The 72,089-nt window shown below is 40.8% G+C and overlaps 1 protein-coding gene across 1 annotated transcript; it reads right to left on the bottom strand.

The window, feature by feature from the left end:
- Positions 1-33,902: 33,902 nt before the first annotated feature.
- On the bottom strand, positions 33,903-38,577 carry LOC120494898 (uncharacterized). Its single transcript, XM_089135195.1, has 5 exons — positions 38,375-38,577; positions 37,436-37,599; positions 34,424-34,900; positions 34,162-34,236; positions 33,903-33,990 (listed from the first exon to the last, which is right to left on the bottom strand). Exons 1-5 carry the CDS (start codon positions 38,575-38,577, stop codon positions 33,920-33,922), a joined length of 990 nt encoding a protein of 329 aa, XP_088991321.1. The 3' UTR covers positions 33,903-33,919.
- Positions 38,578-72,089: the final 33,512 nt, after the last annotated feature.

Genomic DNA, 72,089 nt, shown 5'->3' with positions numbered 1-72,089 from the left:
GCTGCCTCTCTGTCTTTGCCCACCACCACCTCCTTCACGCCGAAGGACTCTAGCTATGTCTCTATGAGGCGCTGCCACTCTGTCTGTGCCCACCACCACCTCCTTCACGCCGAAGGACTCTAGCTATGTCTATATGAGGCGCTGCCTCTCTGTCTGTGCCCACCACCACCTCCTTCCACCACCACCTCCACCACCTGTGCCCACCACCACCTCCTTCACGCCGAAGGACTCTAGCTATGTCTCTATGAGGCGCTGCCTCTCTGTCTATGCCCACCACCACCTCCTTCACGCCGAAGGACTCTAGCTATGTCTCTATGAGGCGCAGCCTCTCTGTCTGTGCCCACCACCACCTCCTTCACGCCGAAGGACTCTAGCTATGTCTCTATAAGGCGCTGCCTCTCTGTCTGTGCCCACCACCACCTCCTTCACGCCGAAGGACTCTAGCTATGTCTCTATGAGGCGCAGCCTCTCTGTCTGTGCCCACCACCACCTCTTTCACGCCGAAGGACTCCAGCTATGTCTCTATGAGGCGCTGCCTCTCTGTCCGTGCCCACCACCACCTCCTTCACGCCGAAGGACTCTAGCTATGTCTCTATGAGGCGCAGCCTCTCTGTCTGTGCCCACCACCACCTCCTTCACGCCGAAGGACTCTAGCTATGTCTCTATGAGGCGCTGCCTCTCTGTCTGTGCCCACCACCACCTCCTTTACGCCGAAGGACTAGCTATGTCTCTATGAGGCGCTACCTCTCTGTTTGTGCCCACCACCACCTCCCACCACCTCCTTCACCACCTCCTCCACCTCCTTCAGAGTGGCGCTGCCTCTCTGTCTGCGCTCACCACCACCTCCTTCACGCCGAAGGACTCTAGCTATGTCTCTATGAGGCGCAGCCTCTCTGTCTGTGCCCACCACCACCTCCTTCACGCCGAAGGACTCCAGCTATGTCTCTATGAGGCGCTGCCTCTCTGTCTGTGCCCACCACCACCTCCTTCACGCCGAAGGACTCTAGCTATGTCTCTATGAGGCGCAGCCTCTCTGTCTGTGCCCACCACCACCTCCTTCACGCTGAAGGACTCTAGCTATGTCTCTATGAGGCGCTGCCTCTCTGTCTGTGCCCACCACCACCTCCTTCACGCCGAAGGACTCTAGCTTTGTCTCTATGAGGTGCTGCCTCTCTGTCTGTGCCCACCACCACCTCCTTCACGCCGAAGGACTCTAGCTATGTCTCTATGAGGCGCTGCCTCTCTGTCTGTGCCCACCACCACCTCCCACCACCTCCTTCACCACCTCCTCCACCTCCTTCAGAGAGGCGCTGCCTCTCTGTCTGCGCTCACCACCACCTCCTTCACGCCGAAGGACTCTAGCTATGTCTCTATGAGGCGCTGCCTCTCTGTCTGTGCCCACCACCACCTCCTTCACGCCGAAGGACTCAAGCTATGTCTCTATGAGGCGCAGCCTCTCTGTCTGTGCCCACCACCACCTCCTTCACGCCCAAGGACTCTAGCTTTGTCTCTATGAGGTGCTGCCTCTCTGTCTGTGCCCACCACCACCTCCTTCACGCCGAAGGACTCTAGCTATGTCTCTATGAGGCGCTGCCTCTCTGTCTGTGCCCACCACCACCTCCAGGGAACTACACTAACCTTTTCCACTGGTGGCACTTGCGCTACTAACTTTTCAGTTACTGGCGCAAAACATGATTTAGTCGCACAAATTATTTATAGTAAGCCGCAGTCTGGATAGTAATGAATAATAATGAAACTGCATTAGGGGTGGAACGGTACAGAAGTCATGGTTTGTTCGGGTTCATACCTTGGTTCAGACATTCAGACGTTTCGGTACGATTTCGGTACAATGGAGTAAAAAGCAAAACAAAAATGCAGAAGGCATTTTTATAAATGTCTTAAGCCTCATATTTTTTAAGTTGTTTAAGTTTTATTAATAAAGGCATCGAACTAGTTTATTTGTAGTGCACTGACAATAGTTTTAGATAATTAATTTATTAATTAAATTAATAAAAAGACAAAATGACCTTGTTTGGTAGTTGTACTTGAATGAATGTAAAATTAATTTGCAATATTTCAGATCAATATATTTGTTTTGCTTAATTTTAACTAACCCTAACTTTATTCTCATCTGAATTATAAATACATGATTTCCGTATAAAATAATTACCATTAAAACACATTTGATTTTCTTTTTTAATCAATGTAGAATCATACGCAGGACTGTTGGAAAGCTGTGATGACAATAAAATGATAGCTTATAAATATATCTCTGGTTGTTTCTGTTCCACAACATTTTGTATGTCATGTTTGGGGTGTGGGATGAAGAGAGGGATATTTTCAGTAATTATTTAATAAAACATTTAATTTATCTTCAGTGTGTAGTATTAGCCAATCAGGTCTTGATGCGAATCACGCGATTATGATTATGAAAAAACTTACGTTAGTCTAAAAAACTGCTAGTGAACATATAACGTTAGTCGATGTCAATATCAGCGCTAGCAATATAATTAGTTAGCTCATGGCAGAGATTATCAGCCGAACACCAGACCGCAACTATAATAAGCTGTCTGTCTGCCCGTTTGTCTCTATCTATGCCTACCTCCTTCACTTGGACTATCAATCTATATGCCTACCTATCACCTATAATAATCTATCTATCTATCTATCTATCTATCTATCTATCTATCTATCTATCTATCTATCTATCTATCTGTCTATCTATCTATCTATCATAAGCTGTCTGTCTATCTATGCCCACCAGAGGTGTAGTGGTAAAAAAAGAGGTGCGTAAACTATAAATTCTGGTGGACCATGACGTGGTAAGGTGGGCCACTGCCTACCAGTGTATGTGTATCTCCTGATAACATTGCTATAGGGAGGCCTCGACATTAAGCCTTTTCAAACGCGTTCAATTATTCAATTATTTCGAATAATACGACACTATGGGCTGTGCGGGGCTGATCAAATTAAATTATTTACACTGAAAAATTACAATTGCATAAAATAATGTTATGAAATTTATTTAAATTTACATAAGAAACTTGGAAAGAATGATACTACTTTTAAACATTTAACACTAAACCGCCAGTATGTGGCGGCAGGCAACCGTCTTAATGAGTGAGTCATTGATTCATTCATTAAAACGATTCGTTCAAATGGCTGATCATTCAAGAATGAGACAGATGTTTATAAATGGCTCATTGAATCTTTGACTCAATCGATTCATTCAAAATGATGAACCATTCAGTAATGAAAACAGGTCGAGTGTTCCTGTGACATGTGCCATGGTTCTGCTGTGATTTTTGTTTGGAACTATTCTCGCTGCTGAAACAGAACAAAAACAGCCAATATTGCATCTAAAATGTAAGTGATTTAATTTTTACTGTTTATTGAACTGTTGTATGAAATCAATGTCACATTTTCAATCATGATGGCTGTTCAGGAAAATAATTGAGGTTGTTTAACATATGTTAGATATGTATTTAGTACCTGAATACTTTAGTATTCAGTAGCCTATGTTGTTAACTGAGTGTGTTCTGTGCTCATTTGTGTAGATTTCTGCTCGAGAGGCTGCGTGAGCGTCAACAGTGCAACCGTCAGTAATAGTCAACAACACTGACCGTAATGCAGCACAATATGAAAGAGTTCGTCTTAGGTTTAACAACCTATGAAACTAATAATGAACAGTATGAAACTAAAACGACACAAGCTTATAAACAAGGATATTTAGAGGTGGATAAATGCAATTGAGAGGTGGATAAACTCACTTTGGAGGTGGGTAAACGCTATTTCCGAATTTGGGAGGTGCGTAAATGGCGTTTACGTGCGTTTAGCCTCCACTACATCCCTGATGCCCACCACCACCTCCTTCACTTCAAAGGACTCTATATATCAATATATCTATTATAAGCTGCCTGTCTTGCCTGTCTGTCTCTATCTAAGCCTACCTTCTGCCTGTCTCTATCTTTACTTGGACTACAAATCTATCTATAATCTATCTATAAAAGTAAATCTATTTAGTTAGAAAGAAAGATGGATTTGAAAGAAAGAAAGGAAGAGAGAAAGAAAGAAAGATAGATTAGCTATAAAGAAAGAAAGATTAGTTACAAAGAAAGATTAGTTACAAATAAAGAAAGATTAGTTACAAAGAAAGAAAGATTAGTTACAAAGAAAAAAAGATTAGTTACAAAGAAAGGAAGATTAGTTACAAAGAAAGAAAGATTAGTTACAAAGAAAGAAAGATCAATTAGAAAGAAAGATTAGTATAGTTAGAAATAAAGAAATAAAGATAGATTAGTTAGAAAGATACATAGATTAGTTAGATGAATGGATGGATGGATGGATAGATGGATAATTTGGACAGAGAAAGTCAAAGAGTTAGACAGGCAGATAGATAGAAGAGGATAAAAGCAGGAGTAGAAAGGAGAAGAGATTAGGAAAGGAGGGGAGTATAGGAGGACAGGAGGAGTAGAGGATGGAAGGAGGAGAAGAGGAGGGAAGAGGGAGGGAGAACAGGAGAAGCAGAAGCATAAATGCAACAAAAACCTGTAAAGTTCCTTCAGAAAAGAGCTCAGTGACTGTCCACCAATCAGAACACAGGACCAATTATGTGTGTGTCTCCCTTTGATCTGTGCTAATCAACATCACATGTGCAATCAGCTTTCCTATTTAGACAGAGGCCAAAATCACTGATACTTGGCCTCGAACAAACCTCCCTAGAGACAAAACTATAGGTTGTATCGGCTAAATGACCTGATCGTGAGCAAATGATGTAATGTATTTTTTGTGTGGATAGACTTGAAAAAACGTTTCAAGTATAATTACACGCCCAAAGAGTTAAAATTGTGGCCAGGCCAGCGATTTAAAAATTCTTTTTTTACGATTAGTTTTCAAGCTGGCTCACTCTAGCGGATGACATCACATGCTCTAGCTCTGAACATTCCCTCTGATCCGCTCCTATTATAATCTCAGAAACGGCTTGAAAAACTTCATTAGACTAAAGTAGAGATTGTGCAAAAATATATAAAAGATATCAAAAAGTTGAATACAACTTTAATAGCTTAAAGATTTCTCAACATTTTAAAGTTGAAATGACAGAAATAGCTGAAAGTATGCAGAAGTAGTAGGCTTTGAAAGCAGAAGGAGCATAAAGCAGAATTTGAAGAATTCTCCATTGACTTACATGTAAAAAAATGCACAAAAAAGCTTAATAATTTAAAAAGTATAAAAGTTATAAAAAAGAAAAATAATAGCACACATGTCCTTGAAAAGCTGAACATTTTGATACTTGAATGGTTTTTGTAGCACAAAGTAGAGAGGAGAAGAAAGCGACCGAAAAACGTATGGAAGAATACGGAATAATAAAGATTTGGATTTCAATAGTGTGAATGCTTAATTTCATTTCCTGCGGAACATGCGTGTGAATGCTTGAAATGCTTAACTGAAATGCACAAACAACTGCAAAATATTGTTAAACAAGCTGCAGAAACAACTGGAAAACAGAGCAAAAATGCAAAAAAGCTTAATTCAAATGCATTAATAAGCAGAAGTGGTGGAGGAGAGGGCACGAGAGGGAGGAGAAGACAAGAGGTGGGAAGCAGAGGAGAAAGGATGGAGGGGCTGAGAGATAGAGAGAGGTAAAAGAGGAAGAGAAGTAGACACAGAGGTAAAGAAATAAAGGGGTAGAGAAAGAGACAGAGGTAGAGAGGTAAAGGAGTACAAAAAAGAAAGGTAGAGAAAGACAGGGGATGGAAAGAAGGAAAGAAAGAAAGATAGAAAGAAAGAAAGATGGATTAGTTAGAAAGAAAGCAAGAAAGAAAGAAAGAAAGATTAGTTAGAAAGAAAGATTGATTAGTTAGAAAGAAAGATGGATTAGTCAGAAAGAAAGATGGATTTGAAAGAAAGAGAGATGGATTTGAAAGAAAGAAAGATAGATTAGTTAAAAAGATAGAAAGAAAGAACAACAAGCAACTTGATTGACATTCCTCATTTGCATTTGAATAATCATTTGCCGTTTCCGGCTACCGTTTGAGCATTTGATTTATCATTTGCGATGTCCGTTTGAGCATTTGATTTGCCATTTTCGATGTTGGTTTGAACATTTGATTTATACTTTGTCCATTTGATTTATGATTTGAGCATTGACATAGATTTAATTATGACAGATTTATACTGGGTTGATAGTGAAAATTAAAAATCAAATAAAAATTTTTGATTTATCATTTGTCCAGCCTTTTTGAGAGTTTGATTTATTATTTAATAATTTGACCATTTGATTTATCATTTGAGCAGTTTATTTTGAGACTTTGATTTATTATTTGATTTTTTAAGCATTTTAAATTTCATTTGAATTATGTTAGGAAAAAAACTTCCATAGTATGGAAGCATTCACACTAATAAGTATTTCAGTAAGTTTCTGAAGCCAACCTAATTATTGGGGCGAGTTTGACACTGGGGCCCCAACTGCAGTGAACCAGCTTTGGGGGGGCCCAGCTTGCAAAAGGTTGAGAACCCCTGCTCTTATACATTCAAATCTGTTTGCGCAGAGAGAGAGCAGTTGTCCATTTAAAACTGCTTTACAATCGCACAGTATCAATATTTACGTGTTACAAATATTCAAATGATTAACGTTACAGAAGTACTGAGATAAAAGTTTATAGTTTGAGTAAACATTGACGGTAGTAATCAAAACAGATGCAATCCTTAACTTTTTTGTGTTCAGAATTTACAACATGTATACAATAAGCGATTGCATCATGAATGCCTTTTTTTCAAACCGTGTTTTTGTCATATCTTGAATCACTACGTTAAGCCTGTAATAAGCGTTAATACTCGGACTTCTTGTTTAGACTGGCCGGCGGATAAGCAAAGAGAGGTCCTAAATTATTCTAGAGAATGCAGAATTTTTTATTTTTCTTCAGATTTTTTTTTTTTTGTGCAAAAATTGCTTAATAATATGTTGAATTTGTTTACATTACCAGTATGTTAAAGGAACACTCCGACTTTTTGGGACTTTAGCCTATTCACCTTATCCCCCAGAGTTAGCTAAGTCCATACATACCTTTTTCATCTCCGTGCGTGCTATAAGTCTGTTTGACGCACCCACCGCTAGCCTAGCTTAGCACAAAGACTGGATGTGAATGGTTGCAGCTTTCATACTAATCCAAATGAGTGACAAAATAACGCAAACGTTTTCCTATTTACATGTTGTGATTTGTATAGTCACAGAGTGTACAAATAACAAAGTCAAATGAGACACAGACATCTTTTAACCGTATAAAACCTGGGAACTATTCTCTGAAGGCGAAGCACTGCTACTTTGGCGGAGTGATAACCGCATCACCGGAGACACGCCGTGGTGAGGAGCCGAGAGTTCGGGTAACAGAGTCAGCAATTTATAAATAGTAAAAGCGTAGTTTAGTCATGGGTTTTCGCTCTATTGTAAATAGCTGCGACAGTAAACAGGGGAGGTAATACCATGTTTCACCGAATTCTAACTAAAAACGCTGACTGGATGAAGAAATGGCTAACTTACTTACTCTGGATATTGATCCAAACACACCTAAATAGATTATCAAGGGACATTATGTTTGCTCGGTACATTTCAATGAGGACGATTATTTTGAAAAAAATGGAATTTGCCACACGGACCATAATGTGCTGAAGGATACGGCCATCTCATCTATAGCAGACAGGACAAATCACCTGCGGCTGAGGTAAGTGTTTTTAGATGACCTACTGTAACAGTGCCATTAGCCAGATCTAATGTAACGTTAGTGACACTATTATATGATTAGGGTATGAATATGTTTTTATCTTGATGCGGCGCGGACGCGCTTGGAAAAAAACGAGCGCGTTGAACTTGCACCCTGCGCGCGGCGCGCCTAGTAGCCTAAATTTGAAATAACCATGGAAATAACGAACTTGAGCGTGCAAAAGGGTACGATAGGCTGTTCAGGCTGAGTTCATTGTGCAAAAACAATTTGTGCTATTACTTTCCCCTTATTCTATCCTATAGTAATGCAATTATACTGTATATTATATGCTGCTGAATACATTTGGTTCAGCTAATAAATTGCATTTAAAATATATTGATTCCTGTAATAAAAATTATTTATTCATGTTTGTGATATTTATAAATCTGGGTGCGTTTTTGGTTGGAATTCAATGAAACATGGTACTGTATTACCTGGTCTCCCCTGTTTATTGTCACAGCTCATACAATAAAGCAAACACCCGTGATAAACTATGCTTTTCTATCTAACGTTAGTAAATGCTGACTCTTTACTCCAACACTGAGCGAACTCTCTGCTCCTGGTCACGGTGCGTCTCAGGTGATGGTTATCACTCTGCCCAAGTAGCAGTGCTTCGCCTGCAGAAAATATAGTATTTATACGGTTAAAAGATGTCTGTGTCTCAAATGGCCTTGATATTTGTACAGTCTGTGACTATACAAACTACAACATGTAAATAGAAAAACGTTTGCGTTATTTTGTCACTCATTTGGATTAGTATGAAAGCTGCAACCATTCACATCCAGTCTTTGTGCTAAGCTAGGCTAGCGGTGGGTGCGTCAAACAGACTTATAGCACGCACGGAGATGAAAAAGGTATGTATTAGACAATTTATACCGTTTCTTGACAAAATAAACATTCTCAGGATGCATTAAATTAAAACTCATGTTTATTTCAATGTAATTTCCTTACATTGTTTAGATGGTGATATTTATTTTATTTTGAGTCACCATTGTGGTGATCAGTGTTTGCTTTAGTTGGGCTCTTGGTCCCAATAATTTGTACTCTAGCTTTTCTTTGGCTGTAGTAACTGTGTGTTTGAATAACACAATTGTTGTGACAGAGAAAGCCAAGAAAATTGGCTCTCATCATCTGCTTGTTGATGATGATGATGAAGATGATGAAATCAACATAAAGTGGGCATTTAACGTTGTTTAGACTTTTGTGTTTGTATCTGGAGTTTATAACCACCAATGTTGTGGAACTGCATTAGTACAATCAAGAGTGTTAAAGTTAATGAGATAATTAAGTGATTAAATGAGTGATGATTGAGCATTATTGAAGACACCTAAAGCAGAATCATAAGGAAAAAAATCTACAATTTTAAGCCACCGTTATGGAGATCAGTGTTTGCTTTAGTTAAAAATTAAAAATTATTTTTTTTTTATAAATTTGCTTATATTAAAAATTTTATATTTTAATTTGCTGTTGCATCTGAGTCAATCCTGTCAGATGAACAAAGATAAACAATTATAAAATGATGTTGGTTATATAATGACTATCATCATTTAAAATTTATGTCTGTGATTTATATGTTGGTTACTGCACAACTGAGATTCTGCATAAACATCCAGAATGTTAAATATAATATAATGGATTTCTCAAAAGTTGTTTTAAAAAAAAAAAAAAATCTTTCTTTAAGGCACACACAGACTAGCCTGGTTCAACCAGACTCTAGTTCATTTCATTTCCACATAGAGTCTGGAACCGCTCCATTGAGAAACGTTTCCTTCCTTGTAGGCGGGTTCACTATTAAAGTTCAAATCTATTGGATCTGCCCAAAGTCACTCACGATCCGCCATAGCCAATCGCTAACGGGGTGTCGTGAGTGACGTATGTCACGCGCCGAAGAGGATTATGTTTACAATAGGATTTCAGTCAACGAGCGCCGCAGGTTTTGTTAATCTAGGAACAATAATTAATTCGAAATGTATATTTTACATGAAGGACAGTGATGTATACATCCAACGGTGGAAGCTGTGTCTAATCATTACAAATACGCCGCTGTGGTCATTTTCTGATCTGCCGCTAATGCTGTAGCAGCTACAGTGAATGATCAGTCTTGCCTCTATCTGCAGATGTGTAATAAACAACAATTTTTCATATTACGTCTTATTGTTTCTTAATTACTTTAATTATGGTCTTCAAAGTATGTGTTTGTACATTTTTATATGGCATTTAGTTTTTTTAGTAAAACAAATCAACCATTGCCATCTAAAACTGAAAATCAAATATCTTCAAAGTATGGTTTTTCATATTTTTATTTATGACAATTATTTTTTTTAAATCACAACCAATTTGTATGATTTACAACATGTAAAACTGACACACCAACCTCCTGCATGAGTGCACAAAGGGGCTCAAAATGTTCTATTCATCACAAGAATCAGTAAATATACAGTTGGGAATATGAGCGACTGACATGACTCCTGAGCAGATCTTCAACAATAGTTTAGCAGCCAGGACTCGGGGCTTCCGAACACCGCGAACACCAGGCTAAACCGTCCGTCCAAAATGTCACGGTCATCGTGCACGAGCTGCCCAGCACAAACTTCCAAACTTTCTGCCTCCTTCACTTGGTCCTCAGTTGTGCAACAAGAGGTGAGACGATAACAATCCGGCTTTAAATTCTGTATATTCGGCAGTTTCTTTTCCAACAACGGACCGAATAGCTTTTCTCCGTCTTTCTCCGCTGCCATTACTGAACTGAAACTGACGCGCTTACATCAACGTCATCTTTCTCAGCCACTCCCTCTATTCGCTGATTGGTCCTACAAAAATTGATTTCTGGAAACCTAAGGATATGGAGCGATCCCAGACGTAGTACAGAAGTAAAATGAAATTGAGCGGAAGTGCGTAGGAGGGTGCAGCCAGGCTACACACAGACCTCAAGATTCAGTCAATGCTTCTCAACAAGGGTGACGAGTAGAATATTCAAGTAGGAAAAGTAAATTACATAGACAATTGGAGTCATATAAACTCCCAGGATAGTTAATTTAACACTGGAGTTTTTGCTGTGTATCTATGCCAAACCTATGGGCGGCAGTGTAGGGAGAAGGATAAAGCCATGCAAGCCAATCAGAATCCTCAGAATCAACAAGAGAGAACCTAAAACACCATTTCTCCCAGTTGACACGACAACACATAACCGGCATTTTCAGAAATCTCCACTTTGGCCGGAGTTTTTAGAAATAATCGTTTTTTGTGGTAAAAACGGGGTTTTCGTGTAAATGAGAGGCCAAACCGCAGGGAAATATCTGCATTTGCCCTTCGTGTAAACGGGGCCTTAAGCTACGCTTTCATTTCTGCTTGTGTTTCATTGTTCGGCCTTGTCGGATTATATGTATAAGTCACTAATCAAAATACCAATCAAATCATCAAAATGTGCAATGGATAAATAAAGCATGACTTTGTGTGTATTTAAGAACAGGTAGGCCAACTAGAAATGATATGGAATTGTCTGACCATTTGGTTACTACTTATGTGAATGTAAGAGTTTAAAGTTTTTGTTTTGTTTTTTAACGAAGAGAAGCATTTCATCTTTCTTTCATCTTCTCTTTTCATAAATCACATTTCATGCCGTTGAGATGGGACGTTCGCTGTCTACACTTACAGGGAGCTGACTGGTATTTGTGTGCAGCTTGGGCAAGGGCTAGAAAATGGGACATATTGCTTTTGCAAAACTGCAGTAGGCACTCATTCATGGAAATGGGTGGCTTACTATGCATTCAACCACAAAGAGGAATGCAAAGTGTATAACAATATGACGTTTTATATGTTAAAAAAGTTCCGGAGGAGCATGTTCAGATAGTTAACCTTATTAACATTAGAGGTGCGCATTAAGTTAATCAACTCACCAACGATAAGAGTTATATATGCAGCAGACTTACCTCCGTTTGTCGATAGGTTATCAGCATCCCATCCGCCGCCCTATCTCCCTCACTTGTAGTCCTAAATATTCTTATCACAACCTGGGGGAGTACACTGTGTTCTGGCCAAACTTCCTAGCTTGGAGCCCTCTCTCCAGACAGCACACCAAATACCCATAACACTTACTCTACTTAATTATATATATGTCAGTGCGAACTTGTGAACTTTCCTTTAATGTAAAACAAATAAGAATATAAAGTTTAATGAATGCACTGTAAAAAATGTAAAAAAAATGTTCGGTCATTTAGTCTTAATTGAACTGACTTTAATAAATTGGTATAACCAATATATCTTGCATAACTTAAAAAAATGTTTGCTTATACATTGCTTAACTTGTTTTTATGAGTTACAATAATGTCAAAAATGTTGGCATGGCTTATTGATTATAGCATTCCAATGGTATGCTATACGTTAATTCGATGAGCAAAACAATGTCAGATCAACGTTGTTTCGATGTCATATTTCCACGTTGATTCAATGTCAGTTTGCTATCTGGGGTATTATCAACCCAGATAGCAAACTGACATTGAATCAACGTGGAAATATGACATCGAAACAACGTTGATCTGACATTGTTTTGCTCATCGAATTAACGTTGAACCAACGTCAGACGCGTCATTCTTTCAAAACTAACCGAAAATCAACTTGAAATCAACGCGTTGTTTCAACGTTATGAAAGCAAACCAATTTTCGATTTCATTTAGCTTTGAAGAATGCCGCGTCTGACGTTGGTTCAACGTTAATTCGATGAGCAAATCAACGTTGTTTCAATGTCATGAGAGACGTTGTTTCCACGTTGATTCAATGTCAGTTTGCTGTCTGGGAATACTCATCAAGGCATGGTGACAGACAGTTGTGTGAGCTGACAAACAATTAAAATAAAAAATACACACTTAGTCATTGTGCTTTGGTCGGAGTTTATTCAAAATTATAAATGAATGTGCTGCTTGAATACATTAACTGGCACATTTGGTATTCTGTCAACACAGGCTTTGATCCTGAGTTTAGGTGTAACATCAGTAGCGAACAGCCAATCACATGCTGATAGAGTTTATAGAATATTAAGAATTTAAACAAATGTACACAAGATTCGTCGTCTTTTGGGAGGTGATGGAAACTACAGTCGTTGGCAGGATCACGTTGGCTTATGTTCAGGCTTATGTTCAAAACAATCACGTTTAAGCCACTGAACTAGTTTAGTCCGGTTATGCATACAACCGCGAACAGCACATGTTGTCCCTGAGCTCCGTAACGACATCTCTCATAAAGATTTGCGTCTTTAAATAGTAAAATAATTCTCCGAAAAACAGCTAGCCTCTTCGCTAACTAACACACAAAATACCATTGGAATGCTACTTCCGCCGCGTCACCGGAAGTTTCACCCACTTTATTTTTTACAGGAGCGGCCTCGGAAACTTGTGGATAGAAGTTGTCAAATAAAATGTTATTTATTTGTTGTATTTGTGCTTTTCTTCTTCTTTATCTTACAAAATGGTTAAGCAAAGCACTTTTGAATATGAGAAAAAAAACCTGTTGTCCTACTGGAGTGTCTTTTTATGTCTGATATGCCTTGGTCATATTTTCTTCAAGACTTTCATCATACATGTCAAGCAGGGATGTTGCGCCTCCGTCGCTCTGCGGTTCTCTTTTTTAAAGGCGACTCTGTCTCACTTCTCTCTTGCTCTGTGTTATTTTCTGGTGCTGTCATCTTGTTCAGTTGCGTCAGCAGCATTTCTGTTGCTCGTTGATTAGTGGCTTGATCAAAAAGGCGATTTTTATATCTTGGGTCCAAGATTGTTGCCAAGACGTACAAAGGCTTGTGTATTTGCTTTTAAACCGCTGCTTAACAGTAGAGGCCCCCAGTAGAGTAGTTTTTGTCATCTTCACTCTGCTATCTATACTAAGACACTTGTTCAGTAAACATTTCAAAGCCTCAACAGAGGGAATCACGTTTGAAGTCGTTGCCGTGTGTGAACTTATTTCTCTCGTCAGTTATTCAAAAGGTGCAAGGTGTGTTACTGCATTTTCAATAAGGCCCCACTGGTACATACTGAATAATGAAGCTCTGAAGCTCATAGTCTGTGCTAACAAACTCAACATCATATTGTTCCCTTGAGTCAGAGTGTCTTGTTGGAGCATCTTTTTTGACAATCCTAGCATTGTCTGTATTTCCGAGTCGGGACATTGTGAGCTGAGAATGTTTGAAGTGTCCGACTATCTTTCTCTCTATCGCCATTCGGATATCTGGCTCAGAATTCATTTGTGTATGGCTAACTAAAGAGCATGAGCTATGCAGCCAAGACTGTTCAAACCACAATCTTTCATGGCTTTCGCCATATTTCGGCCATTTTCTTGCATCACAACATGGCTATGGCTTATTAAATTAGTTGTATTGGAGTTTTTTGTTCTACTCCCTCCTCGCAGTACCTCACAATGGCAGTTGCAAATTGCAATTTTGATGTCCTCTTTTCACGGTGAAGAACTCCCACACAACCGACATCTTGTCTTCACTCAAGCATGAGCTCTTTTAAAGCGCACGTCTGCTGCGTGCGATGTGTCATGTCATGTGGAAGGCACCAATCAAAACCCTCTTTTGATTGCCATGTATATATATCTCTCGTGCTGATTTGGGTGGATTATCTGAACATTCTCATTTTGAACTTTTTTATTAAAACGTGTCATGCCAAGGGTTATGCATCTTGATATGATAAAGAAGTGTACCAAAATGTCCCGCAAGAGCATCTTTTCCAAACGATCCAGAAGGACTTTGTTGATGGTCTGTGCTGTATGATGGAGCACCATGTCACAAGGCAAGAGTGATAATGTGGCTGGAGATCATTACATTGAAGTTTTGCATCCGTGGCCAGGCAACTCCCCGGATCTTAATCTCATATAGAAATGTTCAGAAGTTGAGAGGACATGGAGAAGTTCCAACCCGATCTCACGACCAAGTCGTACGAATTCGACGAATGATTAAAAAGTGGCTAATTCGTAACAATTCATACGACCTCACTCGTACGAATTAATACGATTTTGCTAAATCGTACATATTTTACGAATTGGCCAATTCGTATGAATTCGTACGAATGACCTACCCCTTACCCCGCCCCTAAACATAACCATCACATGGGTTTAGACAAATCGTACGAATTAGTACGAGTGAGGTCGTACGAATTAGTACGAATTAGCCACTTTTTAATCATGCGTCGAATTCGTACGAATTGGTCGTGAGATAGTGTTGGAAGTTCTCAAATTGTGATATTGTGATCAACTCCGAGCACTAATAAGGCAAAATTGGATCTTCATCAGTCAGGATTTGGGCCAGAAGCTGATATCCCAGCCCGATCTCATGAAAGTTCGTATCTATGGCACGAATGTAATTTCTCGTGGTTCCCAAAAACAGTTTTTGCGTGTATATGGCACGCGATTTTCGCGTACATATGATACGCACTTTTTTGCGTCTAATACGCACGAACTCCCCACCCCCCTCCCCCCTAAACCTAACCCAGGGTTTTTTAGTGCGTACCATATACACGAAAAAAAACACTTTTGGCGTATAAATGCCACGAGAAATGACACTCGTGGTATAGATATGTATCTTCATGAGACTGTGTTGGATATCCAGCATGCTAGAGCGAATGGCAAAGATTATGGCTACGTTCACACTGCAGGCTGAAACGACCTAATTCCGATTTTTTTGCCCCTATGCGACCTGTATCTGATTTTTTCATGACAGTCTGAACGACACAGATCCGATCTTTTCAAATGCGACCCAGGCCACTTGGGTATGTGGTCTAAATCCGATATGTATCCGATCTTTTGAAATGCGACTTCAATCTGAACGGCCAGGTCACATATATCCGACCCGCACGTCATTGCAAGCACCTGTTCCTCACTGTTATGGGCCACTGCAGACGTGTCTCTTCCCCAGTGTTGTGCCTGAACGCGTTCAATGAACGATAGTGCATCAACGCGTTCATATTTTCGCGTATCATATTATTCACGTTCGCCCGAAATAAACATACTGTATTACTGCCTGATGAACATTACTGTGAACACGTTCATTCTGGTGTATGTGAACGTGCGCTCTCTGTCAGTATAACTTTGTACAGTAGGGTGCCAGATATAGAGCCTTCCAAGCGAAAACCTGGCTAAAACACATGTGAACATGCCTTAAAATGTAGCGAATAACCACCCAATCTGGCAACACCGCGGCCGCCGGTGACAAAGCAAGGAGCGCCGCGGACACGCACTATCAATTAAACGGGTTTTATGACGAGGTCGGTGAGGATCGGAAAAATCTTACATTTATGTGCAAACTGCCCGTCGATAAAATAATTATTGTCTGTGTTTGTATATGGGCTGTGGCAATTATAATAATAAAACAAAAGCTCGCAACATATGAAAAAAAAGAACTATTCTGCAAACAACAAGTGACGTCTTGGACCGTTGATTACTCTTCTGTGCATGCGGGTCACTTCTGGGTCATTTCACGTTCACACAGGAGATCACAAAAGGTCGCATTTAATTGGAAATGTGAACGGCCTTGCAAAAAAATCGCATTTTTTCAAAAAATCGGAATTGAGCATTAAGCCCTGCAGTGTGAACGTAGCCTATGAAGAAGGGTCAACACTGTAAATATTAACTCTTTGCATAAATTGAATGTTTTTTGCCAATAAAAGCCTTTACAACTCGTAAATCAATTCATATCACAGTATACCATAGAAACATGAAAAAGCAAACCTTGTGAAACACAATTGGATTTCACTTTATTTTGATGGTCCCTTTAACACATTCTGTTGACAATACTTAATGTCTACTTACTCTCATTAAGAGTGTTAGTAGAGTATTAGTAGATAGGGTTAGGGTTAAAATAAGTAGACATGTAGTTACAAAATTTTAAAGTCTGTTGGAGGACCATCACAATAAAATGTTAGCAGGTATTAAGCAGGCAGTCTACTAATACTTGAATGAGAGTTAGTAGTTCTATAGTAACTTGTGCTGCATTAGTTATTGATACTGAGAGACATGAAAAAAGTAGTTCCTGATTAGCTACAAATGATAATCAACTACCGCAAACAGATGTGTGCTATTAATAATTCGAAAGGTTTGTAAATTCCTTCATCTTTTGATTTAATATATATTTAATATTAATCCACCAAGGGGGACCATTCACAATGCCACCAACTGAAATGTAGTGCACTGGTGAGCACTGTTTGACAGTGTTACTTTGAATAATTTAGGAATCACAAATTTGTATACTCTCATGATTTTAAATATTTCTAGTTTTGTTGTAGTTGTGCTGTTGATTGTTTTCCTTGTCTCCTTTGGGAAAACTCCTCTGGGAGTTGTGAAGCTTGAGCAGTGAGATAATTGTCCTGAAGCGTTCTGAGGTTGTGATCTTCATTAAATGCATTCTACCTGAAAGACTCGGGAGATAAACTGACATACAGTAACAAGCGTATATTTATCAACAGCTCGTCAAGCATGAATTTATAAAGTTATTTGGTGTAGGCCTCGTCCTTAGTGAGCAATGCTGAAGATGAAGGCAGAGGCGCAGCCGATCCTTCTGGAGGTAAAGGGAGGGACCATCTTGGTGGTGGTTGGGGAAGATCAGGGGGAAGGTACCATCTTGGTGAAGGATGGAGGTAATTGGCAGTGTCATCATCTGTGAATTCAGAATTTATTTATTTATTTATGTTATCAGGACTAAAGGTAATATATATTCCACACTAGTAACAGTTATTTTTAAAACATACGGATGCACCCATTATGCATGGGTGACTGGAAATGCACAATTTATCTGTCTACAGATGCCAGATTACTTTAAATAATGAATATGACATGTAGGCCAAATGCCTCGGAGCCTTATGCATGTGAGACTATTGCCAGACTCATTTTTTTTTTTTAGGCGGGGGAACTGCTGTTCCGTCCCCTCATTTTCTCTAAACATCAGATAAAATATGCAGAAGATGTGCATATGACACCAGCCTCTCCACACAGATAATGACAGGAAGAAGCAGTGTCTAAACGTTTACGCAGCAGAGATGTCTACTAGTACTTGGGGTTGTCTTCAGGCTTGACTGCCTTGACCTGGTCCATATGGATGTCTTGTCTTTAGTGATCAACATCAAAAAGTATAGTGCGCGAACTTTTAAGAGCAGCACTGTCAGTGTGTGGATTTCTGGTGCTGGTTTATAGATTTAATTTACTTAAAACAAAATACTGACAAAGTGAAACTGAATATAGACTAGAGGAGTGAATAATTAGTACAAAACTAATTCAATTAAAAAGTAAACATTTTCCGGCTCATGTAAGCATCTTCTTTGTGCAAGGATAATTAAAAGTGTGTAGCTCACATGAAATGAAAAATATTAGCGGAAGATTTCTGTGTGGAGAGGGGGTAAGTTTCACAGTTTTAGTTAAAAATTAGTGTTATCTGTCCCAAATAAGTGTTACTATATTACCCAGCATGTTTCTGACATTTATTTTGTTGGGCTATATTTATACAATACAGCAAAAAGCTAAATGAATTAATAAATAATGTTACAGAACGATGTCTTATCGATGAGATTTGAGCAAAACTGTGTGACAAGGTGATCAAGTTTTAATGTAATTGTATAGAGTAGTTAATTTTGGTCCTCTGATTGGGCAAGGTTTTTCCACTAGTAAGATCTTAATTTGTAAGAGATGGACACAAGATCCTTAAAAGGAGAAACATTTAACTGTGAGACGATTTAAATAAAACACAATACTGAAACAGCCACTCAACCAGATTTCATTGTTGATTTTCTTCCTGATGTTAACAGGTGTGAAGGCAATTTCAAGGTGGACTGACCATTCAGTCAAGATCAAGTCAAATTTATTTGTATAGATCTTTTCACAATACTCCTAGTTTCAAAGTAGCCCTGTTAAGTTAATAATGCTTTAATGAGGTTTTATGGCTGGGCGATATGTAACAACATATTAGCTACAGTATATTGTATTATTTTGGACCATTTCTGCAGGTTACATTTGCATTAATTTATTTAGAAGATGCTTTTATCTCTATACTGTAATTCTGTGGGCCCTATCTTGCACCCGGCGCAAATGACTTGGTACACTGACGCATTTATCATGCCTATTTTGCACCTGCGCAAAGCGGGCTTTTCCCTCCACAGACGCACATTGGTAAACTAGGAAATGAACTTGCGCTCCCTGGGCGGGTCGGCGCAAAAAGGAGGCGTTTCGGCGCAAACATTCCCTAGTGCTATTTTGCAGTTCCAGAAAACAGTTGCGCCAATGACCAGAAAAAAACATCCTCGGGTCACGACTGTAACCCTTGTTCCCTGAGGAACAAGAACGAGAACTGCATCAAATGACACTTTGGGGAACGCCCCTCAGTGTAGCGCCTTTGAAGCATGAATGAAACTAAGCCAATCTCCGATTGGAGTGACGTGGTGAAGTAATGTGTGACGACAAATAGTAGGAAGCTATAGAGATGCCAGCACACATGAGATGTCAGCTTCTGTGATGAAGCAAGCGCTACCAGCCAGGGCAAGGCGTGGCCAAGGAACGCAGTTCTCATTCCCTTCTCAGGGAACAATGGTTACAGTCGTAACCCGAAGATGTTCCCTTTCGAGGGAACTCAAACTGCGTTAAATGACACTTTGGGGGAATGAGTACCCACAACTCCACAACGCGCCCTGCCTGCCCTCACAGGCACACTTAGCACGAGAGCACAAGAGAGCCGGGCGCTGACGGAATCGCAGTCCTCCTGGATGGGGGCCCCTGCGAGAAGGGCCCTAGAGGACGCCTTGTCCCAATGCACCTTAAACAAGTACATGGATGCTGCCTTCTCTGGCTCCTCTGCGACTCCAGGGCATTTGTGAACTGAATTATTATATATAGATGATTGGCTGACACTATCTCAATTGGAGGAGTCAGGGGAACGACATCAAGATGTTGTGCTCACTCATATGAAGCAGGTTATACCTCAAGAATTTTTTTTTTTTCCCAAAAAGAGCATCTGGGGGGTAGTGTGGGACTCGGAAGGCACATCTGTCTCCTCCTGGACGTGTAAATTAAACCTTAATCACTGTGAGAGACATCAAGCTAGGCTTGGAGCTTTCAGTTTCAAAAATTCAAAGACTGTTACGCATCCTCTGATGGCTTATTCCAGCAGGATAATGTACCATGTCACAAAGCTCGAATAATTTCAAATTGGTTTCTTGAACATGACATATAGGGGGCAGTCTTATGCAGTTCAACTTATGCCTAGTTCACACTACATGATTTTAAAATGTCGGGCTGAACTGTGCAGTTCACACTACATGACTTGCTCTCAGTGAAATCAGGAGTGTTCAAGTTGTTTAGCTGTTCACACCACACAACACAACGTGATTGATCCACAACAGGAGGTAACCCAGATAGCAAACTGACATTGAATCAACGTGGAAATATGACATCGAAACAACGTTGATCTGACATTGTTTTGCTCATCGAATTAACGTTGAACCAACGTCAGACGCGTCATTCTTTCAAAACTAACGGAAAATCAACTTGAAATCAACGTTGTTTCAACGTTATGAAAGCAAACCAATTTTCGATTTTCATTTAGCTTTGAAGATTGCCACGTCTGACGTTGGTTCAACGTTAATTCGATGAGCAAAATCAACGTCGTTTCAATGTCATGAGAGACGTCGTTTCCACGTTGATTCAATGTCAGTTTGCTGTCTGGGAACTCACTACACGAGTTAACAACGCACTACATAGAGATACAACCACGATCGGATGATAAGAGCATATCATTTGTGACTCAATGAGAGCTGTTTCAGTACTATAGTACGGTCTAAATCCTGAAAATAATCAAACAAACAACGAGTTGACAACACAATTCTATCCGGTCTAGAAACCATGTTTTGTCACGAAAAACCACGCAATAAAACGAACCAGAAATGACGCGAAACTGCAGAGAAGAACACAACACGCGAATATGGACGTCAGACAGAAACTAGTGCTGCACACTGTTTGCTTGACGATCTGCTCTGAGGAAAAAAAAATGCAAAAAAGAAAAAGTAAGATTTACCTGGTGTCCTCAACCCATGCGTTGCTATGATTGGCTGTACTCATGACATCACTGAGATTGAGTCGCGCGACTGCTCGAGATATCTAGCATGCTAGATATTTTTCTGAGCTCGGTGACCTGTCTGCGAGCTGTCTGCGAGCTGTCTTTGATGCGTTGTTGGCTCTTTCACACTAACGGATTGGCGAGCGTTAATCGTCCGCTAATCGCCCGCGATTTGCACGCGATAACACCCTGACTTGTCGGCGACTCAACGATTTGCAAATCGGGCTTAAATCGGGCTTAAAATCACGTAGTGTGAACTAGGCTTTAGCTTACAAAGCAGCAAAGAAGAACCTGTTGTTTGTGCATGTAAAGTCCACATGTGAAGCATTTGATTGTACTGCTTATTGCTGAACTCAAATGGTCAATCTTAATACTTACGCCGTTTCCACATGGTATGCGTTTTAGTCGTTCTGATCACAAGTAGATTAAGGAGGCACATTTCCGTTCACACCTGGTCTCTTTCAACCACTTCTGTCCTGATTTCTTTGAGGGGAGGAATTTTCAGCAATGAAAACCTCAAGAAGGTTTATGACAAATTTTACGATGATATCAAATGCTTATTGCTGCTGTGTTTCAGGGAAGGTATGTTTGAATGTGAATGTAAAAATGTGACCTTCAAAGAATGGATCCTACAAAACTATTGTATACCACCAGAGAGAAAATCAGATGCTACACGTAATAATTTGGACTATGCTACTGCTTTTTTGACATTTTGATACACTTAAAAAAATGGATTGTGATTACACTCTCTGGTACATTTCTCTTATAGTCTGCATGTGTGTGTGTGATTTTTAATTCAATTTAATGTAGTTTATTGGCATGATTGTGTTAACAGAATATTACTCAAATATTTAACAAAACTAATATGCAATTTATAAAATATAACAATGTGCATGTGTGTCCAAGTGTCTTATCCACTGCACCATCACCACCCTGAGAATCAGTTTACTTAAGGCTGTTTACTTAAGTTTACTTAAAGCTACACTGTGTGATTTTTACCCCCATCTAGCAGTGTATATGCTATTATATGACCATCCAGTGAATATTAGTTTCTGTTCCTCTCAATTCCGATTTCGTTTTAACTCCTACGGTGGCCAATGTAGTCCAAGATTAACATGGCTTCCAGTTCGACCTCGTCCATGAGTGTTAACCGAAACGTAAACGCGAAAGACGAAGCTTGAATTAACGGGTATGTCCCTCTTTGGCTAATGTACTTTCAAGATGGAGGGTCAACATGGCGACCGACATTAGAACCCCTTACCCGTATGTATTTTCAATGGTATATTATACACTCACGAGAATACTTTATTACTTGAACAAAGTAAATATACATTAATGAGCACACATATTTTTGAAAGAACTATGTGTTTTTAGCTAAGAATAAACTAAAAGAGTTACACAGTGTAGCTTTAAGGCTGAGCATCTGTACCAAGAATAAAACCTGTTATGCAGGGCCAGTTGTGGGTTATTAATTGGCTGACACTTGGACCAACTATGGCCGTTCTGTGGCCCTTGTCTTTGATCTAAATCTATGCCACTACAGGGCGATTTACGTGCAAGATATGTGGGGCTTGCATGAGTTCATAATCCTCATATTTTCATTGCAAAAAAGTCACATCTTAGCAGAAAGTAGAAAAATGTTTGCTTCACACAAGAGCAGCCATGGAAACGTTATGAAGTGACATAATTACGCAACATAAACATCATCAAAGAGCTGTAAAACGGGAGGGTTTTATACACAAATATATTAATTTTTACAGCAGTTGTAGCATATTCCTTTTGCAAAGCTACAGAACTTGTTTGACTGTGTTTATGAAGGTCTGAAATAAAACTTAAAGATGAGAACTTAAATATTCCAGCACTTTCTGTGATGTAGTATGCTTGCTTATCACAGGAAGTAATAAGAAATTACTTTTTACATTAAGGCAGTAGCCTAGTGAGAACAGAGTGTTGGGGGGATCACTTTTTGCAAGTTCCCGCAATTTCATTGCATAAAATTGTATAAATATCCTGCATATTCCATTGCATTTTTAAGAAAGCGTGCCGCATATTTAAGGTTTTTTGGCCGCAACAGAGCAAAATACTAAACTACTTGTTCGTCATTTTGGTTGCCAAAGAGCCCTTACCTGCGTTGTGTGCAGTTCACACAGTCACTCAACTAGGGCTGCAACTAACGATTATTTTGATAATCGATTAATCGGACGATTATTTTTTCGATTAATCGATTAATCGGATAAAAAAATTATTTCATTTTTTGTTTATTATAACTAAATAAAACCCTAAAAACCACACTCTTTTGTGTGTTAAACAATCTACTTAATACAGATAACTTCATTATATAGAAAAACAACAAATAAAAAAAATATATGACCATAACCTATGACAAAAATGCTATTGTAAACTAGATTAGTGGATAACTCAGAAAAACTTAGCCTAGATAGAAAAATCACAAGTGCACAATAATTTTATAAAATCTGAACATTTAGTGAAAAAAAACATTCCTTAGTGGGGAAAAAATAAGAGACAATAAGTGTAGCACTATCTCTGGTAAAACTCTTTGTATTGTTGTACATTCATGAAAAACATCGTAAAAATCAGATGCACAGCTGTTTGAGGAAGCAATATTGACTGTGTATTATACAGTATCTTTGCAATAGTTTATTAAGCCTTTTCTTTTAACAGTTTTAAATTTCAGTTAGGCTACTGTGCACGTGAAGAACAATTACACTGCGCCGACTCTACTCTAGTGTTGTGATCTAACAGACACTCAGTAGAAAGTGATTAAGTTACAGCAATAAAAGTCTAGCAAGATAGTCATTATATTACGAAAGCATAGACCTTTATCTACGGATCAATTATAATAATAACATTGAATCATCTTGGAAAGAGTTTCATGATGTTAACTATTGTAACGCGACGCGCTGTTTGAACACCGAATAGAGAATGACTGACAGCCGCAGTGGAGGGAAAAGCTTACGTTAACTTGAATTTAATTACTTAAATATACATTTCTTTCTCACATTATACTACAGTATGGCTTCATAAAGTATACACGATTAACGCAGGTCACCTATTTTGGTTTCAAAACGGCGAATTTGCCAAAAGGTGAATGATTTTCGTGTATGCTGCATATTGATAGCGGTTTCCTGATGCCCGCAAATTAGTTCAAACTCACGGAATCAAGAGCGCGCATGCGAGACAGAAGATAATGTGCTCCAAACCGTCCGTGTTGCGCACAGACCGGCGAGGGAGAGAGACTGCGTGTGTGCCTCATGAAGCGTATGTAAGAAGCGCATGTAAGAAGCGCATGTAGCATGTAAACAATCCCCGTGACGTAATCAGACCAACTAATCGATAATGACATTCGTTGACAACGATTTTCATAATCGATTATAATCGATTTTATCGATTAGTTGTTGCAGCCCTACACTCAACATCTTTCTGCCCCAAAATGTACGATTGCCACAATGTCCATGGTGCTGAACCACAAAGCGCTTCATTTGATGTAAAAGGCAAACCCATCATTATGTTGAATGTCATTCCACTATGTAATAACAAATGAATCCATTTGCGCATTCTCTACCTATAAATATTCACATTTGCAGCTACAGTAAGGACTCGTAACCAAAATCTGCTTGCCCACGTCGCTACAGACCTGCGACACAAGGAAATGCACCTCATCAGAAAAAAGTACCAACCTCTCGACACCAATTAACGTAGCAACACTATCTAGCTGCCTTTCCCTCATCTTTCTCAGATCATCTAATTTCTCGGCTTTCTCAAGGGTTTTCGGGTCGGTGTTCTATCTCAACTGTCTACTTCCTATTTAGCAAAAAATCTGCAGTCTGTCCCTTTGGAACCTGAAATGGTTGTCTGTCTTGTATCAAAAATGACTTGAATAGAGGTTACCTCATTTGACTTTTCCAAAAAAGTTGGGGCAGTGGCATGTTTACCACTGTGTCGGATTACATTTCCTTTTAATTATAGGAAACAAATCGCAGATTCTTGCATTTTACAAAATGTCCCAACTTTTCTTGAAATGGGGTTGTGTATTCCCAAAGTACCTTCTGCGAGGCCTACAAATATATATATTTTTTTGTGCATCCTTCTACTCACACTCACCTGGTTACTATACTAACCATAGATACAGGGAGAGTACTCTAGGTTCAGGCCACATTCCAAGCTGAGCGAATCCGCGGTTTTAGGGTTTGGCTTTCACAGACAAAGCTTCTCAGTCAGTGCTTCTAGCTTCCCTTACAAAAAAGAAGTTTATTCAACTGAGCCATTAGTATACTTCTTTTTCGTACGGGTTCTCAATAGTCACCGGCAAAGGGTGATATTTACAAGGCACTGGCAATCGTAGACATGTTACAGTGTGATTTCCTGATGTTCAAACATTTAAGAAAGACTATTTAAAGATGAGGAGACCAGACTAAATGGCATAAAAGCACTGTCTTTGATCTCTTAAGACCAAAAAACATTAAAACATTGTCTTTAAGACCCGGAGTAGCGGCTGTGTCTGACCATGCCACCATCTGGTTATGGTTGGCCTACTATTTCTATGATACTATTTAAGTTCCTATAGTGTCAACATAATGCAGTGTCAAAGTTCCTCTTTGAAGGGGAACGTCTCGGGTTATGAATGTAAACAAACAAACACTTCTTGTTCTTTCATTTCTCTAATCTTCGGCATTTTATTTCTGCTCTAGCTTCTGTACTAAAGTTTACTCTTGAGACTTGGCATTGTTGGTAAATTAAATTTAAATAAAAATAAAGATATCATAACAATTGCAACAGCCATTGAGAAGGGATTATTACTTTAAAATGCCTACTCTACAGGGGTTGGGCAAAAAAACTGAAACACCTGGTTTTACTGCACAATAATTTGTTAGAATGGTGAGGGCCTCATTTTGCATCCAAATACAGCACCAATTGACAGATAGAAGTCCTTCACAGTGACCAGAGGGATTATGAGCCGTTACTCTTCCAGAACAGTGTCCAGGTCACTATATGATGCTGGTGGACTCGCTCCTCCAAAACACCCTCAATAATATTCAGATCTGGTGACTGTCAGACCATGGGAGATGTTCAACGTCACTTTCATCTTCATCAAACCCTTCTGTCACAAGTCTTGCTGTGTGTGTTGGTGCATGATCATGCGGTTTGAGCATCAGGTGCTCATGATCCTCCAGAAGGGTTTGGTAGTCCTCGGCAGTGTCGTGTCCATCAAATACAATCAGGATTGTCATGATATTGGAGCTCAAACCATCACTGATCCACCCGTGCTTCACTCTGAAGATTGGCCGCCAGGCATATAGATGTGAAACCTCCAACATTGGCCAGTGTTTCAGTTTCATTGTCCAACCCCTGTATCTATCTTTTCCTAAACAGGGTGGATAAAAATTCTATAAATATATCAAGATTTTATGTTCATACCAACTGGACTTTTTCTTGTGCCAAACAAGGCAGATTAACGGTGCAGACAAAATTGCGTGGTGATGTATAGGGTTGAAATTCCAGCCCAAATAATATATAGACCTATGATTATTTGGGCTTATATGATTCTATATAAATATAAATATTATATGATTTTAAACACAGCACACATGCCTTTTAATATAAAGATGAAAATGTTGGAGTGCAAGCCTATTAGTTCATGAGATCCTACTTTGTGGCCCCTGAGCTTTTAAAAGTTGGAAAGCGCTGGACTGCACTCTGAACAATATACGTGTAGAATCTGTCTTTCAGTAAATAGGAACAAAAAGAGTGAGACCTTGAGACAGATGCTCTGATTGGCAAGGAAACAATGAGCCAGGGCTCGTTCTCCTCTGAGGGGGAGTTGCCTAGCAGCAGTAATGTGGCTCTCTGCTGTATGCGTGTGTGCTTGTGTCCGGTAAGAATGGATACGGGTCTGTAGGATTATTTAATGAGTATTGGCAGTAGCCAGAGATGTATTATCCCTCTGAATCACAATTTGGGATACATACAGCAATGAAAATATAAAATGCATCTGAGAATAGCAGAACGAGCTCAGATTAAAGTCTCTACGCTCAAAAACCTATAAGTGTTTTTTAATGAGCACTTTAGTTTTCCTACTGCATTCCAATTCTACAAATGTGCATTGATTCAGAGACATGGTAGGCAGGAACATTGGTGATTCATTATTTCAGTCTTTCAATCTACCAGGTTTAAACCCAGATTCAGTAATTAACAGCCATTAACTAATGGGCTTCTTGTCACCATTTTGCACAAAATCTCTATTGTTCTTTTAAGTCCTTCTAGGGAGCCCCTGCTTTCATCTTTGAAAGGCATGATTATGATGTGAGGTGAGTTCAACTGACTTTGGTCATATTAGAATAGAGTAGAAACTAACGCAATTTCCTAATTTGTTCTCTTCCAAAACACAGGAAGCTTTTATTACTCTTGTGACAAAATGAAGCACAAAGGATGTGCATAATGTGTGTAATTCAGAGCTGTTTAGTTGTGCAAGTCTGAGTATGAGAAAATGTATGAGGCTGCATGTTGCCTCATAAACTCAATAAATGAGTAGAATTAAATATTGCTGAGAGATTGTTCTCATGTGGGGCGGAATAAATTGCAAAGCTTTTTTAGCTGGCATTTTTTAAAGGGACACTTTGTATCTTTAGAAACCCAGTCATATTTCTGAATGGTCATGGTTTATTCCTTTATTTTCCCCGGAGATGGGAAAAATAAGGATTTTAGTGTTTTACTTCCTGCTTATTGTGACGTAAAAATCGTAATTTTGCGTCATAATAAACAGTCATATTTCATTAAATGTGTAGAGACTACAAACATTACCCAGATAGCAAACTGACATTGAATCAACGTGGAAATATGACATCGAAACAACGTTGATCTGACATTGTTTTGCTCATCGAATTAACGTTGAACCAACGTCAGACGCGTCATTCTTTCAAAACTAACGGAAAATCAACTTGAAATCAACGCGTTGTTTCAACGTTATGAAAGCAAACCAATTTTCGATTTCATTTAGCTTTGAAGAATACCGCGTCTGACGTTGGTTCAACGTTAATTCGATGAGCAAATCAACGTTGTTTCAATGTCATGAGAGACGTCGTTTCCACGTTGATTCAATGTCAGTTTGCTGTCTGGGTAGCAAATAAATAAATTGTAAATAAATACAAACGAGGAGTAATTCACTAATGAGTTTGCCAATGTAACATTAACGGGGTTTGTTGTTGTGTGGGAAGAAGGAGGCGAGAACCTGTAACGCAAAGTTGATGTTGCCCAGAGAGAGAGAAAAAAATAATAACGGTTGCGTCAAGTTACGTGTTGGAGGAAATCAGGCGCTGGCACACTTTCCCGTGTTTAATAAAAGTAACAGTTCTCAAACGCCACACTCGTCCACATAACATTCAATCATTTCACATTTATATATAACATCGGAGAGAGGACATTAGTAAGGCTGCTGTATCAGAGCGGGAAGGAAAGTGTGCCTCACTCTCAGGCTCTTTCTGAGATTTTTTTGTGTCGTTTCCTGGACACAAACCCTTGAGATCTATCAAAGAAAAGTTTTTCACAGGATTGCAGGACAGTGGACATGCATATCTAGCCTGGTTCAACCAGACTCTAGTTCATTCCTTTCCACATACAGTCTGGAACCGCTCCATTGAGAAACGTTTCCTTCCTTGTAGGCGGGTTCACTATTAAAGTTCAAATCTATTGGATCTGCCCAAAGTCACTCACGATCTGCCATAGCCAATCGCTAACGGGGTGTCGTGAGTGACGTATGTCACGCGCCGAAATGGCTGGAAACAACAAGTCCGAATGATCAGAGGATTATGTTTACAATAGGATTTCAGTCAACGAGCGCCGCAGGTTTTGTTAATCTAGGAACAATTATTGATTCGAAATGTATATTTGACACGAAGGACAGTGATATATTCATTTAACGGTGGAAGCTGTGTCTAATCATTACAAATACGCCGCTGTCGTCGTTTTCTGATCTGCCGCAAATGCTGTAGCAGCTACAGTGAATGGTCAGTCTTGTCTCTATCTGCAGAATGTGTAATAAACAACAATTTTTCATATTACGTCTTACTGTTTCTTAATTACCTTAATTATGGTCTTCAAAGTATGTGTTTGTACATTTTTATGTGGCATTTAGTTTTTTTTTAGTAAAACAAATCAACCATTGCCATCTAAAACTGAAAATCAAATATCTTCAAAGTATGGGTTTTCACATTTTTATTTATGACAATTATTTAAAAAAAATCACAACCAATTTGTATGATTTACGACATGTAAAACTGACACACCAACCTCCTGCACGAGTGCACAAGGGCTCAAAATGTTCTATTCATCACAAGAATCAGTAAATTTACAGTTGGGAATATGAGCGACTGACATGACTCCTGAGCGGATCTTCAACAATAGTTTAGCAGCCAGGACTCGGGGCTTCCGAACACCGCGAACACCAGGCTAAACTGTCCGTCCAAAATGTCACGGTCATCGTGCACGAGCTGCCCAGCACAAACTTCCAAACTTTCTGCCTCCTTCACTTGGTCCTCAGTTGTGCAACAAGAGGTGAGATGATAACAATCCGGCTTTAAATTCTGTATATTCGGCAGTTTCTTTTCCAACAACGGACCGAATAGCTTTTCTCACGTCTTTCTCCGCTGCCATTACTGAACTCAAACTGACGCGCTTACATCAACGTCATCTTTCTCAGCCACTCCCTCTATTCGCTGATTGGTCCTACAAAAAATTGATTTCTGGAAACCTAAGGATATGGCAGCCCGTTCTCATCCTTTAACGTCATATAGAATGCTATATGAAAAAAACGGCGCTATACTACGCACATGGCACCCTTTATCGTTAATATAACACGCGAACCCAAGACGTTATAAATCCTTTAGCGTGAATATGACACGCACACCCTACCCCATACCTAAACTTAGCCCTCACAGCACGTGTTATATTAACGATAACGGGTGCCATGTGCGCAGTATAGCGCCGTTTTGTCATATAGCGTTCTATATGACGTTAAAGGATGAGAATGCGTTGGATATGGAGCGATCCCAGACGTAGTACTGAAGTAAAATGAAATTGAGCGGAAGTGCGTAGGAGGGCGCAGCCAGGCTAATGCATATCCCCATCATCGCACCTTCCGAAAATGAAAACGTTATGGAATGGAAGAATCCCAGATGGAAGGATGGTCCGAGATATATGCTGTAACCACCACCACAGCTGTTTTTAAATACACACAAATTTTTCACAATCTATTTGGTCATCTTTATTTCCTACAAATACAAAAGCGTTCTTTTTGGATTTTAATATTCTTCCACTATTTTGTATCTCCTCTTCATCTATCAGTGATGGTGCAGGTCTAGCCTATGCCTTCTTGTTGTTGGCCCAGTAGAAGTCAAATGTTAATTTCATTAGCCTAATTCAAAATGTTTGGTATAGAGAACATTTAATTATGTGAAAAGAGCATTGCACTCTGTGAAAACAGCAGCTGCACATTGAAACAGACAATGAATTGTCTAATATGTCAAATGTTTGTGAAGTCATGTCGCCTACAGCCATGAACCTTTTATGCATAAAGATTCAACTGATTGAATTATGAATGTATTGTTCATTTTGTGTTGCTGCCACATTCTTTCTTTCTTTTTTTGTGGGATGTAATGAAAATGAGTATTAGTTCAATAACTTATGTTTATGTCAGTTTTCACCTGATAATATAACAATGATTAAGAATTACACTTGTGTATTAACTCGAAAGTATGTGGACGTCTTTTTGTCGGGTGCTGCTGCCATGGTGAATCATAAATTTGTTTCTTAGTCGTGGTGCACGTGCTTAACTCAGAGTCAACCAACTCAGAGTTGATTGAATTAACTCAAACCGAAAATGTCTTGGTTACGTATGGTAACCCTTGTTCCCTGAAGGAGGAAACGGAGAAGCCACGTTGAGACTGACTAATAGGAATCTCTCTAGAGACACCACTATACTGAAAATAGAAAATAAAAAAGCCAATACACATTGGCATGCAATCATTTCCATCAGCTGTGCAGCCTCGCAGCGAGGGTATATAACGAGAAGCAAGTCCAATTGCACTTCAGTTTTTTTGCTGAGGAGCCAACCCTGATAAGCTAGCCACCCCGGCGGGCAGAAGCAGATGTGGCAAAAGGTCATGGCATCTCCGTTCCATCCTTCAGGGAACGGGGGTTACCATATGTAACCGAGACATTCCTCTTCAATCGGTCAATTGACGCCACGTTGAGACCAATGAATAGTTCCCTACCAAAGGGCCACAGCTCTTGCTACACCTCATCCAGCGCCCTGTGCAAGCCTCTACCCCTTCTTGCTTGGAAGGACGACAAGAGGAGGCTTACAGAGAGTGAATCTGCCACTGTTGTTCCGTGATAACCGTGATAAAATCTGCTGCTTGTTTTTTTCTCTTCTTGGAATTTATCAATGACTGAATTTACAGCATCACCAAAAAGACCCATATGAGAGAGAGGAACATCTAACAGAAAAGATTTTTCTCTTTCTTTCATATTTGTTTGACTCAACCAAAGATGTCTCTCTGCGGTCACCAGGGCGGCCATAGATCGACTCACTAGTTTGGCCGACTCTCTGGTGGCGTGCAGAGATAGATCAGCAGCCTGACGCAGTTCTCAAACAACGTCAGTGCTGACTTCCTCACTCTCACTCATGTCCCTTAGCAGGTCAGCCTGGTATGCCTGCAAGATGGACATAGTATGCAGACATGACGCAGCCTGACCTGCCGCATGCGTTTCCCTCCTCGTATGCCCATCACGAGTCAAAGAAAATGGCGTGTGTGGAAAAAAAATTCTGAACTTTAGGAAACTAAACATACCAAGTTATCTCTACTAAACCTGATTAGTGCAATACATTTTTCAGCTAAATAGTACAAACAACTAATGTTGTTTAGTAATGATAGCAGGTTTTTACAAAACATAAAAGAATAAGTAATGATCACTCGTGAGGTTAAGTAGAAACAAAATCTGGGTTTACAGTGTAGGCCTAGAGACCAAATTAGTCGAGAAAAAGGTGATTCTCCTGTGCGAGTCTCCCTCTGGTGCCCCCACTTCCCCACCTGGCCTGCCAGTGGTCTGTTCCTCAATCAGTGTCAAATTTGACAGACACCTGATCGACATCATCAGACATGGCCTCGAAAAGGCATCAAGAGTCGGGGGCGGAAAAAAGAGAAAAGAAGAAACAGCGGGATGATACTCGCGCGTCGCTTGCAGGTAAGGTCCTTGAGAAATTGAAGGAGCTTGGCATTCCTTTTGAAAATTGTCGAGGACAGGCCTATGACAATGGAGCCAACATGAGAGGGAAGAAGCAAGGTGTTCAGACAAGACTGCTACAGTTGAACCCAAGAGCATTGTTTGTCCCTTGTGGAGCTCACACTATGAACCTTGTCATAGCTGATGCTGCCAAGTCCTCACAAGATGCCACTGGCTACTTTGGGTATTTGCAGAAGCTGTTCAATTTCTTCTCCGGTGCCACCCAGCGATGGTCCATTTTAACAAAACATGTTAAACTCACTCTGAAATCTTGGAGTGACGTTAGATGGGAGAGTAGGCTTCAGAGTGTAACAGATGTCCGAAATCAAACAAAGGAAGTGAGAGATGCTCTCCTGGAGGCAATAGAGGCTGTTAATGATCCAGTGGCAAAAGTGGAGGCTCAAGCTCTTGCTGAGGAAGTAGCCTCATTTCGTTTTGTGATTTGCTCTGTTGTGTGGTGTGAACTACTTACCATTACAAACCAGGTGAACAAGCTACTGCAATCCAGTTCCATGCAGCTTGATGTTGCTGTCAGGCTCATTGACAGTACCAAAATCAACCTCTCCAAATACAGACAATCTGGGTTAGATGAGGCTGTTTCAACTGCCAAGGAACTCTGTGAGGCCCTGAATATAGAAACAGAGCTTAAGGAGAAAAGGCTCAGGAGCACAAAAAGGCACTTTGCATACGAAGCTGCTGATGAGCCCCTCAATTATGCCTTTAAAAAGCTTGAATTCACATTTTTCAATTGTGTCGTGGACTCTGCTTTAATGTCACTACAGGAGAGATTTGAGACCATGAATCAAGTCAAAGAAAAACATGGAGTTCTGCTTGACTTCAGTAAAGTGAACGGAATGTCCAAGGAGGACTTGAAGAGACACTGCAATGAATTCTAAAAGACAATGACGGATAAGGAACTGGCTGACGTTGATGGACCTGAGATGATGCAGGAAATCATCAACCTTCCTCAGCTTTCACCACAGACATCTGCCTTGGAAATGCTGACATTTCTGCATAACAATGGGCTTCAAGAGGTATATCCCAATCTGTGGATTGCTCTTCGTATTGCACTGACTCTCCCCGTCACAGTTGCCTCTGCTGAGCGAAGCTTTTCAAAGCTCAAACTCATCAAAGCGTACATGCGTTCATCAGTGGGGCAGGAACGTTTAAGTGGTCTGGCTGTCATCAGCATCAATGGGGACGTGGCTCAGAAACTGTCATACGATGACCTGATAGCTGATTTTGCAGCAAGGAAATGTAGGCGTGTGCCTCTGTAGGGCCTCTGACAACTGATGGTAGTGAAAATGTTTAATATAGTTCTATAGAACAGCAGAATGGTCTCTTTATAGAGATATAGTCCCTCTGTTGAGTAAATTCTACTGTGCAGTTATGTATGGTTATTTGCACTTTAAAATTCATACTTATACTGTTATTTATTTCCTCTTTAAACTTTTTTTGCACTTTTAACTTTCTGTGTTTACATTGTTCAGTTCAAAATCTTTGTTTTTAGTAATTGTGGTAGTTTTTGGTATTTATAATTTTGAACCTTTATATTATTTATTTCTTTTCATATTTGATGCCATTGTTCATGTAAAATTATTTATTTGCAGCAGTTATTTTGTAAGTAAAGAGAACCAAAACTAAGAAATTCTGAATGGTTGTTATTCCTTGGGGTGGGGTGGGGGTGCTTAGGGCACCCAAATGGCTAGTGCCGACCCTGAACACATGGCAGCTGAAATAGGTGCAAAGAATAGAAACAAATATACACATTGGGTGCAAAGAATGTCTACTTGCTTTTTGTTTTCTTCTTTTTGGCCAGGGTAGAGGGTGGGGCTTGTGTGGCTCCTGTACCTGTGGCTTAGGGTGCAAGGGTAACATATTAAAAATTATATATTCAGTATCTTGGGGAAGAGTCTCAATTAATAGAAGGGGGTTGGTTTCACATTGGTTAATTTATTTTATATTAATACAATGATTATAAAACCATGGGACCAATTTACAGATGGGGTGCAAGGCAAGATTACTTACTTCGTCTTTTCTTTAGTTTAGGTTGGATAGATGATGGGACTCGTCTGCCTTGGCCCGAGGTGGATAGTGGGGTTTAAGGTGCAAGGGAAAAAGGTTGTATATATTTAGTATCTTGGAGGAATGGCTTAGTTAATTGAAAGAGGTGTAATTCACTGTTTGTAACTTGTTTCATATTGTGCACTGATTGCAAAAATAAATAAATAAATAAATAAAAACATAGGGCAAATTTACAGATGTGGTGCAATGCAATATTACTAACTTTGTCTTTTCCTGGGTGGTAGTGGCTCCACATGCTGCTGAGCCTGAGAGTCGATTGTAAATAATTGAAGTGTTATAATTTGCTGGTCTTGTGGGTTTAGCTGTTCTAGGTGGAGGGGCTGGTCTCTCTGGGGCAGGGGCTGGTGTTGCTGAGGTTGTTCTAGGGACAGGGGCTGGTCTTCCTGGAGAAGGTCCAGGGGCAGGGGCTGGTGTTGCTGAGGCTGTTCTAGGGGCTGGTCTCTCTGGGGCAGGGGATGGTCTAGCACCTGGTGTTGCTGAGGCTGTTCTAGGGGCTGGTCTCTCTGGGGCAGGGGCTGGTCTTCCTGGAGAATGTCTAGGGGCAGGGGCTGGTGTTGCTGAGGCTGTTCTAGGGGCTGGTCTCTCTGGGGCAGGGGCTGGTCTTCCTGGAGAAGGTCTAGGGGCAGGGGCTGGTGTTGCTGAGGCTGTTCTAGGGGCTGGTCTCTCTGGGGCAGGGGCTGGTCTTCCTGGAGAATGTCTAGGGGCAGGGGCTGGTGTTGCTGAGGCTGTTCTAGGGGCTGGTCACTCTGGGGCAGGGGCTGGTCTTTCTGGAGAAGGTCTAGGGGCAGGGGCTGGCGTTGCTGAGGCTGTTCTAGGGGCTGGACTCTCTGGGGCAGGGACTGGTCTTCCTGGAGAAGGTCTAGGGGCAGGGGCTGGTGTTGCTGAGGCTGTTCTAGGGGCTGGTCTCTCTGGGGCAGGGGATGGTCTAGCGCCTGGTGTTGCTGAGGCTGTTCTAGGGGCTGGTCTCTCTTGGGCAGGAGCTAGTCTTCCTGAAGAAGGTCTAGGGACATGGGCTGGTGTTGCTGAGGCTGTTCTAGGGGCTGGTCTCTCTGGGGCAGGGGCTGGTCTTCCTGGAGAAGGTCTAGGGTCAGGGGCTGGTGTTGCTGAGGCTGTTCTAGGGGCTGGTCTCTCTGGGGCAGGGGATGGTCTAGCGCCTGGTGTTGCTGAGGCTGTTCTAAGGGCTGGTCTCTCTGGGGCAGGGGCTGGTCTTCCTGGAGAAGGTCTAGGGGCAGGGGCTGGTGTTGCTGAGGCTGTTCTAGGGGCTGGTCTCTCTGGGGCAGGGGCTGGTCTTCCTGGAGAAGGTCTAGGGGCAGGGGCTGGTGTTGCTGAGGCTATTCTAGGGGCTGGTCTCTCTGGGGCAGAGGCTGCTCTTCCTGGAGAAGGTCTAGGGTCAGGGGCTGGTGTTGCTGAGGCTGAGGCTGGTCTCTCTGGGGCAGGGGATGGTCTAGCGCCTGGTGTTGCTGACGCTGTTCTAAGGGCTGGTCTCTCTGGGGTAGTGGCTGGCGTTGCTGAGGCTGTTCTAGGGGCTGGACTCTCTGGGGCAGGGACTGGTCTTCCTGGAGAAGGTCTAGGGGCAGGGGCTGGTGTTGCTGAGGCTGTTCTAGGGGCTGGTCTCTCTGGGGCAGGGGATGGTCTAGCGCCTGGTGTTGCTGAGGCTGTTCTAGGGGCTGGTCTCTCTTGGGCAGGAGCTAGTCTTCCTGAAGAAGGTCTAGGGACATGGGCTGGTGTTGCTGAGGCTGTTCTAGGGGCTGGTCTCTCTGGGGCAGGGGCTGGTCTTCCTGGAGAAGGTCTAGGGTCAGGGGCTGGTGTTGCTGAGGCTGTTCTAGGGGCTGGTCTCTCTGGGGCAGGGGATGGTCTAGCGCCTGGTGTTGCTGAGGCTGTTCTAAGGGCTGGTCTCTCTGGGGCAGGGGCTGGTCTTCCTGGAGAAGGTCTAGGGGCAGGGGCTGGTGTTGCTGAGGCTGTTCTAGGGGCTGGTCTCTCTGGGGCAGGGGCTGGTCTTCCTGGAGAAGGTCTAGGGGCAGGGGCTGGTGTTGCTGAGGCTATTCTAGGGGCTGGTCTCTCTGGGGCAGAGGCTGCTCTTCCTGGAGAAGGTCTAGGGTCAGGGGCTGGTGTTGCTGAGGCTGTTCTAGGGGCTGGTCTCTCTGGGGCAGGGGATGGTCTAGCGCCTGGTGTTGCTGACGCTGTTCTAAGGGCTGGTCTCTCTGGGGTAGTGGCTGGTCTTCCTGGAGAAGGTCTAGGGGCAGGGGCTGGTGTTGCTGAGGCTGTTCTAGGGGCTGGTCTCTCTGGGGCAGGGACTGGTCTTCCTGGAGAAGGTCTAGGGGCAGGGGCTGGTGTTGCTGAGGCTGTTCTAGGGGCTGGTCTCTCTGGGGCAGGGGATGGTCTAGCGCCTGGTGTTGCTGAGGCTGTTCTAGGGGCTGGTCTCTCTTGGGCAGGGGCTAGTCTTCCTGAAGAAGGTCTAGGGACAGGGGCTGGTGTTGCTGAGGCTGTTCTAGGGGCTGGTCTCTCTGGGGCAGGGGCTGGTCTTCCTGGAGAAGGTCTAGGGTCAGGGGCTGGTGTTGCTGAGGCTGTTCTAGGGGCTGGTCTCTCTGGGGCAGGGGATGGTCTAGCGCCTGGTGTTGCTGAGGCTGTTCTAAGGGCTGGTCTCTCTGGGGCAGGGGCTGGTCTTCCTGGAGAAGGTCTAGGGGCAGGGGCTGGTGTTGCTGAGGCTGTTCTAGGGGCTGGTCTCTCTGGGGCAGGGGCTGGTCTTCCTGGAGAAAGTCTAGGGGCAGGGGCTGGTGTTGCTGAGGCTATTCTAGGGGCTGGTCTCTCTGGGGCAGAGGCTGGTCTTCCTGGAGAAGGTCTAGGGTCAGGGGCTGGTGTTGCTGAGGCTGTTCTAGGGGCTGGTCTCTCTGGGGCAGGGGATGGTCTAGCGCCTGGTGTTGCTGAGGCTGTTCTAAGGGCTGGTCTCTCTGGGGTAGGTGCTGGTCTTCCTGGAGAAGGTCTAGGGGCAGGGGCTGGTGTTGCTGAGGCTGTTCTAGGGGCTGGTCTCTCTGGGGCAGGGGATGGTCTAGCGCCTGGTGTTGCTGAGGCTGTTCTAGGGGCAGGGACTGGTCTTTCTGGGGCAGGGGCTGCTGAGGCTGGAGTACATCTGTTGTGACATTAGCAAAAAAAAATCGGTACACATTGTCAAAGAAATCAACAACAAACACTAATAAATTATACATAAATCTTATCTTACCATCCAGTTTGATTGAGAAGTCATATGCCCTCCTCATGCTGGTTAATAAACGCGTGTTTTTTTGCGTCGATGGCAGATGCGTGACTATATCTGCCATCAACTTGCCTGTGCCCTTGTGCCACTTGCTGATAAATAATATGGGCAAATAGCCCAAGGCAGAAATTAAACAAAGTAATTAACACATTCCAATATATTATGTTGCTACATTACTACATAAATGGCAGTCCATCTACTATTTAAAGACCTAATCTGGTAAATTGTTAACGCTTTCAATAAGTGTTAAGTATGCGATGAATAAAGATATATTGTAAAATTAATACAAAATATATTAATTCTTGAGTACTTCTTAAATTGTCACTGTCAGGCTCGATATTGTTTAAAAATAATTCATCAGTTGTTGTGACCGTAATGAAGATGGTGTCTACTCCACACTGACTTTGAATCAGAAACAGAGGGCAGTTTACTTGGTGTATAAACTAAGTACTACTTGATTTATAGTTCAATCCCCAGTCCCTAAGTGTTTTAATATAAGGGTAGTCTAGAATATTGCCTACTTATGTACATACACCAATGCATTTTCAAGATTTTTTTTCACAACAGAAGTGCACCTGCATATAATGAAAGTACCTTTACATATTGTGTATGGACAGCGTTTTGGCAAACTGTTTATCAGAGCAACTCACATGTGATGTACATTTATCACTTGAGTGTCATGTGTGCTGCAAAAGTAATAGGGATGTTTTAAAGCGATTTTCTGTCTAAAATTTCATACTGACAAGATATGCCAACTTCTAACATCGAAGCACGCATGTGAAGCCTGGTACACAGCACACAGCGTGACTGCAATGTCTTCTGTCCATAAACAAACATGGTACCAAATACTGTATGTACTTTGGGCTTAATATTGATTACCACTCAATTAATGAAGCATGAGCATTTTTACTTACAGCTGTTTGGGCAGAGGCAACCATCCGACATGCATTTTTGTTTTTGATGACCCTCTGGCCCCAGTCATCATTAATTTTTGTAGTTTTTAATAACTGCTTGCTTGGCAGTGTAACAAAACAAGCACTGCAGGTTTTGCGGTTGGCCTGCTGACGGACCTGGCAGCTTGGGCAAGGCCGGAATTTTGGCTTTGTCATTCTGAAATGTACACACATACAAAAAATATAAATATTAAAAAATCATACAGGGATCCGAACTAGTATATATCACTATATATCAACATATCCCTTTTCTAAAATTATCAAAGGTAATACTAGATCTGGATGTTTGCAAGCTGGAAAATTATTTAAGTGCAGAAAAAGTGTGAAACATAAAGTTCACACTAAAGTGAAACATAAACTGGACCTCTACGTCCCTGGGCTAGAGGTCCAGTTGCACCGTTAACCAACTCAATCTCTTCCACCTCTATTTATATTGATTGCATTTACTGAATGAGCACTGTGCCACTGCTTGTCCGACTGTTACTGTACATTTTATTTTCGACACTGTATTTTATTTTTATTATTATGATTTTTTTTATTCTAAACTGTTTTAATTATTCTGACTTCTTTAATTTCTTCCATGTAAAGCACTTTGAATTGCCACTGTGTATGAAATGTGCTATATAAATAAACTTGCCTTGCCTTGCCTATGTTCAAAAGAGCTGTTTGCTTTCCTGGAGTCATAAACCATCTTTGAATACTGGCATTCCTCACAAAACTTAAGTTTGATTTACTTAGACTTTATGCCAACAGCAATATTTTCTTATATGTTGTTGGCCTATATTGTGCAGACTCCTGCATCTAAGAAAGTACTGGCTAATATAAGGTAAGTATATGGGCTAAGGTTAGGTCCAGGGTTAGTGCCTAGTTATAACCCAGTTATTGTGATTACTATAATAAGTACATAGTATACATGGGTAACAGCAGGACTGTAAAATGAAGTGCTACCCAAATTTCATTTGGTGTAATAACCAGATATTATGTGCAGTCTCTATCCATCAAATTGGTATATTGTGTGCTTAAAACAACACCAACAAATGATATTCTCTGATCCCGACCTTTAAACTTTCAGTTAATTACATTCAGTGGAGAAGAACCAGCAACCCAAGTCCTCCGTCCCTCTAAAAAGCAACCAGCACTCAGATGTCAAGAGAGAGAGAGAGAGAGAGAGAGAGAGAGAGAGAGAGAGAGAGAGAATAAACAATACAAATAAAACAATAAACAAGATGGTGCTGTTTTTGTAAAAGGACAGGGATGAAGGAATCTGCAGAGAAAGAGAAGAACAAATCAAAAAAGAATATATCACCAAACTTACTTGTATAAACCTATATATATAAATATATAATAGTGTATTTCATTAGCATATACAACATGGTTTTTTTATATATTGTTATGAACCAGTATGGGTTATATTTGGGTGTTGTGTGTGTTCTTTCTGTTTGGTTTACAGGAGGGAATTGGAGTGAGTGACGTCATTGACTGAGGAGTTGCACCTGTGTTGGAGCTGATGCCGGCAGTTAAAAGCAGTTCCTTTCAGCTGTGACGGGGCGTGCTCTTCCATCCTCATGCCATTTGCGTTTTGAAGTCTTTATTATTGTTTTCCGTTTTGTCCTTGTTTTATTTAATTATTCTTACTTTAATAAATGTTATTCTTTTGAGCAAGTATCCAACGTGTTGTCTCCTTCGTTGTCACGGCTTGCGAGCCGGCCGTGACAAGTGGGGGCTCGTCCGCTCGTTTGTTAGATCTTTTAAAAATTCCTGTTATTTGTCGACCTGATTTGAAAGCGTTTTGGTTGCGTTCGGTTATTTTGTAATGAACTTGACACGTTCATTAACTGAACGTAAAATTGGAAGAATGTTTGTTTGAACGCTATTGTTGGGAGGTCGGATTCGTCGGGTGAAGGAAATGCGCGTTGGATTTGTTTGACAACGAGTGCTGTATCTGTTTCATGCTGTTTTGTAGGAGCTTGAGGTAAGTGTTTTTTTTTTACAGATCCTGTTGTAGGAGGAATATTTAACAATATTTGTGTTCCCTGGTTAGGTTTAGCTGCTCGTTCCCTTTTGGAACGAGTGGATGTGAGGTAATTTTTTTTTATTTTTGTGTGGCGACCGTGAGTAGAGCAGTTGTCTCGGGTGCATATCCATGGTATGAGTGAGTCGCCAGCGTGCTGGTTGCTTTTCTTTGTACTAGTGGGAGTTGGTGCTTAAAATACCCCTCACCAGTAACCACATGAAGATTTTAGGGTTGAGTTAGTTAAATTTTAAAAAGGGAACTATTTTATTCCTCCTGCTCTGGTTTGTAAAAAGGCACTTTTTTTTTTTTTTTTTTTTTCTAGTTATAATTCTAGGTGGAAAAATGTCTAACGTTAATTTAGTCAAAGAGTTTATTAGTTCTCCTTGTGGAAGTTTGCTTGATTCGTGTACAAAAGATCAGTTATTCGAGATTGCGGATCATTACAAAATTGAACTTGGAGATAAGAGGTTAAAGGATAGTACAATTAGAGAGGTAGTAAAATCAAAACTGATAAAAAAGGCCGTATTGGCTGAGTTGTCCGATACAGCTACCACCTCTCAAGTTAAACCTCATGTCAGCTCTCTAACTTTTGAACAACAGGAACGATTATTGTTGTTGCAGCTTGAACAGGAACGTTTGAAATTGGAAGTAGAGCGTGAGAAAACTAGAAATGAACAGACTAATGTTGAGCTGCAGAGAGGTCGCTTGGGAATGATGAGGCAAAGTGGACTAAATAGTTCAACTGATGATTTGCAGGGTGCTCAAGTGTTTGATACTGCTGGAAATTTAAGGTTGATGCCGAAGTTTAACGAGCGAGACCCAGATATTTTTTTTATATTGTTTGAGCGAATAGCAGAGGCAAAAGGTTGGCCCAGTGAGGAACGTACCATGCTTTTACAATGTGTACTTACAGGCAGGGCTCAAGAAGTTTTTTCTGCCCTGTCACTCTCGGACTGCAGCGATTACGATATCGTTAAAGCGGCGGTTTTAAAAGCTTATGAGTTGGTACCAGAAGCTTATCGACAAAAATTTAGAACGTTGTGTAAGGGTGAAAAGGAGGCTCATGTGGTGTTTGCTAGAGAGCTCACTACTGCATTTAATCGATGGTGTATGGCATCTGAGGTAACCACGTTTGAAGAGTTGTCTAACTTAATTGTGCTTGAACAGTTTAAGAACTCTGTACCTGCTCGTATAGCAACATACATAAATGAGCAGAAAGCTGAAACAACTGCTAAAGCTGCTGAGTTGGCTGATGATTATATTTTAACGCACAAGAGTAGTTTTGAGTTTCGGAAAAGAGATGATAGTTTTGAAGATAGATTAGATCATATGCCCAGGGATTCATCTCTGATCTGTAATTACTGTCGTGGTAAAGGCCATTGGAAAAATGAGTGCCCTGTGCTTAAAAGTAAGAGTAAAGGAGGAAAGGGTCTTTGTGTTAAACCAGCAGGCTTTGTGGCACCATTGTTGAATTCTGTCAGCCTGTCTTCTGAAGGATCTCCTAGAGCAGTTAACCAGTTAAAGGATGGAGATTATGCACCTTTTATTTCTTATGGGCACGTGTCGCTGGTTGGCAAAGAGACAAATGTTCCAGTGACGATACTGAGGGACACGGGAGCATCAGAGTCTTTTATTTTGCAGGATGTGCTGCCATTTTCCTCTGTGAGTGATACCGAGACTAGTGTCCTTATTAGAGGAATTGGGTTAAATATCCTATCTGTCCCATTACATAAAATTAGGTTGTCATCTGAACTTGTGAATGGAGAAGTGGTGGTTGGAGTGCGTCCATCGTTACCAGTGGAGGGGGTGGATATCATCCTGGGAAATAATTTGGCAGGGGGGAGGGTTTGGCCTGTTACCTTTTCACCTCCTGTGGTTTCATCTTTTCCTCTCCCAGGTCCTGATGAGAGCAACAAGAGTTTTCCACAGGTATTTACTGCTTGTGCTGTAACTCGATCCATGACCTCTGCACAGCCAAGGTTAACATCTGATTTTTTGGATGGACCAGCATTTTCCTTGCCTGATGATTTCTCTGTTTCCTCTTCTGATTTGATACAGGAGCAGAAACTTGATCCTTCTCTCCATACATTGTTTGAGAGTTTGATGTCTCCTGATGAAATTAGGCATGTTGCTCAAGGTTATTTTTTGCAGGATGGAATGTTGGTGAGGAAGTGGATTCCTCATGGAAGTGACTTTGCTGGCGATCCTATCTTGCAGGTGGTAGTTCCAGAGAAATATCGATCATTGGTGTTGGAGAGTTCCCATGATAAATTTGCTGGACATTTTGGGGTAAGAAAGACTTATGACAGAATCCTTCGTCATTTTTTTTGGCCTAAATTGAAGAAGGATGTGTCTCAATATATCAAGACGTGTCATACCTGTCAACTAATAGGCAAGCCCAATCAGAAGATCAAACCTGCTCCATTGTTTCCGATACCTGCTGTTAGTCCACCTTTTGAGCACTTGATTATTGACTGTGTAGGCCCACTGCCTAGATCAAAATCAGGTAGCATTTATTTGCTCACTGTGATGTGTGCATCGACTCGGTACCCTGCGGCCTATCCCCTCCGTACGATCACTGCCAAATCGGTTGTGAAGGCCTTGACTCAATTCATTTCTATCTTTGGCATCCCAAAGATTGTGCAAAGTGATCGAGGGTCTAATTTTACGTCTCATTTGTTTTCGCAGGTTTTGAGACTGTTGCATATTAAGCACAATAAATCTAGTGCTTATCATGCTCAAAGTCAAGGGGCATTGGAACGGTTCCATCAGACGCTGAAGTCCCTGCTGCGTGCTTATTGTACAGAACTGGGGGGTGATTGGGAGCAGGGATTGCCGTGGTTGATGTTGTCAGCACGTGAGGTGAGCCAGGAAAGTACTCGTTTTAGTCCCAATGATTTGGTGTTTGGACACACCGTTCGGGGACCGTTAGCTGTGCTCCGCGATAACTGGACTGAAGGTACACCGCCTCAGAATTTGTTAAGTTACGTAAGTGACTTTAAGCGGAGATTGTATGAAGCGGGTAGGATGGCAAGAGAACAATTGTGTTCCTCGCAGGGACGTATGAAGACACTTTACGATCGGCGAACTGAGAAACGACAATTTATGCCTGGTGATCAAGTGCTGGCTCTGTTACCTGTGGAGGGCTCACTATTTCAAGCTCGGTTTACTGGTCCGTACGTAGTGGTGAAACAAATTACGGACTTAAACTATCTTATTGCCACCCCGGAGAGAAGGAAGTCAAAACAATTGTGTCACATTAATTTGCTGAAGCCCTATTATTGTCGTTCTCCTAAAGCATTAGAGACCAGAGCAGATGTGAAACCTGCACTGGTAGTTGAGAGTACTTCACCTGTTCCTTTGGAGGGAGAAGTTGATGATGGGGTTTCTTTTCCTGAGGATACGGTGTTGTTGGGACATCTTAAAAATTCGGAGACTCTGAAAAATTTGCATAAAATGTTGATCCATTTAACAGAGAGTGAATGTACCGACTTGATTGCTCTTATTAATCATCACGACTCTCTATTTGGTGATGTACCTTCATGTACACATTGGGCAGTGCACGATATAGATGTTGGGGATGCTGTGCCCATTCGCCAGCATTTTTATCGTGTGTCCCCAAATAAATTCTTACATCTGGCCGCTGAAGTTCAATATATGCTGGATCATGACATTGCACGGCCATCATTTTCCAGCTGGGCATCCCCCTGCTTGCTTGTAAGTAAATCTGATGGAACTTACCGGTTTTGTACCGATTATAGGAAGGTAAATAAAGTGACGAAACCAGACTCCTTTCCACTTCCTCGTCTTGAGGATTGTGTTGATCGGGTTGGGGCAGCAAAATTTGTGAGTAAGTTCGATCTGCTCAAGGGTTATTGGCAGGTTCCGTTGACCCCAAGGGCTCAGGAGATCTCTTCCTTTATTACATCTGAGGGGCTATTTTCTTATAATGTTATGAGTTTTGGTCTCAGAAATGCGCCTGCAACGTTTCAGCGACTTATGAATAGGGTCGTTTCTGGATTGGAGGGAGTCGCGGTTTATTTAGATGATGTGGTGGTTTTTAGTGATTCATGGGAGCAGCACATGAGTCATATAGCACATCTGTTCTCCCGTTTTGTTGAGGCTGGTTTGACCGTCAATTTAGCCAAATGTGAGTTTGCCAAGGCTACTGTGACTTATTTGGGTAAGGTCGTTGGACAGGGTTGTGTTCGTCCAGTTCGGGCCAAGGTTGAGGCCATTGATCTTTTTCCTTCTCCTTCCACCAAAAAGGAATTGATGCGTTTTTTGGGGTTAGTGGGTTACTACCGGGGATTTTGTAGGAATTTTTCCACGGTGGTAGCCCCACTCACTGATTTGCTGAAGGCCAAAGCTGATTTTATCTGGACTTCGGTCTGTCAGGAAGCTTTTGAGTCAGCTAAATCATTGCTTACCTCTGCTCCTGTGTTAGCGGCTCCTAAATTTGATCGCCCTTTTAGGTTGTGTGTGGATGCTAGCAACGTAGGGGCGGGAGCTGTACTGTTACAAGCTGACGATGAGGGGATTCCCCGTTCTGTGAGTTATTTTTCGAAGAAGTTTTCCTCTTATCAGTTGAATTATTCAGTAATTGAGAAAGAGGCCTTAGCGCTGATTTGGGCCCTGCATCATTTCGAAGTGTATGTGGGATCCGTGTCAGATTCTTTGGTCGTGTATACTGACCACAACCCACTTACTTATTTACACTCTTTGCGGTGCCCAAATCAGCGTTTGACTCGTTGGTGCCTCTTCCTGCAGTCCTACGCCCTTGAAATTCGACACATCAAAGGTACTGACAATGTGGTGGCAGACGCATTGTCTAGAGTTCCTCACTCTTTCTAACTGTTTATGAACAAGGCTTTGTCTTGCTTTCCTTTTACTCTCTTAAATTGCTTCTACAAAGGTTCGTGGTTGCTGAGGACAATTGGGGGTAAGATGAAGTTGGTGTTATACAGTAATGTGCGGAGTATCGGGTGAAGGGTTTAGGTTGGGTTTTTTAAAGGTAAACCCTTTTCTAAGGGGGAGGGTGTTATGAACCAGTATGGGTTATATTTGGGTGTTGTGTGTGTTCTTTCTGTTTGGTTTACAGGAGGGAATTGGAGTGAGTGACGTCATTGACTGAGGAGTTGCACCTGTGTTGGAGCTGATGCCGGCAGTTAAAAGCAGTTCCTTTCAGCTGTGACGGGGCGTGCTCTTCCATCCTCATGCCATTTGCGTTTTGAAGTCTTTATTATTGTTTTCCGTTTTGTCCTTGTTTTATTTAATTATTCTTACTTTAATAAATGTTATTCTTTTGAGCAAGTATCCAACGTGTTGTCTCCTTCGTTGTCACGGCTTGCGAGCCGGCCGTGACAATATACTGCTCAAAAAAATAAAGGGAACACTAAAATAACACATCATAGAGCTGAATGAATGAAATAATTTTTTCTTTACATTGTTGTTTAAGTGTTCCCTTTATTTTTTTTATCAGTGTATATAAATGTTTTGGTAATTTTGGACTCATAAATGCTTAATCATTTATATTACTTATTAGACTGTTGTAAGTGACTTAAAGTGGTGTAATCATGCTGTGCAATGGTTTCAGCTGCGATGGTCGCACACAATGACGTGTGCACAAAATTGCGCCAAAATATCAAACATTATGAAAAAACTTTTTCTTAAGTTTTAATATTTTATATCCTTTCTCATAATTTTCAAGGGGTCGGCATAAATACCTAAGTGAAGGAAACACGGATTTATGTAGCCATTACATTTAAAAACATCACCCAGACCCAGATAGCAAACTGACATTGAATCAACGTGGAAATATGACATCGAAACAACGTTGATCTGACATTGTTTTGCTCATCGAATTAACGTTGAACCAACGTCAGACGCGTCATTCTTTCAAAACTAACGGAAAATCAACTTGAAATCAACGCGTTGTTTCAACGTTATGAAAGCAAACCAATTTTCGATTTTCATTTAGCTTTGAAGAATGCCGCGTCTGACGTTGGTTCAACGTTAATTCGATGAGCAAAATCAACGTTGTTTCAATGTCATGAGAGACGTCGTTTCCACGTTGATTCAATGTCAGTTTGCTGTCTGGGGAATGCATCCATCACTTTGCCAAAGGATATGTCCATATTAAGCAATCTAAACATTTCTCCAGAAGGCTATCACAACTTCATAATCAGTATTGAGATGGTCTATAAAAGTAGGCTAACCCCTTTTTTTTGCCAAAAAAAAATATATATATATATTAATTGTACTAGGCTCAATGGCATTGCAAACTGAAATCGACAATTATAAAATATCCCACCTAAATTAAGGCATGTTTAAGCCAACAGCAAACATGCAGTCCTGCTTTTATGTTGTTTTATTGTAGCCCAAACGCATTTGCAGCATAAAATTAATCACCTGAAACACTTTCCAGCGCAGGCAAACCGCTGGATGGATGGAACCCATTTCGTGAAAATCCAAAGAAGATTTGCATTCAAATATCGAATGACCCTCTACGTTATCAAATGACTAATAGAGGGTACCCTCAATGTCGGTATATTGACGTGAGGGGGAAATGGCTTAACGGCAGTACCCAGATAGCAAACTGACATTGAATCAACGTGGAAACAAGACATCGAAACAACGTTGATCTGACATTGTTTTGCTCATCGAATTAACGTTGAACCAACGTCAGACGCGTCATTCTTTCAAAACTAACGGAAAATCAACTTGAGATCAACGTTGTTTCAACGTTATGAAAGCAAACCAATTTTCGATTTTCATTTAGCTTTGAAGAATGCCGCGTCTGACGTTGGTTCAACGTTAATTCGATGAGCAAAATCAACGTTGTTTCGATGTCATAAGAGACGTCGTTTCCACGTTGATTCAATGTCAGTTTGCTGTCCAAAATAAAATATCCCACCTAAATTAAGGCATGTTTTAAGCACACAGCAAATATACTGTAATTATGGCATTTTAATGTTGCCCAAAATTATAAAAAAGAAAGAAAAATGAGTGAGACCGATTCAGACAAGTGTTTCTGCCCCACGAAAATGGTCATCGCATCGTAGCCATATGCGAAGCACGCTGCTGCTAAATACACATTTGCAGCATAAAATGAATCGCCTAAAACCATCATTTCCAGTGAATGCAAACCCACTCAATGGATAACCCCATTTCGTTAAAATTCAAAAATAAGGGATTTGCACTCAAATCTATTGGACGACCCTCCACGGTGTCGAGCGAAGTATAGGGGTACCCTCAACGTCAGCTTTTAGACGTGAGGGGGAAATGACCAAAGAAAAAATGAGTGAGACCGAGTCAGACAAGTGTTTCTGCCCCACGAAAATGGTCATCGCATCAATGATTGTAACAGTAGCCATATGCGCCGCACGCTGCTGCTAAACACACATTTGCAGCATAAAATGAATCGCCTAAAACCATCATTTCCAGTGAACGCAAACCCGCTCAATGGATAACCCCATTTCGTTAAAATTCAAAGATAAGGGATTTCCACTCAAATCTATCCACAAGTTTCCTACGCCCCATGAGGCCTTGCGTCAAAAGTGGGCGCGACTTCCGGTTGGAAGTAAACAAAGCGCGATTTGACATGCTTGACACTCGTTCATTCAACAGTTGACAGTCATTCAAGTTATAGCGATCCAAACTAGCTAACGATGTGGGAACACAACCTCAACGAAATTCAAAAGGGTGAAATAACAGTACCTTTACCATCCGCAGTAGTTGATTGGGAGTATTATAATAACATTAATAATCAATACTCATCAAGGCATGGTGACACAGTTGTGCGAGCTGACAAACAATTAACATAAAAAAATACACTTAGTCATTGTGCTTTGGAGTTTATTCAAAATTATAAATGAATGTGCTACTTGAATACATTAACTGGCACATTTGGTATTCTGTCAACACAGGCTTTGATCCTGAGTTTAGGTGTAACATCAGTAGCGAACAGTATCACATGCTGATAGAGTTTATAGAATATTAAGAATTTAAACAAATGTACACAGGAAGATTCGTCGTCTTTTGGGAGGTGATAGAAACTACAGTCGTTGGCAGGATCAGAGACGGGCTTTGCAGGATCACTCAGATTTCGTTTTCAGCTTATGTTCAAAACAATCACGTTTAGTTTAGTCCGGTTATACATACAACCGCGAACAGCACATGTTGTCCCTGAGCTCCGTAACGACATCTCTCATAAAGATTTGCGTCTTTAAATAGTAAAATAATTCTCCGAAAAACAGCTAGCCTCTTCGCTAACTAACACACAAAATACCATTGGAATGCTACTTCCGCCGCCTCACCGGAAGTTTCACCCACTTTATTTTTTACAGGAGCGCCCCTCGGAAACTTGTGGATTGGACGACCCTCCATGTTGTCGAGCGACGAATAGGGGGTACCCTCAACGTCGGATTTTAGACGTGAGGGGGAAATGACCAAACGGCAGTATGTGATGGATAGGGGTGAGACCATGTTGAAGCGACAGCATGTGAGAACATGCTCAGACATGTGTAAGTACCACCCTTTTACTGTATACTAGCTATTATGATATGATTGGATAAATGAGAAGGTAATACGTGACGTGAACGATTGAGTCTTCCTGGTAGAACTTGCGCTGGCTTCATTTTCTTGAAACTTTCATGTCAATAAAAACCCATCTGAACTGAGAAAAAATAATAATAGAGATGCAAGAAATCAGAATAGAAATAACATGTAATTGACATGACCTTTCCTGACCTTTAAAGGGTTAGTTCGGTATTTTATACCTAAAGGCCTGTTTTAACATCGTTTCTGATGAAATAGAACGGTTAAGATTGAAATTTGGACAAATGCTGCTGTTCCGAGAATTTTTGGTTTTTGTGTTAGCATCCCAGCCAGGCCATATAGGATGACCTATCTAAAGTAAATAATTAATTAAAATATACAAATGTATCTATATAACCAGCATACACTATAATATACAGTAGTGTTTTAAAGTGCAGAAACACACAAATACATTACATTGTTATGCATATCTCTGGAAATAGAACAACACAGATGAATTGCACTTCCGTGAAGCTCAGTTGTGTTGGTGTTCAATTCAATTCAAAAGAGCTTTATTGGAATATTGCCATTATTGCTTTATTGGATTCGAATTCAGGGTATATTTGGGAAATGTTTGCAAATTGTTTTTGTCTTAGTGTATTATATTTGAGTCATGAGGTTAGAAAGTGTAGCTCTGTCTCTACCTGTCCCCTGTCACACTGAGAGCAGAGTCTCTCCTCTTGTGGGAGCCAGCTCTGTCTGTGGCGACCCTTTTCTATGGGCAGGCGATGTTCACTCAGTCTGTATGTTGTCAACATTTTTCTTAGTTTAGGACATTTTATTGTTCTCAGGTAATTTGCCTGAGTGAGTTCTCTTTAGGGTCAGATCACATTGTAATTTACTCTGTCTGCTTGAGTTGCTGTTGCTGTTCTGAGGCTGTTGGGGACTTGTTTACTGCAGAGAGCCTCTGGACCAGTTGTCTGGTTTCAGCTCCTGGTATGGGCTTTGTGATTATATGTCTGGGGGTTAAGGGCCCGAGTGTGCTCGTTGTACCACGGTGTGACACTCACAAAAATAGGTTTTATTTCGATTTTTATCTTTTGCTTTCTTTCCTTTTATTATAAGTTAAATAATATTGAGAGAATACACAGAAGCAAACAATGACATGCTGTTTCATAGAAAAGACACTAGGTGGCAGTACCCTTCAGTCGCGTCACTCGGGGACCCTTAGCGAGGCGCGGAAGAAGACAAGCTCATATTCCGGTTGTATGGAAAAAGAGCAACTGTTGTCCCGTGTCTCTTCTAATTGAGTAATATATTCAATATTTCCAGGTTAGTTTCACAACTTTTGTATGACTACAAAGGGTTATAATCTAATTTGAATCCCCAGTGATGTGTGTTTGACAAGCGAAAGGTATGTTAAGTGTGTAAATGGTAAAGTCTAAAGAAAACAGTGTGAAGATGAGGAAATGGCGGCCGATGCTCGCGCTAATGTTTCCTTTTATATGTTCCTAACGGCTCAGGATATTTATGATTTATTACTGTCTATTTGTAAAGTAACTGTGTGTGTAAGACTATACATTACGGGTAATAAATAAAACGCTAATGTACAGAGTAAAAGCAATTCACAGATGTAGCTTTGGGTGAAACGCACGTGGTAGCATTGAATGCACACATGTGGTAATATTAGGCTGTAAAACAGTTTCAGTTCATAGAAATCAAGAGTAAAAGTTAGGAGACAAACAATTACTATTGAAGTTTGTTCTTGTTTAATGTAATTTAATTGAACCTAACCTAACTGCAAATGGGATCTATTCTGTTTTATTAAGTGAACACTTTTAAAATGTATGTAAAATGTATAATGTGTACAGAAATACTCGTTTAATGAGAGATAACAGAGAAGGTGGTTTAGAGAGAAAATGTGTGTTTAAGAGAAAACTGTGAAGGTTGAGGAAATATGTGAAGATACATTTATGTGGAAATGTACATTTTGACAAATATGTAATTTCGTGTTATCCAATTGTGGATATTACCTGTGTTTCAGTACAGAGCAACCAAAAATAACAGGAATAATTCTCTATGGCAGATATAAGGTTGAAATGTTGTTAATAAAATGATATTCCGGTTGTATGGAAAAAGAGCAACTGTTGTCCCATGTCTCTTCTAACTGAGTAATATATTCGATATTTCCAGAGCACTTCGACCAGGAGTATCAATATATATCTGCTAACGGACTCCTGGCTGGGACATTGGACTATTTTCTTTAATCTTCTTTAATCGCAAAGGAGCAAAAGTGCTGGAAAAAAAGTTTCTGTCGCAATATCAAGTTTTTCTAAGCCTTCTGAAATGCTGAGGAGATGAAATTGATCTGGAATATTAATAAAGCAATATTTAGTGGCAGAAGTGATAAAGTATGTCTAACATATTTGTAACAATTAGTTGACTTTTAATAAATTAAGTATACACGCAACTAGATAATGATTTAAGATGTCATCACTGTGCTGTGATGTGCATCAACACTGATTCCATGTGTAATAATATTAAGAGTATGATTACGACAATGACTAGGTCCTGATACGTGTTGTCTAACTCCAAAAGAGTTCATAATGTCTTTAAGTGGCACTGTACATCTTTTTCATTATCTACATGTAAAATCCACAACAATTAGGACTTTATCTGCAGCCAGTACTAACTCTGATAGAAAATTTGAAAATTATTTGATAATGTCTGTGTGGTACTCTGGTGGCCTGTATACAGCAGCCAGCACAAATCTCAAACGTGATTTATCATTTACATTAGATAGTGTTACATTAAGTTAATAACATTCATTTACATTAGAGCAAATGATCATTCGGGAATGAGGGCAACACAATTTAATTCACTACTAAATTTCTACTAAATTTCTTAATATTTATTTAAAGACTTGAGAAAAATATAATTGTGGTTAAATCCTTGTGTCACATATAAATATACACAATTTCCATAGACTTAGAGAAAGTTCATGCCAGTGTGAAAATTCCACTTCAGCCGTGAAGTCTCATTACTGGCCTCAACAATCAGTGTGATGTGTGATGAGTGCTGCCTGTATTTTCCCTGGCCAAACAAAATCACAAGCTTTCTGCTGTAGCTGAATGTCGTAAATATAGCTCAGTGGCCCCTTACCACACACAGATGACTTCAGAAAACTACTTTTGCTTCTTTAAGCTTTCGGTTGCTCTCAGCTTTCCCTTCATGCTTCATTTCATTCTACAAGTGCAAACAGCCTCACAGAGTCATGAACCTTGTCTTCTGGGGAAGATTTTCCATATGGAGGACACTTTCAGCATCATGGGTAATAGAGAAAACTGCTGTGAAAGTCAAAGAATATGAGCCCCCTATTGTTAATATTTGTTTAAAGCCCATATTCTTGACTGTCTCAAGCTAAAAGAAAACATGGAGGACATTTAGCTGTTATTAATGAGAGATGCTGGAAATCATTTGCACTGTGATAGCAAACTGCCCTCAGAAATTAGTAGATCAAGATGGAGCCAAAATGACTCAGTTTCTGTTGCCTCATTTCTCATGTAACAGATGGAAGAGGACAAAACAATTAGACATATTCATCTGTGTTTAACTGGCTGAGCAAAATAAATAGACTTTATGAGAGTGATTACACTTTAATGGAGGTTCAGGATCAGTATGCAAATGTCCATCTCTCAATCAACAATCGAAATAAAGCTCAGTTGATGAAACAGGAATACGTCAGTAAGACTCCCTGAGGGACACTGGACAGGCAGAATTGAATGGCAGTTCAGTCATGACAACTGTCAGAGTAAAGTTTAGTATTTTAATGGATATGACAACGTTAATATATTTGACCTTGGCAGACTGCTAGACGGAGAGTACCGAGAGTTGCTAAGTGCCAATAAAAACAAAGACATGCTGACTGACATGCATGTAGCACAGTCATAGTAGTCTGAGAGTGACCCCTAGTGGTATGGAGGAGTGAATGTCATTGCTGATATCAAGGCTGCTACTTCTACTTCGCTTTTTTGATCCCCTTCCCTCGCTAACTTCCACCATCTGGTTGATTTGGATGTATGCCATTGCCTACGTTGCTCACTACAAGGGGAACCTGGGCTGGGCAATGGGTTGAACTGGAACATCCTACTAAGCCATTGATCACTTTGAAACCACCAATAAGATGTCTGTATTATTTACTAAGGATGCACCAAAATGAAATATATATATATATATATATATATATATATATATATAAATATATATATATATATATATTTGATATAACGAATGCCGAATACAGTCTTTCATATATATTTTTTTCCATTTACTTTGTCAATTTTTTCACCAGCAGACATTATACCAAACAAAGCACAATATAACTTAAAATAATTAATAATTAAATAACTAAATCTCTAACTGGCCATCTTTGAGCCCACCTTCTTGAATAACCTATATTAGGCCTATTACTGACTGCTGAAAAAATATAACATACTCTGTACACTACACCTACAACTAAAAAGTGCAAAAAAAAAAAAAAAGTGGATGAACCCACAACAAAATTATTAATCATCCTAAACAAGTCTACTTTTTCAGGAAAAGTGGCAGATTCTTCAAAATTTTCCTCAAGGGGACCCTTATTCATCGTCTGGAATCGTTTAAAGCCCTTTGAACAGTTTGCAGTTTGCACTGAAACTGTCTTTTGGACCTTGAACCATTTGGTTACCAGTAAAGTGCATTAGATAGAGAAAAATCCTGGAATATTTTCATCAAAAACCTTCATTTTCAATTTAAGAAAGAATGACATGGACATCTTAGATGACATGGGTAAATTATCAGTAATTTTTTTTTTAAAAAAGTGAACTACTCCTTTAAAACTAACCCAGTTCTATACATCCAAGTGTCAAGTGAACCCTGGTCAGCACCAAATATCAATGTTTCCACATCATCCTGATTTCCATTTTGTGGAGAACAAACGTACACGACTCAGGCCTTGATCATATTGATTATATGTGACTGAAGTGTGCACAACCTGGTGAGAATTCATGTGGGAGATTGTTGGAAGACTGCTTGTGTTACAAATTCTGGCTGCTATGAAAATATGCCATATGAGTAAAGCCAATGTGCCTTCTTTGTTGTGATATAATGATGATATATACAGTACACAGCATAAATGAGTACAGTCCCTCTGAACATCAAGGTATACAGTATTTCTATTTCTTAAGGTGACTCCTGTCCCCGTCCAGAAGAGTCCAGAGGTGACTCCTGTCCCCGTCCAGAAGAGTCCAGAGGTGACTCCTGTCCCCATCCAGAAGAGTCCAGAGGTGACTCCTGTCCCCGTCCAGAAGAGTCCAGAGGTGACTCCTGTCCCCGTCCAGATGAGTCCAGAGGTGACTCCTGTCCCCGTCCAGAAGAGTCCAGAGGTGACTCCTGTCCCCATCCAGAAGAGTCCAGAGGTGACTCCTGTCCCCGTCCAGAAGAGTCCAAAGTTTACTCCTGTCTCCGTCCAGATGAGTCCAGAGGTGACTCCCCATCCAGAAGAGTCCAGAGGTGACTCCTGTCCCCGTCCAGAAGAGTCCAAAGTTTACTCCTGTCTCCGTCCAGATGAGTCCAGAGGTGACTCCCCATCCAGAAGAGTCCAGAGGTGACTCATGTCACGTCCAGAAAAGTCCAGAAGTGACTCCTGTCCCCGTCCAGATGAGTCCAGAGGTGACTCATGTCCCCATCAAGAAGATTCCAGAGGTGACTCCTGTCCCTGTCCAGATGAGTCCAGAGGTGACTCCCCATCCAGAAGAGTCCAGAGGTGACTCATGTCCCGTCCAGAAAAGTCCAGAGGTGACTCCTGTCCCCGTCCAGAAGAGTCCAAAGTTAACTCCTGTCTCCGTCCAGATGAGTACAGAGGTGACTCCTGTCCCCATCAAGAAGAGTCCAGAGGTGACTCCTGTCCCCTTCCAGAAGAGTCCAAAGTTAACTCCTGTCCCCGTCCAGAAGAGTCCAGAGGTGACTCCTGTCCCCGTCCAGAAGAGTCCAGAGGTGACTCCTGTCCCCATCCAGAAGAGTCCAGAGGTGACTCATGTCCCATCCAGAAGAGTCCAGAGGTGAGGAGACAGATTAATTACATCAAATGAATTATTAATTTGACCTTGAATTAAAAGTCACCATATGATAAGAAAATGATGTTGGCTCACTGGCAAAAAGTTAACTAATAGTCATTGGGGTGCAGTAGCAAAAGCCAGCTGAACCTAGTTAACCTATTGTTACCTATATTTATTTTCCCATTTAATTCTTTAAAAGTATTTTCTAGGTTTTATTATGTATGATTCATCAGTGCAAGTTATTTAATTTGATAAAATATTTGCCTTTGTAATCTTGTATCAAAAAGTAAAAAAATCAATCGCTATATCTATAGTTATATCTCCAAGTGCTCTTGTGAAACAGTAACCCATGTAGCCAGCACAATCGGGTCAATTGCGGCTGAGCGTCGGCTCACTCAGCCCTGTTCTTGCAGCAGCTCACCAAAAGTCAGCCAGCTCTGGCCCAGGATGGTTGCTAGATTTAGCTAGGCTTTGGATGTGCGGATTCGGGCTGATTTGCGCTGAGACAGAACATATTTAGCCACATCCGGCCCGATTATGGACCATAAGTGCTGGTCTGATTTTGGGTGAGATATCCACAAGTTTCCGAGGGGCGCTCCTGTAAAAAATAAAGTGGGTGAAACTTCCGGTGACGCGGCGGAAGTAGCATTCCAATGGTATTTTGTGTGTCAGTTAGCGAAGAGGCTAGCTGTTTTTCGGAGAATTATTTTACTATTTAAAGACGCAAATCTTTATGAGAGATGTCGTTACGGAGCTCAGGGACAACATGTGCTGTTCGCGGTTGTATTTATAACCGGACTAAACTAATTTAGTGGCTTAAACGGGATTGTTTTGAACATAAGCTGAAAACGAAATCAGAGTGATCCTGCCAACAACTTTCCATCACCTCCCAAAAGACGACGAATCTTCCTGTGTACATTTGTTTAAATTCTTAATGTTCTCTAAACTCTATCAGCATGTGTTTGGCTGTTCTCTACTGATGTTACACCTAAACTCAGGATCAAAGCCTGTGTTGACAGAAAACCAAATGTATTCAAGCAGCACATTCATTTATAATTTTGAATAAACTCCAAAGCACAATGACTAAGTGTGTATTTTTTATTTTAATTGTTTGTCAGCTCACACAACTGTCTGTCACCATGCCTTGATGAGTATTGATTATTAATAATGTTATTATAATACTCCCAATCAACTACTGCGGAGGGTAAAGGTACTGATATTTCACCCTTTTGAATTTCGTTGAGGTTGTGTTCCCACATCGTTAGCTAGTTTGGATCGCTATAACTTGAATGACTGTCAACTGTTGAATGAACGAGTGTCAAGCATGTCAAATCGCGCTTTGTTTACTTCCAACCGGAAGTCGCGCCCACTTTTGACGCAAGGCCTCATGGGGCGTAGGAAACTTGTGGATAGCCAATCAGATCTGGACCAGTGTAGGTTGAGTGCAGGGGGTGGGTCTCCTTATACAAAGTGGTAAATTGTATATAGCAGTGACCCTTAAACTTAAACATAACATCCTTTTCTTGTCTACGTTATGTTTTTTTTTCATAATTTTTTTTTTCTTTTTTTCACCACAATCTCTTTTTTCTTAACTAGCTAAATTTGAATATTAATGTTTTAATTCATATAATGAAACAAGCTTAAAGTGGTTATGGGAGCTTTAACATTATTCCTGCTGTATGATTCTGGGACATCTAGTGACGGCAACTGCCAGGCTTAAAAAAAAATATTCAAAGCTTTGTTTTTAAATAAAAACTGCAATGCGTCTTTAATACACAAATTATAAAAGTTGTAGCACACACACACAAAAATTATCCTGTATAATAAGTATTGTAAATACTTATTATAAATATAATACGTATATTTTTTATTCAGCCAACAAGACTCAGACCAACATTATTTTACTAAGTGTACAATTTGTTTTTAGCCAACAATTTTTTTGCCAAGAAAAATATTTGCCTTTGTAATCTTGTATCAAAAAGTCATCACTCAAGAAAAAAAAAAGTCAGAGCAAGTTATGTCTACAAGTGCTCTTGTGAGACAGTAACCCAGGTAGCCGGCAATGTACTTATGCCTACATGTACTTATCCATTTCAACTTTACAAAGATTAAGGTTTTGACTATTACACCATTGACGGTGCAATATCATCAAAACATATTTTTGGTTGATTATTGCTCCTGATATTGTACTAGTGATCAATCTCAATTAATAGAATGTTTCAATTGTGGGAAAAGAATGATTGTGGCCCAATGCCGGCAGTGTCAGCTGAGTTTTAGTACCCAGACTAAGCCAGTACAGAGTATTACTTATAGCAATGCAGCTGTTTTGTTATCCGGACTTGGGTCAGTGTATTTGGGCCGATTCTGGGGAATTTTTTTATCCCGTGTCCATCACAAGTCTGGCAACCGGGCTGAGTTATTTCTTCTGGCCTGTCAGATCCGGGCCAAATGGTTACCTGGGAACTGTCACAATTAGCACATAGAGGCACATTTCACCATCCAATCCATTTCCAATAAGTAAAATTAAATATAAACAGTTTTTCTGTTGAAATTTTACTTTTAATCAATATTTTAAAACAACTTTACAATTTCACTGATAATGTGGACTGAAGCAGGATTAATCTTGCACATTGTGTTCTCTTCAGGATGGCACAAAGTCCTATAAAGTAATGCTCACCATCTCTCTTTGTAATGCATTTGCTACTACATGGAGGCCATCGTTATGCTAAAATAGAGGATAAATACACACTTGTTTTGTAATTTAATTTATTTAATCATTATACAATCAAATTAATCATTTGATTCTGTTCTGATACAGGCATAACAACTGTGTCAAGGGTCATGAAGGTCAGTAATGCAAAACGTGTGCACAAATACAGATGCAAACTTATATATCTCTTGTTGTGTATCTCTTTTTAGAGTACTTGTTTTAGCTAGACCTTCTTTCTCTATATGGCCTTTGGAAGAGTGGGTATCTTTGTCTTCAACAAACTATTTGATTCCTAGTCTCTTTATTATGATTCCATGATGTATTTTACTGAACATGAGAATGACTTGCACATGTGTGACTTGGTCCCATCTCTGGTAGCAGGTCATCTGGGTATTTTGTCCACCTATTATATTGTAAAATATCGCTGCATAGTCTTCACTGTATAAATTAAACATGAATTAATCCTTAAATTATTCAGATAAGAGAAGGTGAGTGATTGTCTCTTTGTCTTTTGTTGTTTGATAAATATTAATGACATACAGCAGCCGGATTATTCGGATGCTGTTACTTTAAGACCTGCACGGATCCAGTATACTGATGCTGGGTTGGGATGCTGTCTGCACACGCAAGGTCTCTCGCTCGCTTACCTCCCTCCATGTGCGGTTTCGAGCACAACATCTGTCTCGCATGCATGCTCGCTCTAGGTTACGGTATGATATTTTTGCTAATTTGCCGGATAACTAGTCGATTGCGAGTGGCTCAACAGCTAGGTCTATAGATAAACTCACCTTTCAGTCATTTGACCGACCGGGTTGACACTTTGGGGGTTTGGCATGAGAGCATGAGAATTGGGTCAACTGCGTGAGTCTCACGCTGAATGCGTGAGTCTCACGTGAGAGTTGACAGCCTAGAAAATATTAGCAGCCAACTCGAGGTTGACACCGTTTCATATATTGGTCATTTGAGATTTTTACTGGCATTTGACACTTGCAATGTTTCAAAGCTTGAAGCAGTGTTTCGAAAGTGCCCATCTCTACTTGATTCTGGCTCCTAGTTTCATGATTAGCTTTCATTTGCTATGCTTGGATCCTGCTCTCCCTTGCTTCTAAGACTCTCGGCATGACAAGATAGAATGAATATTGAAATCTTTATAAAGTTATCCACTTTTATGCCTTATTAACTTTCTTTTGCTCAAATAATAAAAGTTCATTCAAATCAGTGACAAGGCTAAAACATAGAAGATATTTATCCATATGTATTATGAATGTTGTATGATAATGAACAGTCAGGGTGGGGGTGGATGTGCAGGTGGCAAGGGCAGAGCAGAATGGCATGCAGGCAGGATGGAGCTGGCAGTGCAGGCTGTTCGGACAGCTATGGCGAAGAGGGCTTTTTTAGTTGCCATGGGCCCTTGGGCGGCCATGGCGAGGACCTATGCCCCCTCTAAAAAAAATTTTTGGGGAGAGTGACAGAATGAAGAAAACCTGTGGAACAGGCTCTTGGGACCAGGACAGGCTGTGGAACGGGCTCTGGGACTGAGACCTGGACAGGCTGAGCAGATGGGACGTGAGCAGTCTCTAGCTGGCAGACGAGACGTGAACAGTCTCTGGCTGGGCCGACGTGACGTGAACAGTCTCTGGCTGGGCCAACGTGACGTGAACAGTCTCTGGCTAGGCAGACGTGATGTGAACAGTCTCTGGCTGGGCCGACGTGACGTGAACAGTCTCTGGCTGGGCCGATGTGACGTGAACAGTCTCTGGCTGGGCAGACGTGATGTGAACAGTCTCTGGCTGGGCAGACGTGAACAGTCTCTGGCTGGGCAGACGTGAACAGTCTCTGGCTGGGCCGACGTGACGTGAACAGTCTCTGGCTGGGCAGACGTGATGTGAACAGTCTCTGGATGGGCAGACGTGATGTGAACAGTCTCTGGCTGGGCAGACGTGAACAGTCTCTGGCTGGGCCGACGTGACGTGAACAGTCTCTGGCTGGGCCGATGTGACGTGAACAGTCTCTGGCTGGGCAGACGAGATATGAAGTGTCTCTGCCTGGGCAGACGAGACGGGAACAGGCGCTGGGTCAGCGAGCACGATGTGGAGCGCAGGCTCGGCAGGGCTGACGTGGAGTGCAGGCTGACGAGGAGTGCTGGACGGGACCATCAGTGAGGTCTCTGGGCTGGACGGGACCAGCGGTAAGGTCGCTGGGCTGGACAGGATCTCCGGCTTCCATCCCTAGACCTACCCCCTCCCACATTTATTTGCACACAGTAAAGATGTCTGCCAGTGTCATTACTATCCCCCTGCTCTTGCCACATCCCAATCACTTTATTCTGAATAATAGATTTGCCTTCAGCTTTGCACAGGGGACATTGATTTTAACCATATCCAATTTCAAGGCCTGTATAGCTAGAATATCCACATCTTCATTTCCATCAACACCAACATGGGCAGCACCCAAACAAACTGAACACAAACTCGATCTAGTCTGCATGACTTTCCTGTTTTAATGCTCAATAATGCAGCTTGACTGTCTGAGGCAACTACAGCTCTGCTTATGCCTCCAATGCAATTCATAAGCAGCCAATTAAGAGCTAAAGCAATGAGCCGTGAGTTCAACAGTATACACTGCAAGATAATGAGAAGTTCTTTTAATTTTGATGTAACATAGTGGAATACTCACTGCCATTCCTGTTCTGCCATTTTTGGGATCTTTAGACCCATCAGTATACAATACAAGGTGGTCCTCAAACTGCTCAAAATACTTTTGAACAAGCCATTCTGGGGTACCCCTACTTTTCTTTTTCAATGCCAATTGTAGTTACAAGTCCACTACTGGCATAACAAACAACCATGGAGGTATAGATGAACATGGTACAGTCGAACTGAACAAACTGTGTCAGGCCTACATTCTGAGCTTTAATATCCCCAATCCACCCAAAGCTATATTAGACAGACTCCTGATGTTCCCAACAAACCTGCAACACAGCTTTTGCAGGGGGAACACAGCTGTGACCCTGAGTATTGACCCAGTATGCATAAATTAGCTTAACTCTCCTTAACCGCTCTCCTTAATCAGAAGTTCTCCAAACTCAACCTGCAAAGCAGCAACAGAAGACGATCTAAAAGCTCAGCAACAAATACGCAACCCTTGTGATTGTTCTCTATCCAACCTAATCAAATGACTTTCAGCAGCTCCCATATATGCTAAACATCCATAATCAAGGGAAGACCTCATGAGAGTCTGGTAAATCCTCAACAATGCTCCCCAGTCCTGACCAGACCTACACCTCAACAAATTATTAGCTTTTAGAAATTTGATTTGAACATACTCTATGTGTATGTGTGTATGAACATATGTGTGTATGTGTGTATGTCTCTATGTGTATGAACATACTCTACTCTATCTTCCAGGTAAGTTTCTCGTCATATGTGACTCCCAAAAACCTTACCACACTCACTTCTTCCAACTTTTGCTTGTGAAATTTTAATGTAATGTCTTTGTGTCGTCTTGAAAAGCAAAGAACTTTGGTCTTAGCAACAGACATTCTGAAGCCTCACTTATTAGCCCATTCCTCCACCACCAAGGACATGCCTATACTTCTGTCAATTCAATCAAAAATGTCATTTATTATTATGTTGAAAAGTACTAGACTGCAGACGCTACCTTGTGGGGTACCATTCTCTACAGCATACGTGCTAGAATAGGCCGCGCCAACTCTAACCTCAATTTCTCTTCCAAATAAAAAATCCAATACCCAATTATAAAGCTTACCTCCTAAACAAGGACTACTACTTCTTTGGATTTTTACAGCAGCTGGCATCCATTGAGTTGCATTACTGCTATTTTCAGGCTTTATCTACCCTTTACTTTCACATACTAAATCCGCCTATCTAATCCAGTCCCCCTCAAAAAACCAAATAACCATTTCCTACCCTCCACACTCTCTCCATACTCCAATAAACTTATTATCGACCCTTCCTTCCTAACGGTTTCACACTTCCCCAACCTAAGTTGCATTTCCGATAGAATCACAATACTCCCTCCATTTGAATCTTTTTGCCTGTCGTATTGTCCCTCTTACTACTGCCTGTGCTTACTTGTACTGAATCAAATGTTGAAAATAATGTTCTTTTAACTATTTTAAATGCCTTGTTTCTATTTTTCACTGCTTCCTTACATTCATCATCCCACCATGGTACTACTTTCTGTCTTGTTCTGCCTTTGCTTTTAGGAATTGATTCTATTGCAGCCAATGTTATACCTTGCTTTAATTTCCTGTCCATTGTTTCTATGTTCATCCCTTCATTAATATGACTTACTGTAAATATCTATGACTTACATCAAGAAATTTCTCCCAATTAGCCTTCTGGTAAAACCAGTGGTATTTCCATATTTATCTTGCACCAAATTGGATAATGATCACTCCCTATAGTTCCTTAATGATACACTGACCACACACATAATGATGCCATAGAACCTGATACCAAACACAGATTATTTTCCTGTTTGTACATCTATCCTAGTGTTTATTCCATCATTTAAGCTTACTAAATTCTTTTCATCAAGAAACTCTTCTATCACCTACCCATTAGTATCTGTCGTATATGTCGATTAAAATCTCCACACCAAACAATATTACTACTGTCCTGGCCTTCTATCTCTTCCAACTTCCAACACGGATTATAATAATTCACAACCGTTTCTTCTTTGCCCATATTTTCACTACCACATACTCTTGTTCTCTTCCTATCCCTAAAATCCTGTAAGGAATGCCCTTCTTTATAAAAGTGACACATCCCCCTCCTATCCCTTCTGTTCTATCTTGCCTCACAATTACAAACCATGTAGAACAATTTACCAGGATTCTTGTAAACACACAATGTCAGGTCCCCCCCACTCCCCCCCCCCCCGCTAACTATAAACTGTTTGAAATCTTGCCCATTAGCTATCAAGCTTCTCGCATTCCCTTGAAGAATTAAAATGATTAGTATTAGAACTATCAACCCAAACATGCTGTCTCTTGACTTGACTGTACACTAAGTTCATCTCTAACTTCTTCCCACCTTAATCCTTTTATTTCCCCAAATTATGCAGTGCAGCTTTTACTACGACCTGAATGCATTCAGTTTTAGATTTGATCTCATATGCTGCATTTATCACTCCTGCAATGAATGTCACCATCTTCTTTTCTAACCATATCTTCTCGTCTTGATGTTTTCTTCCCGCCACTTGCCCTTTACTTCATCCTCCCTCACTATGCTTCTCATTCTCTCCTGGCATCTTAACTGCCTCAACATATGATACTTTTTCCTTTACTTGAAATACTTGAACTGAGTGCGTACTAATCTGTATGTTTTTATATAGTCTAAAGTCTATTTGCATACTCCACTGAGTGTAGCAGGGATATCTGGCTCCATGAATTGGAGGAATAAAACCCCGGTGCAGAATGTTTGATCGTGAGTATTTGTGTCACAGGTTGGGATGGACTCCGTTGGGCCACCCACCCCTAAACCGCAACACTGCCCCGAGGAGCATACCTTGGAACACATGAGGCAGACAAATGGTTAAAATAAATAACAATGTTTCTTTATTGGGTTATTAAAGAGTAACTAAACACTAAACCAACTTTTTTTTAGTTAATGATCTGTAAGAATAGATCTTTATTAATACCAGTCATTGATTCGAGTAACTTTTTTGACATTTGTTTATAAAGTGTTCTGTTTCTACAATATGGTGTAAAAACGTCTTAGCGCTGCCCTCTTCAGGTTGAACGGTGGCTACTGCAGTTGAATTTTCCTATTGGATGTTCCGCACTTCGTGACGTATGCAGGTTTCAGCTCACCATGCAAGCTTGGCAATATAAAAATCATCTTGTGTCATCAAAACCACTGTAGGGAGTCAGGAATTGGAATTTTGAGTATTGAAAACGATCAGGAGAGTGTTTTAGCATCTATTTCGTGCCCTCTATCTCCGCTGGGGTCAGCCCACTTTTTCAGCATTTTCAAATATTGCCAGTGGGTGGAGTCAGGCTCTGACCAGGGGTTTAGTTACCCTTTAAAAGTCTTAAAAGTTGACTTCGTAGTTCTTTTTTTTCTGGTGACAGTGGCTAAACAGCAAAGGATCGGTAACAGCTTCTCAACATCAAAGGGTCAGTAACAGCTCATAGCTTCTCATACGCTCACCGGCTCAATGGCTCCTCCAGCTCTGAACATCAGAGGGTCAGTAACAGCTCATAGCTTCTCATTCGCTCACCAGCTCAGTGATTCTTCATTCCTGGTGACAGAGACGGAACAACAGGGGATTAGCAACAGCTCTTAGCTTCTCATTCCCTCACCAGCACTATGGTTCCTCCAGCCCTGAACAACAGGGGATCAGCAACAGCTCTTAGCTTCTCATTTGCTCACAGCTCTGAACAGTGTTGCGCTGGGCGCTGGCTGTGTTCATTGAGAAATATCGATGTTTCAACCTCACATCCATTGACGGCATATAGATTACAAGACTGTGATAATATTAAAACAGTATTGTTTGGTGAAAGATTACCGCTTCTAGAGCCTTTCCTCAGGGAGATTGGGGGCATAGACGGCATTCTCAGGCGAAGCCTCAGCCTAAACAGGGCTGTCCTGCAGGCTAAGAAGGCTTCCTCAAAGAGTCAGCGTAAGTTCTTATCCAGATTCAACGGGGTGGTCTGGACTGTAGTCGACCCAGTGCAGGGTCTGGTATTGGCATAGGAAGTGAACTCCCTGCTGGCAAAGGAGGCTATAGAACATATTCCTCTACTGGACAGGGAGTCCGTGTTTTACAGCCGCTACTTCATAGTTCCCGAGAAGGATGGGGGGTTGCGTCCAGAAATAGGTCTCAGGCACTTGAACCATTCTCTGAAGAGATTCATGTTCAAGATGCTCACTATTTCCATCATCGTGAGTCAAATTCAATCCAAGGATTGGTTTGTCATGATAGATCTAAAGGACGCATACCTCCATATGCCCATCCTTCCATCTCAAAGGAAGTTCCTGAGGTTCGCTTTTAGGGGCAAAGCGTACCAATATTGGGTTCTTCTGTTCGGCCTCTCTCCCCTCTCACATTTACCAAATGTATGGATGCAGCTCTAGCACCTCTGAGGTTCCAGGGCATCAGGGTGCTCAACTATTTAGACAACTGGCTGATTTTTGGCTCAGTCACAGGAGCAGGCGATTCGGCATTGAGATGTCGTTCTTGCCCACATCCAAAGCCTGGGGTTGAGATTCAACATGAAAAAGAGCCTGTTGACACCAGCCCAGAGAACTATGTTGCTGGGAGTGGTGTAGGACTCGGTTACGATGCAGGCACGACGACGACCCGAGTCCAACCTGGCCACAGTGTCCGGAATAAAGCTAGGCCAAGCCATCACTGTAAAGCATTTTCATAGAGGGGCTCATGGCAGCAGATTCCAACATTATTCCGTTCGACCTGCTGCACATTAAGGAGCCCTTCAGTGGTGCTTGAAAACCAAGGGGTTCTCCCCAAGGGGAAACCTATTCCAGGGTTACGCGCAGATGCCTCTATGTGGAAGAAAGCTAGGTTTCTGTTCCAAGGTCCAGACTTGGGAGTGGACATCCTGTCGAGAAAGGGGCTGTGGCCCGGGGAATGTAGACTTCACCCCGAGATGGTGGAGTCAATATCTCAGAGGTTCGGCCCAGTGGAAGTGGACCTATGCGTCTCAAGAGACGACCCACTGTCCACTGTGGTTATTCCTCATTCATCCAGCCCCGCTGGGGTTGGATGCCATGGTGCAGACATGGCCAAGTTACCACAACACACCGGTTATCACAACACACCAACACACCATAACTAGTAGCCTAGTGGCAATAAAGCCAGCACTGGCATTTGAAAAAAATAAAACACAAGGCTACGTCTGGAATTATGCATGCAAGTACATTTAAAATGATTAAGTCTTAGCCTACATACAGGTTGTGGCCCAACAACTGCTGCCTCTGGTTTTAAAGTTGGAACTGCTTCATGTTTTAGTTTCTTGTTGAATCCGGCATTGAACTCATGGAGATTCTGGAAGCTGTCTTCCGTAAAATGCGCAGCACAGAGAGCTAGATTATGATCGTCATTTTCAGGAACATAATCAAACATAAATTGTATCCATTGTTGACGAAGTACAGCGTAGTACTCGAAGTACTCGAACACAGAAGACCTGATAGCTGCGTGAACAACGCACTCGACGAGATGAAGCTGCTGAAATATGCGCATGCCCTTTTTTGCATTTTCCAAACTGCTGTCCCACAACCAAAATTATTCAACTTTTGGGTGTTTACTAAGATCTCTGTATTATCTATTAAATCCATCAATAATATTTAACATATCAGTAAGCTTAATATATAGAAATTATTTTTAAAACAACAACAGTCATTCTAATACAGTTAATCAGATGATTTTTAGTGAATAGATTTTAAGTTTAAACTGTGAGATAAATGCTATACAGAGATAAATCTAGAGGCGTGTTTGAGATATATTTACAAGGATTAAGAGAGGATAAAAACAAGAGGCACTTCTACTTAGCCCAAGCTTTTTACAAGTGGCCCACTTATAATTTAACAGTAGGCATGCAACTGCATAAAGCTGATTTATGTTACCAAACGTGTTTAAGGGGATGACAGTATCAAAGAATTTAAATTCATTTAGTCTACAAATTAGGCGCTTAATGTGCACTCTGAGATGTGCAATAGATTGGGTCTCCCTGACCTCGTGCTTTGGCATCTGAGGTCTCCCAGAGAGGAATGCAGGCCTGTACACCTTACAGGGCATACAGTCATCCACAAGGAAGCCTCTGTCGACCATAATCGCCATATCTGGCCTAAGCAGGGTAAGAATACCTGACTCTACAAAGCAGGGGCGGAGTGGGACCAAAAAATCTACCGGGAAATTTCGTAGACCACCGGCCCTCGTCGCCGGCACGATTAGCCAATAGCATTTACAGTTTTACTGATTTAAAGGGAACTTTGTTGTACTAGTATGCTGTAGTAAAGTTCATAAATGGTCGTTCTTTCCCATAATACTTTCTAAAAGTAGTTGGGTGGACTCTGTGCCTCTGTGCTCCCCCGCAAGAAAATTTGGGACATTTTAAGGTTATAATGCATCAATCTCATGCTCTCTGAGAGATCGAAATTAAGACCCCTGCTCGTTGAACAAAGAAAAAACATTAATTTGTACCAGGACAATAAAGAGGGCTCAAATATTTTTTTAGTTATGAGAGTCTCAGTTTGCATTACATTATCAATGGTGTTTTAGGATGCCAAACAATTATTATAATAATGTAATAATGATTTATAATTATTCCTATGACGTACTGTAAAATCCATTTATAGCCTATAAATGTGTAAATGAAAATGAGTATTTCAAAAGTATATTTTAACCTACATTACACTATAATATAGGAAAATTAAAATACTTTTGTACTAATTTCTTCACTTGCAAGAAATAAACCCTTGAGCTTTTATTTAGGAGAAAACACCAGATGATCGCGAGAGCAAAGTAATCACGCAGAACAAACTGGATGCTATTCTAATGTCAGTTATTCTAATGGTGGCGCAACGCCATATGGTTTCAATTTTAGTTCGTTGGCAAAATATAACGTAAAATATAAAATTAGGTTTTACATTTTACATCTTTACATATCTGTGTTGGGAAAAGGGAGAAGAGAGAGTTCGGCAAGGCGGATTCGAACTCGCGTTCAGCGCATCAAAAAGCTGCATTCAAACACTTCACGACCTACGCCACTGAGGCTGTTCTATGACGGTTGTCGTTTTGCTGTAAAGACAGGCATTTAGTGCAAATATATGCTCCGTTATAAAAAATGTAAAAAAAAAAAATGTTTTCTTCCCTTAGCTTGGGCCATGGCGAACTTCCAATAAATACATTTTATCAGACCGGGACGGCCCTCGCGGCCTCGTAACACTACCGGCCCACCGGGAAAACTCCCGACTCTCCCGATTGCCACTCCGCTACTGCTACAAAGATCTGTTTGTCATTTACTGAGCCAGCAAAGAGGGAGGAAACAAAGGTTACAGTGTCTTGGAGGCCATGACAATCATTCCCTTCAGGGTTCAGTGGGACTCATAGATAGAGTATACCTCACTGTGAAATAAAGGGGAGGTGAGTGTTTGACACCGTAGCTCTGTGCAGTTCAGAATGGTGGTGTCTGGGTAGTCTTCAAATTCTGATGGCAAGTGTTCCTTAATTTCTTGAGTCATTGAAATGCATCGTGAACCAAGAACAGAGAACAAAAAATTGCTTCAGGTCAGAATGATTCTGCTAATGCACTTATGTACACCATACCACTCAGTTAGGTCCCTCTGCTTCAGACCAAGGGCAAGGTAGTTCAGGAAGAGGAACAATTCATCTATTGCCTGTAAGGACTGACAGATCACAATTACATGTATATGTATTTGTCAATACTGGTGTGCAGTACAGTTACAAGAACAGACATCTGATGGTGTGGAATTTATTTCCATTCATTCTACATTCAATTCTAATAGAGCTAGTGTTGGTCATAACGTGAACATCTTGGCTTCAGAAAGTAAAAGCCCAACCATGTATTAAACAAGTATAATTTCTGTAGATGGAGAGTTTGTTCATAATAGCACAGACCCTCCATGAAAGCACTTTGCTTTTCAGATTCAACGTGTGCAGTTCCTGTTCTGGTTACCTGAACCATGAATTTCAGTGATGGTTCAGTGAACTGCCAAAACTGCATCATAAGTGATGATCATAAACCTGTAAATAGTGAAAATGTCAAAGCATTGACATTTCTTGCGTTTAGCACCATGCATGTTATTACATTTATAGGTTCTTATTTTGACAGTGCAGACTGTCAAAGGTTAGAGGTAAACCTGAAGTAGGAAGTGACTTGCACTGGTCTATTTGACATTCTGATTATATTTAATCTTGTTTGTGGTGTTGTGATCTTTGTGGTTTGGACACCCTAGGGGGAAAAAAACCCTAAACCAAAATATATTTATTTAATACTAAGTATAATACAAAGGAACACTGACATAATGCTTTAAGCTTGCTGATATAAATATTACAATTAAACTTTATTTGGAGTACTTCTTTATTGCACGATGTACATTAAACCTTAAAAGGATTTTAAGTACTCTAGCCTGTATTCAAAACTTGAGAGTCTTTACCTCAGGGATTTTAAGGTGCCACCCACTAACCTAAGAGTAGCCTACCACAACATCAAATGACATTCCACTGAAAGTTTATGAGCCGGCTTATCTTTATGCAGAAGTTCTAAAGAACGCCCTGTGCATATAGTCCATTGAACACAAATGTTCCTCAATTTATCAACAGTACTAATGGAGTACAAAATAGATAACTTATGTTTAGTTACATTTATCTAATTTAAGCAGTTTTGACAACAGTGAATTCTACATAATAGCATTATAACACACGTATCCATGTTTTTGGTTTCTTACACTTGCATTTGTTCTTAAGTTTTACTATGTAGTAGGGTAGTAGTCATATTCGGACGCATCATTGGGATACACACTCTATAGTAGGGGAGTATGTGGTTTCGGGCGCAGCTGACCACTGTGGTGAAGCTTGCATATCCATAGCTTTCTAAGTAAGGCAATGTGATTCGGTCAATCCTTGATCTAACTACAGGCTCTGATCTCAGCCAGTTAATGTGTCTCTAGCATGCATTGTGTATTATCATCCAATTTATACACGAGAATTAATTTTTTACGTGCACATGATACAGTTTTCCCGTGCATTTGATACGCATTTCATTTGTGTGTAGTACACACGCACCCCACACCACTAATTCTACACAAATGTATAATACACACTCACCCCACACCACTACTAAACACTCACCTAAAGGATTATTAGGGACACCATACTAATACTGTGTTTGACCCCCTTTCGACACTACAGGTAAATAGGGTAAAAATTTAAACTAGCAGATATCACCATGAAACTTTCCTACATTAAGATGAGAAATAAATGTATTACAAGTTTTCTGTAAATTAATGTTTAAATATGCAAATGAGGCATTATCTAATTAAATATGCATTAATTTGTTAAATCTGAGTATTGGATAAAGCCAGGTTCAAAATTATTTTTTCATTGTGTTCATATTCATGTTCATGTTCATATTAGAAGGATTTATGGATATCTACTAGGGGTGTAACGGTACACAAAAATCACGGTTCGGTACGTACCTCGGTTTTAAAGTCACGGTTCGGTACGTTTTCGATACAGCAAAAAGAAAGACATGCGAGAGAAATTTCCTATTTGTTTAAAGAAAAAATATTTTTAAATAAGTGTGAGTTTTCCTAGATCTTGAAACTTTCAGGTTTATAAATAGGGTTCATCTTTGAAGGATGAACAAATAATGTTTTGGTCATCACATTAAAAATAACATTTAAATATATATTTATTTATATAATATTTGAATTTTGAAGTGCTGAAAAAAAGATGTGTGAAGTACTTGAAAGCATTTCACCATTCCAGCCAAACTGGTTACAGTTAGTGTTACTATATTAAATCCATGGTGAATGTTGCTGGTCTGTGGACGTAAAGTATTACTAGTTCATTCACGGCACAATGTTTCTGGTTTCCATGACAGCGCTGTTTGATCTAATAGAGATCTACGGTTAATAACGGAGAAATGTGAATGCATCTCACTAGATCTCGCAGCGATGTTATTACCTCAGTGGCGAATTCAAATGTTTTCTTTACCGGATCTCGTAGCGCTGTGTAGTAACAGTGTTGCTTGATCGAGATCGGCTCGCGCTGCACAGATGTTGCTGGTCCGAACTGATAAACGATCCGTGAAGCACATAACGAGTAGCGCAGTTTCGTTCTGCTTTCATTACCCTTGCCATTTGGATGTTGCGCAATGTTGTGTTGGCCGCGTCAGCACGAATTTTGCCGGCAAGAAAAATGGTCCAAGCAATCGTTCGGTTTGTATGCGTACCGAACCGGAAGCCTCGAACCGAAACGGTTCAATACGAATACATGTACCGTTACACCCCTAATATCTACTTTTGTTATCCTGCAAATCAGAATATACTGTCAATAGCCTTAAAACATATTTTTGCCATGTTTTTTGGGATAAAATGTTACATAAATCAGGCTAGGAATAATATATTTACAAATCCCTCTGTAAATGTCTTCATAACATAACTAGGTACAAGACTGGAAGGTTTGGTGCATATAGGTGCTACTGAAGTGGAGATTTCAGACTTATGAGTATGAGAAAAAAGTCATTTTGAGAAAACGGGCTTTAAAGATTTATATTGTAAAATTCCACACATTTCTACATGAAAACATTGCTAACAAGCAAAACAACAGGCCAAGTTATTGTTTATAACAATGTACATGAACAATGACAACTGAATAAAACAACATTGCCAAATAAGACCTTCAACTAACCACTGAGAACCACAAATACAGACACAAACTTATCATTAGAACTGCTTTATAACTCTCCTTTATATCCATCAGAGCACAAAGTTTACCCATGACTGTTGAAAGCCTAGCTCTCCATGCCTGCACCATATGTAAGCCCCTCACCCTATCTTGCTGATGCCTTTTCAGCTTTTTAGCTGTGCTCAGAGTCTTTCTGCAACGTTTTGCACGCTCAGACTGGATGGATTCGGCTTTTGTGATCCTCAGCATGTCGGTTTCCCTGATGGTGCTGACGGTAACGACAGTGCTTTCCAGCCAAAGCTTATCCATAATGGCAAGCATGGTAAAGGCCCCCTCATTAAAGTTGAAATGGCCATACTTGCTGCTGCCTCAACCCTACTCTTACACACAAACACTGTTTTTGGACAGCGGGCCCAAATTACTGAGTTGAGGCACTCATTCGCATTTTTAGTGCCACCATGCTGCATGCGCTGCAGCAGACTGTTACATGACATGCAGTAGACGGGTATCAGCTTCTGGCCCACCTCCTGAGACAAAAAGTTTCCTGCATGGAGCCAGTGGCTCTCTGCAATTTCTCCATTTTCCTCCGCTCTCCTATACCAGGACAGGTTGCACCTGGTGTGTAAGGGGACTTCGTCACAGGACATGCTGTGGAGGAGACCAGCCCCAGATCTCATTCTTCATTTTCTCTAGGGAACCCTGGTTATTTAGAATTGCACCCCTGTAATGATTTTGTGATGTTTTACATTTATTGGCCGTTAATTTTCCCAGCCCCTTCCCCCCCAATTTGTGTTCAGCACTCAATTTTTGTAGCTTAATTTTTTCATACGCTTATGGGCATGGTTGATGCATTCTAATTTCACCACCTCATGCCCAGGGTATGGGTTGA

Source organism: Pimephales promelas, chromosome 9, assembly GCF_988280905.1.
Source record: "Pimephales promelas chromosome 9, fPimPro1.hap1.1, whole genome shotgun sequence".
NCBI classification, from domain to species: Eukaryota; Metazoa; Chordata; class Actinopteri; order Cypriniformes; family Leuciscidae; genus Pimephales; species Pimephales promelas.
Note: the sequence above shows the minus strand (reverse complement) of the source record. Positions and strands in the feature narration are given on the sequence as shown.

What these genes read in the sequence shown, in the direction of transcription:
- LOC120494898 (XM_089135195.1), bottom strand. Translation starts at nt 38,577, where the DNA reads ATGACAAAGCCAAAATTCCGGCCTTGCCCAAGCTGCCAGGTCCGTCAG. An exon ending in GCCCAAACAGCTGTAAGTAA is followed by an intron (nt 37,600 to 38,374) that starts AAATGCTCATGC and finishes ATTACTTTGTTT; the next exon opens with AATTTCTGCCTTGGGCTATT. An exon ending in CTTCTCAATCAAACTGGATG is followed by an intron (nt 34,901 to 37,435) that starts GTAAGATAAGAT and finishes TTCTCCAGGAAG; the next exon opens with ACCAGCCCCTGCCCCAGAGA.